Here is a 71,362-nt window from a genome sequence, read left to right as displayed (position 1 = left end):
TTTATTCAGCTTACATTTCCACATTGCTGTTCATCACCAAAGGAAGTCAGGACCGGAACTCAAGCAGGTCAGGAAACAGGAGCTGATGCAGAGGCCATGGAGGGATGTCACTTACTGGCTTGCTTCCCCTGGCTTGCTCAGCTTGCTTTCTTATAGAACCCAGGACTACCAGCCCAGGGATGGCACCATCCACAATGGGCCCTCCCCCCTTGATCGATAATTGAGAAAATGCCTTACAGGTGGATCTCCTCAAGGGAGGCTCCTTTCTCTGTGATAACTCCAGCTTGTGTCAAGTTGACACATACAACCAGCCAGTGCACTCCTCCCTCCCCCGCCTCTCCTGATCCAGCAGGTATTCCTGACTCTGTATCTCTGATCTCTTTGTTTGTTACTTTGGCACAGGTTCCTACTAAGTTTCCCAGGCTGGCCTTGAACTCACGCTAGCCCAGGTTTACCTTGAGCTTGCAGGCCTTTTGCCTCAGCTCCTAAGAAGCTGGGACCACAAGTCTGCACCAGCAGGCCTGAGTGTCTCCATCACAGGTGCCACACTCTCCTCACAGCTCAGATCCCAGATGGGACCCTGGTCACTGTGAAGGCTCTCTTTCCTCCAAATATAAGCAGAAAGGTAGACCTGTAGTTCACAGCTAAGGGGAGGTCATGGCATCTCCCTGCCCCTTAAGATGTCTATATAAGGGTTGGAGAGATGGCTCAGCAGCTAAGAGCACTGACTGCTCTTCCAGAGGTCCTGAGTTCAATTCCCAGCAACCACATAGTGGCTCACAACCATCTGTAATGGGATCCGATGTCCTCTTCTGGTGTGTCTGAAGAGAGCAATGGTGTACTCATATACAGTAAATAAATAATACTTGTTAACAAGATGTCTATATAGGAGCTGGAGTAATGGCTCAGTAGTTAAGAGCCTGCTCTTCCAGAGGACCCAGGCTCAATTCTCAGCTCCCACATGGTAACTAACAATTGTCTGTAGCTCCAGTTTCAGGGGATCTGACATCCTCACACAGACATACATTAGGGCAAAACACTAAAGCACATGAAAAAAGTAATTTAAAAAAGACATCTGTATAATTTGTTTAGAATTCTGTCCCACTTCTTGATGGAGCCAGGCACTTCTGGTATCAATATGAACAGTGTATTTATAGTTACTTTGGGTTCTGATCCAATTTAATTTTGCTGTTCATCGTAATGTGTTGTTTATCAATCGGTGAGTGAGGGTGGGGGTGGGGAGGGAGAGTGGGGAGGGTTGGGGGTGGCTGAGAGTAAAGAGCTGTCACTCCAGGGATTGTCTTGTTTATTTTTCTAATGCTCTGCCTCCCTGACAAGGGCTGGAGAGCTTGCTCTGTCCCTCCAATTTTGGGGAATCCATTTTCCTCTTCTGACCTCCTCAGATATCAGGCATGCTGTACACATGCATGCATACGGGCGTAAACTCATATGCATAAAATAAATAAATCTTAATTCTTAAAAAAAAAAACACCCTGACAAAAGCAACTTACTAGAGAAAGGGTTTATTTTAGCTCACAGTTCAAGCTACAGTTTTCATGATCGAAATCAAAGCAGCAGGAGCTTGAGGTACCTGGTCACATGGTGTCCACAGTCTGGAAGAGGCCTGAGTGCACCGCTGCTGGGCTACGTTTCCTTTATGCTGTCCAGAATCCCAGGAAATGGTCACACCCACAGTGGGCCCGCCTTCTCGCTTCATTTAACCAAATCAAGATGGCCGGCCACCTCTGTCCCCAGGCATGCCCTGGCTCACCTCTTAGGTGGTTTCAGGTCCATTCAAGCTTACAACAATAATCATTCCAGAGGGGTGGAGCCAAAGATTGGGACCTGGAAGTTCTGATAAGTCAAAGAACTAAAGAACAGCAATGGAAATCGTAGCCCCTGCTTTTTACAAAGAGGGTACCTACTATCTCTCATTTGTCGCCTGGCGGCCATACTGCTCCGCCCCCTAGCTAGTCTCCACCCAGTGGATTCCCTAGGGCATTGGTTCTCAGCCTTCCTAATGCTGCGACTCTTTAGTATAGTTCCTCACGTTGTGATGACCTACAACCATAAAATTATGTCGTTGCTACTTCATAACTGTAATTTTGATACTATTATAAATTGTAATGTTAAGTATCTGATATGGGACTCCAAGGGGGTCGGGACCCACAGGTTGAGAAACGATGCTCTAGCATCCCTGGGAATCGTGTACAGAGGTTCCCATGCTGCTTCAGTGGCTCTCCTGTGCGTGTAGGACATTCAGACTCAGTGTGGCGACCCACTGTGCCTTCTCCTGGGTGCTCCAGTCAAATGTTCTTCAGAGAGTCGCACCTAAGGCAACAGTCCCTGTCCACAGCCGTTTAGCTCCTGTCCATCTGCTCGTAGAGAATTTGAGGTGTTGGTCATCTTCCCCTCCCCCACGAGTCTTTGGATCCGGAAGCCACCTATGTTGGTGGCTGGCTATGTAGCCAATGCTTTGATCAAATCATCAGGCCATCAGGTGGAACAGCCCCCAGAGGCACCCTGTGTTCAGCTGTGAGCTGGGGAGAGGACAGGAGAGCTAGCAACTCCATCTTTAGACTCCTTTGGTTTGTTTAAGTGATTACAAAGAACAGAACATGTAGTACGTTGACTTATAATTAAAAAGAAAATCCAATAAAGTTAATAAAAAAAGAAATTAAAGTTTTCATTTCCTGGGGACTAAACAAGAAAGCAGCAGACGGGAGCGCAGGTGTCTCCTGAGGCTGGCGGGAGTAAAGAACGCTGGAGGGCGTCGGGGAGTGGAGGGGTGAGAGAGACAGGGAGGTAGGTGTTGGAATTGAGACTGTGGGGCTGTATGCCAGGGGGCTGGGAGGCGAAAGTGGAGGCTGGGAGCCATCGAAACTGAGATGTTCAGTCGTCTGGCTTCATGTGGGTTTATTGTGAGGTGACTGACGGGGAGTGTGGCTTGTGGAGGTGGCAAGAGCTGGCCACCCTAGGACACCACCACTGAAACACGAACAGCCTGTGGTACTACTCATACATACATGTTCTTGTCCCCAGAGCCTTTTGGCGTTATTCGTGTCTCATTTCCCCAGCGATAAAATAGAGATTGGCACAATATTCCAAGGGTCCTCCAGCGTGGATGTCTGTCTCAATGGACGCTGAGTCCTGAGATACGTGGGAAGTGAGGTTGGGTTCGGGTGCAGCTGGAGTTGTAGCCCCATTCTGTGATAGAGGCTCCCCAGTAGAAGGCTCCGCCTATGGCCAGCAGAGGGCGCTGCAATGCCGCGGCATTTCTCGTGGCTCGGTACAGACACTGGATTTGCACGCCAGCTGTCCATTACTTCTTGCCTGGAGGGATCTTTGCCTCGGACCTATCAGGTCGAGCCAGAGTGTCCAGCAGCACTCCGGTGTCTGCTTCTTTGGGTCGAAGAGATGAGACTGGTCAGGAGCCTGTCAAAAATTATTCCTTCCAGGTCCCAGCCTCCCCTCTCCCTGCTCTGCAGTCTTTGCCTATAGTGCCATTTCTAGGTGTTCATCCAATTCTTTCTCGCAGCAGCTGAACAGCCTTGTGAGCTGTTTTCTGAAATATAGAAGCCCCCCTCCCCAGAGATGGGTCCCTCCAGTGCTAGAGGCTCTGCTACCTACACCTATGTTCTATCACGGCCTTCTAGTCCCCAGCTCAGCTTGCGATTTTCCCCTCTTCTGTGACAGGACAGTTGGGGTGATGTCCCTCCTTCACAGTAGGCAAAGAGACAGGGCTAGAGTGGCTCCTGCCTGGTGGATGCTCTAGACTGGCTGTTTTAGGCAGTTGAATCCCAGGCCAGCCTATTTCTGGCCAGCCCTCCCTCCCCCTCCCAGCTTCCCTAATCCCCACAACTTCTGATGCCTCCCACTTGGAGGCGGTCTGGGAAAGGTCATGGTCTGGATCATTTGGGACCTGGGGCCCCTTGCTTCAGTATCTTGTCTGGCCCCGTTTTCTGCAGGCACTTCATTGCTTCTGCTACCCTATGCCTGGCAGAATCTTGGGTTTCTTTGTCTCTGTCTGCCTTACCCCAATCTCAGACAAGGTCTCAGGTCCTTGGAGTCATTGTGTGACTGAGGATGACTTTCAACTTCTGATCCTCCTGCCTCCGTAATTCTTTCCAAGGGCTTGGACTACAAACCTGCACCACAGCACCTAATTTTATGCCATACTGGGGATTCCTGCAGGCACAGCAAGCATGCTACCAACTGTGATACATCCCTGCCCACTGGCTGTCTATTTGGTCCCAAAGTCAAAGGAAGTTCTGTCACCTCTCATTTGACTAATTTGTACCTTCTGACATTCTGAATATCTGGGCTACCTGCCCTGGAGTTCACTGGGTACCTGGTGGGACCAAGAAGACAACAGAGCATCTTGGGACTCCCTCATGGCCAAGCTCTTAGCCTCACTGTGTGACTTGGAGGAGAGACCCCTGTCAGATGCTCAGATATCAAAGGAACCCACTTAACCCTTTCTGCTTGCCCTCTGCTGCATCCTATCTCTTGGTGCCTAGGATTGAGGGTCCCATTAGACTGAGTCAGAGTGTGGGGATCCACAGGAGTGAGGCCAGACCACTGGGGATGCTGGGAAGGGTGTTTCAGGGCTAGCTTCCTAGGAAGAGTGCCCAGCATGCTCAGCTGTGTGGCAAGTGGAGTAGAAAAGGTGACTCTAGCCAAGCGGGGGTGGGGGTGGGGGTGGGGTGAGGGTGGAGGGATGGCTCAGTGGTTAAGAACAGGTACTACTCTTCCAGAGGACTTAGGCTTGATTCCCAGAATTCACCACTGTCTGTGACTCCAGTTCCAGGGAATCTGAAGTGAAACTCACACACATGATAAATTCTCTGGAGGGACTGAGCACCCAGTCCTGGGCCAGTGCAGAGACGCATCCACAAGACGCATCCACGCTTGCCTCTGCTCTCCATTCTGTTCTGTCAGCTGTGGGGATCAGGTCAGCGGGCCACTCCTCAGGATGTCCCATGTCACGAGCTGCTGAAACATAAGATGTAGGGAGCGGCACGGACCTGTGCAGACAGGCCCACCCAACCAGGAAGTCCTGGGTTAGGCATCTGCTCATGCCTAGGGCTGCCCAGTTCTGAGCAGGGCCCTGAATGACAGGATGGCAGGGTGGTTATGACCCTGACAAAAATTCGCTTTACTGTGAGACTCTGGCAAGGAAGCCCCTTTATCTTCTGAGCCTCACTTTTCCGACCTACAAAATGGGCCAACAGTATCTCCAACGGCTATGTAGTTAAATGATAGAGTCTAACAGCAGCTTTGAAAGCTAAGTCTGGGCAGATACCAGGGAAGCTCCTAGGACTGATTCATGCCCCTGCAACAAGCTTGGAGTCTGCTCTGTCTCTAATCCCACTCTGTAGATGAGACAACTCCATTAAGCTGCAGAGGCAGAGCACAGGGCAAGCATCCCCAGAACCAGATCTATCTTTATTGCTCATTAATACTTGAATTCAGGTTACAAATATTCAAACTCTCACTGAATCCACCCAGTGAGCCTATGGGCAGGGAACCAAGACCCAGAGAGGGTGTGACACTTACCCAAAGGCACACAGCATAGAGGGGTTGAAAACAGCATCGTCTGTCTGGCTCAGGTATTCATGTTCTTCTCTGGAAATAAACCCAAGTGATTGTCATGAAAGTAGAGATTTCAGGAAAGTATAAGAACTCTGCTTTATAAACGGAGGGCTGTGGCCTGTAAGACCTGGAAGAGGGCAGGAGCCAACCTCTTCTGCCTTTGATGCACGAATGAACAACAGTGAGTTCTGTTGGTATGGCTGGGAGAGAGTGAGCCTGCTGAAATGGGATTTGAAGGATGCGTAGGAGTTTTCCAGGTAGACACAAAAGGAAACACATCAAGGAAGAGGGAAGAACATGAGGTTTAGAGGTGGGAGGGTTTATGGTGGATGAAGGAAGAAGCTCCTGGCAGAAGGCAGGGCCACATGCTACGGTTTAGATGTAGCTGGATGGACCCCAGTCTGGTGTCCTGTTCCCCACATGGTGAAGGGAGAGGTCACAGAATCCATGAGCAGTGGAACCTGGTGGGATGACTTTAGGTAAGCCACATACGTTCATACAAGTGAAATAAAAAAATAAATTACTCAATAAAATGAAAACTCCAAGCCTAGGGGCCAGCAAGGTGGCTCAGTGGGCAAAGGTTCTTATTACACAAGCTTGGTGATCTGAGTTCAATTCCCAGAACCTACATAAAGGTAGAAGGAGAGGGTCAACTCCGTAAATTGTCCTCGGACTCCCAGTGCACCATGTGGCATGTGCCCTCCCCATCATGCAAGCCGATGTGTACACAAGTATATGTGAAGACATACTACCACAGGTGTCGGCACAATGGGTACATAGGTGGGTGCCCAGGACTCTGTTTTCACGTGTGCACAATCCCAAGCACACTCTGCATGTGTGTGTGCGCACTCTAATGATCTAAATGGAGGTGTGAGACTGTGTGTGTGTGATGGGGCCAGTATCTTAGGATGAATTCTAGTCAAGGTAGGATGTAGAGAAGCAAGCCCTAAGAAAAGGTTCAGCAGCCTATGAAATTTCGATTCTAGGGTTGCTTAGAAATGGCCAATTAGGAAACACATGCAAACCAGATGTAAATGATATGCAAATAACCAAGCTTCTCCTTCCTGGCTGGGGCTGAGGTCGTAGGAATATTCCTGGAGCCTTGAGGGCAAGAGCAGTGGAAAGTGTGGGCTCCGGTTCAAAACCTCACAAGACCCAGAGTCTTCCACGAGATCCCTTGGGATGTTTCCAGCTGCTACTAAGCCTGGTTCCCAGCTGTGAGGTGGCGGTGGGGGAGGGTAGAAAGGGGGGAAAGGAGCTCCCAGACTCTACCGGGGAGAATGGATGTCACAGTGACAGCTGGCCTAGCATGCATTCACTAGTTAGGCCCAGTTGTTGGGGCGCCAGGGTGAGGGATCAAGGGTAGACAGGGCCTCCGAGATGGGCTTGCAGGGCTCTTCCGAGCTTTCCTTGGCTTTCATAGCACAGATCATAATGGTGGAGGAGCCCCCCTCCCCCCATGTCTACAGAGGACCTGAGTTGACTCAGCACAGCGCCAGCAGGCCAAGACTGTCCCCAGCGTGTTTGTCTATGTGCCAAGGAGGACGCCGTCTGACTCCAGCACGCGGGCTGCACGGGTAGTGCACGCGCCAGCCTTCACCCTCTGTCCACACCATCCACCATCCGTGGAGCCAGTTCACCAGCTCTGGGGCCATGGCCTCAGTGCCCAGCCTCTAGACCCGGTGCAGTAGCAGCCCACAAATGCACTCCAGTCCCGGCAGGGTCCTCCTCCCACATTCCCACGCTGGTGTCTACAGCAGGGCCCAGCAGGAGGGTACGCGGTTTCCAGGCCCCACACACTCCGCTCCCCACTCTGTCGATTCAGTTTCCGATTCACACGCAGCTGGGGGTCCAGCTGCCTCTAAAGTTGGGGATCCGTTTCTCTTCCCTAAGGCAGGGGCTGCAACTCTTCACTTGAGGTCCCTGAAAGCAGGATCTGTGTACTTCATTAGACTAGAGAACTCCAGAGCAGTGACTGCCCTACTGTCTCCTAGCAGCCTCTTCAAGGCAGGGTTCCGAACTGTCTCTTGGTCTGGGACGGTGGACAGACATCTTGATTTGCCTCGAGCCTAACTAAAGGCCCTGTTGGAATTCATAAGAAAATATGAAGGTCAGAAGAGGCTGTAACGACTGTCCCATTCCCATAACAGAACAGGGAAACTGAGGCTGGAAGAATGGACATAGCTTGCCAGCGGCCCCCATCTCCTAGCTTAGGCTCGCTCCTAGGTGTTTTCTGGTCTCCAGCCTGTTCCTGTTCACAGGTCCCCTCCCCCAGATGAGGGTGAACCTCTGGCCACAGCTCACTGCCCTTGCTGGTCCCACTCTATAGTCACTGGGTGAGCTTAGGGGCGGGGCCAATAGACAGTTACAGCTGGAATTGGGGCGGGGTTGTAAGAACCTCAGGGACCCTCAGTTGGGTAACTATTCCCAGGGAGAGACTTCTGAGATGAAGCCCCTGGCCGCTGCCCAGAGCAGCAGGTTCCCGAAGGATACACCACAAGCTCGTGTGTGTGTGTGTGTGTGTGTGTGTGTGTGTGTGTGTGTGTGTGTGTGTATACCACAGGGCTGCTTGCTTCTGTCCTGGCCCTTTGGGAGCTGGTGAGAAGCAAGGCCTGAAGAAGACCTCAGCCTCAGCAGCAGAAAATGGTGTCTCTTTCTCAAGGGCTCAGCTTCATGGAGTGTGGCCAGCTTTGGCCTCAGACAACACCACTGTGAAAGGAAGGTATGGCCCCTGTTCTTAGGGAGCGGAAGGTGGCCAGCCTGACCCTCTCTTCCACAATCCATAAGCCATCCCTTTCCTTGCAGCTGGTCAGCGTTGGCTTGTCTCCTGCGGGCTGGGATCCCTGAGACTCACCTGCCTCTTGTGTGCTCAGCCCGTGTAGAGCCTGGCCCGTGGCAGACGTCCACGAAACACTGGGATTGAACGGCGTGCTTTGAGAACCACAGTCCAGCTCCAGGGAGAATCCAGTTCCCTTGTCTTCACCAGGAGGTCACTAGGAGGTCACCAGGAGCTCGAGCACACACTTGCCTTATCAGGGCTCCCCACCTGTCCTCCAGCCAGCAATGCTCCTCTCCAAGCTCATATCCCAGCAGTCCCTCTGGGCCTTACCCCTTCCATGGTTCCCCACTGCTTTTGCGGACGCCTCAGGTCTGTGCTTGGCATTCCCAGCTATTTCTCTACTGGCCCCTTGAACATTCTTACCCCACCCCAGACTCAGCCATCTCTAGAAATCCTACGCATGCCTCTTCTCCCTTACCTGCCTGGGCCATGCGAGGCCCCTGCTCTGTGGGTCCTGTTACCCTGTGTATCTCTCAGCATTTGTCTGGCTCCCATGGTCCTGGAACCAGGGCACTGGGACAGACCCCACACCCCAGCGCTCTCTGCTCTGCCTCCTCCTGGGCGCGTTCCCTTTGGATCCCCCCTCTATCACTAGTCACATCAGGACAGACTTGTTGGTGATTTGCTTGTGTGTTCAGCATGAGCTCCAGGTGGCTGTGCCGGTTACCACCTTGGGCGAGCCCCGCTGTCCTAACCACAGTCGGCAGGGCTCAAGGGCAGTCTCTGTGAGTCTGCAGGCGTCACCTTCCCTTGTGCTCTCAGAACCCCGTGTTGTGTGATCATTGTCATTTTACAAGAAGGCAGACACCTCTCACCTTGACCAGGGACATGGGTGGGAGTGAGAAGCTGTGAGCAGAGCTGGGCTCCCTCTGGAGCGTCCTCCACACCCTGCTGTAGCTATCCTGTTCTACTTCCGGCTATCTATACCCATTTCCGGCTTCTCTGTCTCAGAGTTGAGGGGAATTGGAAATCAGAGGGGGAAACCACTGACCAGACAACAACCTCCAAACTCTGGATTTCTGGGAGTGAAGTGTGTATCTTACGATTCTGTAAGAATAAACGAACTTGGAGCCAAGAGGGCAGTCTGTATAGACAGTCTGCTGGGGTGGTTCACGGTGGAGGCAGGGGATAGACAGAGATATTTCAGAGGACTACTTGGGTCCATGCTGGGAGAGAGTTAAACCACCCCCTGCCAGTCTGTTTGTTTGTCTGAGATGTCCCCTCTTTGCCCTTCTTCCTAGGCTAGCCACTGCTAGCCAGCCCAGCTGTGAGGCTGTCTGGAGCTGTCTGGAGCTGAGGGGTGTGAGGACATTTGGGTATCTAGGCAGTGAGACAAGGCCCCTGGGTTTCTGAATTCCACACTGCGAGGTAAACAACCCAGGAACTCCCACAGTCTGGAGTTGCTAGCTGCCTGGGCAGGAGGGCTGGTGATCGCTTTTCTTACATAAGAATGGACTGTGGAAAGATGCTGGGGTCCTTAGCTGGAGAAAGAAGATAAGAACACAGGACAAAGAGGTGGCTTCCAGGATGACCCCATGTGTGGTAGAGCTGGGAAAGATCTCCTGGTGCCACCTGTGGGGCACGACCTCCCCCAGGCTGCCTCCTCTCTCCAGGCTTCTGGCACTTGCTAGCCTGAGTTTAACCCCCAATCCTCCATGTTTACAAGACCCACCATTCCTTCTAGTGTGCAGCCTGTCTTTGATAATCTCTGCTGCTGGCTGGTCTCTAAGATCCCTGAGGTGTCTAGGCTGTGGTAGAAGAAGAAACATGTAAGGTAGGATTCTTGACAAATGTCTGAGATGAGATGCCATCATCATGTCACAAGTGTCCATGCCTCCCCAGTGTCCCTACCTTCTTTCCAGTCTGATCATGGACACTGTGTCCCGGATTGTACTGTGTCCTGGATTGTATTGGCTGGTTTTGTGTCAACTTGACACAGCTGGAGTCATCAGAGAGGAAGGAGCCTCAGTTGGGGAAATGCCTCCATGAGATCCAGCTGTAAGGCATTTTCTCAATTAATCATTAATGGGGGCGGGCCCAGCCCATTGTGGGTGGTGCCGTCTCCAGGCTGGTGGTCCTGGGTTCTATAAGAAAGCAGGCTGAGCAAGTCAAGAGAAAGCAAGCCAGTAAGCAGCACCCCTCCATGGCCTCTGCATCAGCTCCTGCCTCCAGGTTCCTGCTTGGCTGGAATTCCTGTCCTGACTTCCTTTGGTGTTGAATGGAGGCGATGTGGAAATGTGAGCTGAATAAACCCTTTACTTCTCAACTTCCTTTTTGGTCATGGTGTTTTTGTCACAGCAATAGAAACCCTAACTGAGACACAGATGTGTAATGTTTATGATTTCTTTTTGCTAGAATAGGTCTCTCCCCTCCCAACCCCCACTGAACTCAAAGAGCTGTATGTCTGTATGTCTGTGTATGTTGAACCCATGGCCTCTGTACATTAGCCAAGCAATCTCCAATTGAACTACATACACCCTGAGCAAAAAGTGACTTAGATATGTGGGGCTGGCTTGAGAAGGGAGGTCCCAGAGCTCAGGGGCCAGACCTTAGCTGCTTCACAGCCCCACAGTACCAGTGCACTTCAGTACCCTTCATTGAGTCAGAGTGCAGACCAGGCCTCCTCCAGGGGGCTCATACCATCTGCTAGTCTCACAGTCTGACAGGGCAGAAGTCTGTGGAGTGAGCTGTCTGGAGGTGACAATGGCTTTGGTGGAGTGGTGTGGCTTAAGGTGACCCTCCACTGAGTCACACATTCATGTAATCCTCTCCCTTTCAGTGTGACAGAGATGTGTCCCAGGTGATGGTTGTGATGGAGAGACAGGGTTTAAGCTCAGTGGATTTACAGTCATCAGAGAGTGGTGACTCTGGCTGGGCCTGACTTCATCTCGTGAAGAAGAGGCACGGAGGCCCTCCCTGAGGTCAGAGATGCTCCTTCTGGGCCTGAAGAAGTAACGTTCCCTACTTGAGGGACCCTGGAGATGCCTCAGGGCCAGGAACAAAGGTGGCCTTGGCCTCAGTGAGCTAAACGCAGCTCCAGACAGGTGCTCACTGAGCAAACCACAAGAACTGAAGTGTACCAATGACCACATGACCTTGGAAGGGAACCCTGAACTCCACACCTGTATCCTGAACAAAGACCTCAGGCTGATAACCCAAGGGACTGACTGTCATGTCTCACAGGTGTCGTTCTGAGCTGTGGGATTGTGGGTTTGCTTACTCAGCACTGGGCACAGGGACACCTAAAGATACCAGAAGTCCCAGAGAGCCGATCATGGGGACTGCAGGGTCACAGAGAACCGGAGGCTGAACTCGGGTCTGACCATGCCCATTCCTCCCAGTTTTACCCACTGCTTCTACTTCCCCACTATCTCCACTCCTAGGCCCAGCCTGGTGCCTGAGGTTCTTAACTCAGTTAACCCATACAGAGCACAGCTGGTCTAAGTGGTTATTCGGGGAGCACAAGGTTTGTGATTCCCAGACTCTGGGGCATCACAAGGACAATGCTAAACCTGTTCCAAGCACACACCCCAATCCCAGGGCCAACTGCAAGGCCCCAAATGATACCCCAACCCCTTCCCTGTCCTCACCACCCCCCTCCCACAGGGCTGGCGCCACCTGAGGCTCAGACAGCCCAGGCAGACAGCAGCTGCCCCCTTCAGCTCTTCTCTGCTTCTTGCCCCCAGGCTGCCTGTGGAGGAAGAGTTCACAGCCTCCATAGTAGCTCAGCAGCTGGGGGAGCCCAGATGTGGGAGAGCCTAGAATATGGGATAGTGTTACATTCAAACAGCCTGCCAGCTTCTCCAAGGAGACAGGGATGGTCACAGTGTCTGGGAACTGGGAACAGAAGGGTGTGAGTGTGTGTGTATTTCATTCTCCACTCTTATCCCTCAGCCCCTACTGAGTATAAGTAATTCAGAATCAGCTAAAAGGTAGGCTTGGTGAGTGGTCCTAGGTTTTCAATGAACAGAGGTGCTAACTACCCCTTCCTGTTTCCTGACCCAGCTGGCCCACTACTTGGCTGGAAGCCTCCAGCTAGAGCAGCTGGCAAGAAGAGACTGACCCCTGTCCAACACCTTTCTTTGTCCACAGTGAATGTACAGGATTTGGTTTCTGTGTGGACCCCTCCCCTCCTGGCCCCTGGCTCAGGGGCTCCATCCATTCTGTCTAGGCCAGGGCTCTTCTGGATGCACACAAAGAAAGCATCTCAGGTTCCCTGGTCAGAGGCACCTGCTCTTTGATCTGCCCCTCTTCTTTCCCCAGGGTACTGGGTGCTGCAGGGTGAGGCTCCAGCCAGGGACAGGCACCCAGAGATAAGATCTGGGATGGGAAGGAGCCTTAGATGAGAGCAACTTTAAAGTGCCGACACACATACACACACACACACACACACACACACTTCACCAAGCTCACTCCTGACTGCCTACCTGAGCTCTCCCCTCCTCCACCATTCCTGGCCTTCCTCCCAGATCCTCACTGGGAAGTTCTCAGATCTGGAGCCCCCTGGATCTTCTCTCCACTTTCCTAGTGGCCTGATGGGAAAGATACAGCGCAGGCCTGGACCACACTGCAACATAATAATCTGGGAGCTTGGAGGATGCCCCCTTCTGACTTCTCAACTTAGCAAGTTACCATTGGATTCCAGCATTTTCCTCATCCCCAGAATCCTTTGTCTTGTGTTTTGTTTTGTTCCTTCTGGGTTTCTCTATGTAGCTCTGTCTATCTTGGGACTCAGTCTTTAAACCAAATTAGTTTCAAACTCCAAGATCCCCCTGCCTCTGCCTTGGTGCTGGTATTAAAGGCATGTGCTACCACACCCAGATACCTCTCAGAATCTTAAAGAACACAACCATGCACCCACCAGGAAATGGCACCCTGCAGGGACTGGGTGGGTGCTCTGGACATGTGACAGACTCAGTGGCTGAGATCCTACATTGTAGCAGCTCCCTAGTCCACTGAGAGGTGTGCCCAAGAAAAACCCATTCCTTTTCTGATCCTGCTAGGGTGGGGGTAGGGTCTCAGGCGTGGTCTCTTGGACCAAGTACAATGCATGACACACACACCCCAACCCTCTTTTGGTTTACTTCCTTCATGCTTGTTTCTTTGCTTGTTGGAGTTTTGCTGTTGTTAGTTTGTATTGAGATAGGGTCTTGCCTTGTACCTCAGGCTGGCCTGAAATTCTCAAACCTCCTGCCTCAGCCTCCCAAGCCTGGGTTATAGGCATGGGCTGTAACCGTGTCTAGTCTTCCTTTATCTTTTGTGCCAGGCTTGCAGACCAGGCAGACTTGCAAGCAGTTCAGAGTTGGAACCCCAGCTCAGCCCCAGCTTACCACATACCAGTTTATGTTTTGGGGGAACTCTTTGGGCCGCCTTGGTTTCCACTTCTCAGCTCTTCACTGAGCTGCCAGCTCCTCTCCTCCTCTTCCGGTCATGGTCCCTCCCCTGAGGTGGCTTCTCTTTCATTTCCCACTCACACCCTCAGCCCCATCTCTACACCTTGTGCAAGCCTTCCCTCTTCAGAGTGCCTTCTGCTGCCTTCCTTTCCCTCTAGTCCAAAGGGAGACTCCTGGTGAGCCAAGAGACCAGACAAAGGTTTCAATCAACTGTAAGATCTAAAGCAGGAGGAGAGTGGGCCATCCTGGGTTTGGAGCTTCAGCCCAGGGTGGTATATCCAGCCCCTTGCACCCACGAACACCCATACATGCACAAAGGCAGAAAAAAAATGAGCAAAATATCTGAATAGGACACCCAAAAGACGAGGCAGAGACAGTAGATAACCATGAGAAGCACTCTGCTGTGTGTGCCAGAGATCTGGACATTTAAACAAATGAGGTACCACTCATTATGCACCTACCCCAATGGCCAAAACTGAAAGCAGTGACCAAATCAAGTGTCATTAAAGACACAGAGCAAGAGAACAGTCATTCCCTGCAGACAGGAATGCAAAGTGGCTAAAGCACTTGGGAAGACAGCTGGTAGCAATACTCAAATGTAACACATGGGACTGTTGTGGGCATTGCCCGCCGAGCTCAGCAGCCATTACTACTGTCTTTTTCCTTAAGGTTTATTTTTTCTGTGCGTTGGTGTCTTACCTGCATGGATGTCTGTGTGAGGATGCCAGATCCACTGGAACTTGAGTCACAGACAGTTGTGCGCTGTCACGTTGGTGCTGAGAATCGAACCTGGGTCCTCAAGAAGAGCAGCCAGTGCTCTTAACCATTGAGCCATCTCTCCAGTCCCCCATGATTACCATCTTAATTCAGGCAGCCATGATTACTGTAGGAACACCTGAGCAAGGTCAGGCCTGTGGATGTTCCCTCACAGAAGGGGCTACTGAGGGTCGTTAGACCCTCACCAGAGGTCCCATTCCCTTCTACCAGAGCACCCGCCCCTGCCAGCGGTGTGTAACTCTGCCTTCACAGGGTCCTGGAAGATCCTAAAGTGTAAGAGATAGGAGGGTGACTGAGGAGGGACTCCATCTCTGCAGATGTGAAGCATCTGGTGACACCGGTGTTTTAATCACTCATGCTCCCATCAGCATCTTAATTATGCTTCTCAAAGTGTCTTGGGTTCTGTTGTTGTTTTGTTTCATTTTGGGTTTTTGTTTTTTGTTTTTTGCTGTGAAGAAACACCATGATCATGGCAACTTTTAAAAAGGAAAATATTCAATTGGTGCTGGCTTACAGTTCAGTTTAGTCAGAGGTTTAGTCTATTATTATTATGACAGGAAACATGATGGCATGCAGGCAGACATAGCGTTGGAGGACAAGCTCAGACTTCTACATCTTGATCCGAAGGCAGCAGACATGGACTGTTTTTATTGGGCGTAGCATGTGCATATAAGCATACATATCTCAAGGCCCCGCCTCCACAGTGCCACACCTTCAACAAGATCACACCTCCTCCAGCAAGGCCACACACCTCCTAATAGTGCCCCATGGGCCAAGCATGCAAACACAGAGTCTATGGCGCCAAAGCTATTCAAACCATCACAGAAAGTAAGGCAAATAAACTCCCTGGTTTATCAACCTAACCTTGGCTGGAGCTGTTTTTATGGTTTGATGTTGATGCCCAGTGTGGGGTGGGCAGATGTCTCTCCAGGAAAAGTTAACGTAAATCATACCAAGCATCTATTCATCTGATTTGCAAATGTATGTCCTCAATGCACATATTATTATTATTATTATTATTATTATCATTATTATTATTATTTAGCAACTTTAGAGCTAGCTGTCAAGATCTGGAAGCAACTGAGATGTTTCTGTGGGCGAATGAATAAACAAACCAGGTACATCCATTCAGCAAATATTATTCAGTGATAAAAAAAAGACCCAGGGGAAATCAGAATGGGAATTTCTGAGTGAAAGAAGTCTGAAGACCATGAGGGAGAACCAGAATGTGATGGTGTAGTCAAACTATCACAAATATGAGCTGCCCTCCCTGAAGAGGACAAGAGGAAAGACGCCATGTGCCTTGGGAAATGAGTGTCTCTGAGATAAAGGCAGGCGCTGGTTCATAAGTGCTGTGCTTTAACTGATGAAGTCATTGGCTATGGGCTAATATTCTGATAGGCTCCAAACACATACTGGAGATAAATAGTTAAACAAGGGATTGGCAAGCAGCAGGAGCCAGGTTTCTTCCTGTGTGGTGGGAAGAAGGAGGGATGCAGTGATTGACAGGTTAGATGCAGATTACACACAGACAGATTTACCACATACATCTCTACGTTGCATGCACTAGCATGCTCTCACACACTTTCTTGCTCTGTCAGCTAAGGCCCAGGAGCCATGGTGTCCCGTTGGATATGAACACACTTCATGCCTACGTCCTGGTTTCTAATAATAAATCCAGCAGAAGGAACTTGGAGCCCTTAGAGAAATGGCTGACTTAGGATTTCAGCAGGTAACACAAGATGGTCCTGGAGTTTCTGTACGTGCCAGAGGTGAGCCTGTGCTTGAATTGGACAGACCAAAGCTTCACGGTGATGCTGAGAGGGCGCTGAGAGGGCACAGGAGCTAAACGAAGGCACTTCTAAAGATGCCTCTCATGGGTAATCATGGATGCTTTGTTTTTTGTCCCTCACGATTTTTTGATACAAGATCTCATTTTGTAGCTCAGGCTAGCTTCACAGTTGTGAGCCATAGGATCTCACTCTGTAGCCCAGGCCAGCTTTACAAGTTGTGATCCTCCGACCTCTTGCTCTCAAGGGTTGGGATTACAGGCATGCACGGCCATCCCCTGGTCCGATCGTGGAAAATGGAAGCAACAAAATTAAGTGGTGTTGGGGAGGGGATGCTGCTCCATCTTGTAGACTGATCACCTGCATACCTGCTCACCCCCTGAGCTTTGATTCCCAGCACTGTATAAATTGCACGTGAAGGCACGAGCCAGAACTCAGGAGGTGGAGGCAGGAGGATCCGAAGTTAATGGTCATCCTTGGCTACATAATATGTTCAAAGGATGACCTGAGATATATGAGACCCTCTCAAAATTTTTAAGCAGTACTATGATAAATTGTCACGCCCCACTCGTCCAGCAAGGAAGACACAAACAACCGGATCCTTCTCAACAGCCTTTATTGCAGAAGCGCTCTTTGAGTTTTCAGGAGGAGACACCGAATGCCCAGGGTGAGCTGCTTATATACCCTCAGCCCTGGGGGGGTGGGGGGGAGAGCTTGTGGAGGTGCGGTGATTGGTCAGAACTGCAGTGCCTTATTGCATTAGTATACCCCGCCTGGGAGGGGGCTAGATTGGTCAGGATCGTGGTACCCCATTAGCATACCCCGTTCGGGAGGGGTTTGGCCCCAAACTGAGTTGACGCATGCACAGTGGCACTATTTACTAGTAGCCGATACCAGAGGCCAAGGCCGGCACCATCTTGACAGGCCGAGTCGGGTCGGCGGCCTACAATAAATCATATCACATAGTATAAAATAAAACATCTATGAATCCACACTACTGTAAACAAATGACTGACCAGGCATGGTGGTGCTCACCTGTGATCCCAGCATTCAAGAGGAAGAGGTCAGAGGATCACAATATTAAGGTCTAGCCTAGCTTACACTGTGAGCTTCAAGTCAGCCTGTGTTACTTAGAGAGACTCAAAAACACTAAAATGAAATAAAACAAAAGATAAATAGAGAGAAGACACATCTAGTGTAAACTTCCAAATGCAATCTGTATAGTCTGCTGTCTGTACCCAGGAGTCCACATCTGGAGATTCATCTAACCACACTTCCAAAACATCTGGGTGTGGAGCAAGCATTTCTAAAGAGGTTTAGGAGGTAACTCAATAGTTTAAGAACACTGAGGGTCCAGGTTCAATTCCCAGCACTTACCTGGTGACTCCTTCCTAGCTGTCTGTAAGTTCAGTCCTAGGAGATATGACATTCTCTTTTCTTCTAGCCTCTGAGGGCATCACATGCATGTGGTGTACCTGAGCACAGACATTCAGGCAAACACTAAAAAATATGCATAAAATAAAACAAACAGGGAGCTGGAGAGATAGCTCAGCGGTTAAGAGCACTGGCTGTTCTTCTAAAGGACCTGGGTTCAACTCCCAGCACCCACATGGCAGCTTACAACTATCTATAACTCCAGTTCCAGGGGATCTGATGCCCTCACACAGACGTACAGACATGCAAAGCACCAATACATTTAAATCAAAAAAAGTTAAATTTTTAAAAATTAAAAAACACTTTAAAGAGACCCTGTTTCAAAAAGAAAGAAATTAAGAATTTTTAATTTTAATTTTTAAAAATGAAATTAAAAATAGCAAGAAGCTATAGACAGCAATACTACACACATGTAAGACTTATATCCATAAATATATGAAAAACTCTGGAAATTCAACAACTAATAAGAAAGGTTCTATGTGTTAGCTACTCAATTTAGTAATTTTATAATTGTTTGTTTTTCTAGACAGGGTTCCTCTGCTAACAGCCCTGGCTGTCTTAGAACTTGCTCTGTAGACAAAGTTGGCCTTGAATTCACAGAGATCCACCTGCCTCTGCCTCCTGCATGCTGGTATTAAAGATGTATACATCACTGACACCCAGCTATAATTTTTATACATATTATTGTTAGACTTTGTAAACACATACAATTTTGTCAATCATTTCCTAACAAAGGTAAAGGAGAAAATAAAATTTCAGAGAGAAAAATAAAGCTTCTTTTTTTTTTTTTTTCCTTTTCTTTTGAGATAAGGCCTCACATAGCCGGGGCTGGCTTGAAACTCCTTATGCAGCTAAGAATGACCTTGAACTCCTGCCTCAGCCTCCCAAGTGCCGACATTACAGACATGCACCACCATGCCTGGCTCAGAAAAACAATATTCTTTAAAGAAGAAAACAAACAACAAAATAAAAATCGGGCAAAAAAAATCTGCTGGAGACGTAGCCCAGGCTTGGAATAGTTGCCTGACATGCTTGGGGCCCAGGGTTTAATCCTCTGTGCTGAAAAGATAAACAAGCCAAAGATCTGAGTCAATGTTTTGCTAAAGAAGATATGCAGATGGCGAATGGGTCCAGGTGAAGATGGTTGACAGCATTAGTCACAGGGAAATGGACAGTAAGCTGTGCCGAGATGCCACAGTATGTGCACAAGTATCAACAGCTAAAACGGGGACTCTAAGTGTTAGCAAGGGTCTGGAGAAGCTGGGACTCTCATGTGCTATGGGGGAAGGGACATAAAATGGTATAACTATTCTGGAGGACAGTTTCTTACAAGCTACACACAGAGTTAACCTATGACTCAACCATTCTGCTCTATGTGCTTTTTCTAAAGAAAAGAAAACGTGCGTGTCTACACAGAGTCTGAACTCGCATGCTCAGAGCTCTACCTGTAATATCGCGTCTCACACAAGAGCCTCCTGTTCATCTATCATGGATGCTATCGTTTTGTGTGTTTTGTTTCATGCAGGCTGGGCAAGTGCTCTAAAACTGAGCTCTCTCTTTACTTTTAATTTTGAGGCAAGATCTCACAAAGTTGCCCAGGCTGTCCTTGAATTTTCTAGGTGCCCCAAACAGATTCTGCATTTGTGATCCTCCAGCTTCAGGCTCCTCACTACCTAGAATTACAGACCTGTGACACGAGGCTCAACTTTGATGGTGGCTCTTGACTCTTCACTGCAGAGGTAAAGTTCTGACAGCCCTTCTCTCTGACCTCCAGGCCACTGAGAGCTGTATTTTTGACACCAAGCCACTAACATTTACTTTCTGTGATTTGTTCCAAACTTGATCCAGTCAGAGGGCCAGAGAGATGGCTCACTGGTTAAGAGTGCTTACTGTTCTTGTAGGAAACCCAGATTTGGTTCCTAGCACCCAAGTTGGACAGCTCACAACTACCTGTAATTCCAGTTCCAGGAATCCAAAGCTCTCTTCTGGCACCTGTGGGCACTGCACAGATGTGCACACACTTAGGTACACACATAAATAAACAGATACATCTTTTAGTAATAAATACATAGCAGCATTTGATCATGTGAATATTGTTTGCTACAAAGCTGAAAAGTGTGCTATGGTTACAATGTAACCATGGCAATAAACCCTTGTCATTTTAGGGATGGGAAAACTGAGATCAGAAAGCGTCAGAGTTCTGTTGAAGAACACACAGCTTGTGAGTTAGAGGGATGCAAAAATCTTTCCAGTTGCCTGAGACTTCGTTACTTTGAACCAAGATAGTTGTCATTTGATTTGCAGTTGGAAAGAGGTGGGTCAATGAGAGCAAAAACATAGGCCTGAATGAGTGACAGTGTTAGCAACTGAGAAGAGAACATTGATAGAAAATATATACAGGCCTGTATCTATAAAGCAGCTGAATTAACAAAGAATAACTTTCCAAAAATATAAAGCACCAAGCCCAAATGGTTTTACTGGTAAAATTCCATCAAATATTTAAAGAATAAATTATGTTAGATCTCTACAATGTATCCAGAAATAGGAAAAGGCAAATTCTAATTATTCTTCTTCCAATAATAATGATAATAATAATACTTAGACAGGGTCTCACTGTGTAGCTTAGGGTGTCTTGGAACTTACTTTGTAGACCAGGCTGGTCTTGCACTCAGAGAGATCTATTTGCTTCTGCATCCAAGTGCTGAGAGTAGAGGTGTACACTACCACGCTGGGCTAGAAGGGGAATTTTTCTTGTTCCATGAGGCCAACATTACCTTTATACCAAAATATTATAAGAAAACTACTGACCAACATCTCTAACGAACTAATATGCAAAACCCCCTCAATAATACATTTAAAAAATAGAATCCAACAGTATATGAAAATAATTATACACCACATTCTAGTGGATTAATTCCAGGGACACAAAGTTCCTGATTTGAAAATCAATTGATGTAACCCATCATTTCAACAGGCTAAATGAAAAACAAAATCAGTGATATAATTATATCAATAAATGTGGAAATTATATCAATAAATTTGACAAATATAATATTTGAATTGAGGATGCAGCTCTGTGGTAGAATACTTATGTATCATGTCCAAGTGCTTGGGTTCAATACACACACACACACACACACACACACACCACACACACACATACACACACACCACACATACACACCACACATATACACCACACATGCACACATACCACACACACACACCACACGCATGCATGTGTGCATGCGCACACACCGGTGCACACACAGACACCACACACATGTGTACACACACACATACACACACGTGCACACACACATGCACACTACTCATTCATAATTTTTTAAATGTCTCTCCAAAAACTTTATAAGGAATATCTATAAAAACCTACAGCTAACATCATACTTAAAAGTGAGAAACTCAAAGCCCTCTCTCTTGGAGTTTCTATTGCTATGATAAAATACCATGACCAAAAGCAACTGGAGGAGGAAAAGGGTCTGTGTCACCTTACACTTCCATGTCATAGTCTATCACTTAGGAAGGCAGACCAAGAACTCAAGCAGGCCAGGAACCTGGAGGCAGGAACTGAATCAGAGGCCATGGAGGGGTGCTCCTCACTGGCTTGCTCTGAAGGGTTTCTTAGACAAATCAGGACCACCTGCCCAGGGATGGGACCACCCACAGTGAGTGGGTCCTCCCCCATCAATCATTAATCAAGAAAATGCCCCACATTCTTTTTTTTTTTTTTTTTTTGGTTTTTCGAGACAGAATTATTTCGAGGCAGAATTATTTATTAGGGTTTTTTTTTGTTGTTGTTGTTTTGTTTTTTTTGAAACAGGGTTTCTCTGTGTAGCCCTGGCTGTCCTGGAGCTCACTCTGTAGACCAGGCTGGCCTCGAACTCAGAAATCCGCCTACCTCTGCCTCCCAAGTGCTGGGATTAAAGGCGTGCGCCACCACGCCCGGCGCCCCACATTCTTGAAAAAATTATGGAATCATTTTTTTTTTTCAGTTGAGGTTTCTCTTCCCAGATAACTGACTTGTGTCACAAAACAAAATAAAACAACCACAAAGCAAAACAGATTGGGACATCTTCTTACTAAAATTAAATAAGCGAGAACATTCTCACCTCTGCTTTCCTTCCTCTCTCCTTCTCTCCCTCCTTCCCTCCTTCCCTCCCTGCCTCCCTTCCTGCCTCCCTCCCTCCCTTCCTTTTTTCATCCCTTCCTTCCCTCCTTCTTTCCATCTATCCATCCTTCCTTCCCTCCTCCACCTCTGCCTCTTTTTTTAAAAGAATTATTTATTAGGGTTTTTTTTTTTTGTTGTTGTTGTTTTGTTTTTTTTGAAACAGGGTTTCTCTGTGTAGCCCTGGCTGTCCTGGAACTCACTCTATAGACCAGGCTGGCCTCGAACTCAGAAATCCACCTGCCTCTGCCTCCCAAGTGCTGGGATTGAAGGCGTGCGCCACCACCGCCCGGCTATTTATTAGTTTTATGTATATGAATACACTGTCTTCAGACACACCAGAAGATGGCATTAGATCTTGTTACAGATGGATGTGAGCCACCATGTGGTTGCTGGGAATTGAACTCAGGACCTCTGGAAGAGCAGTCAGTGCTCTTAACCACTGAGCCATCTCTCCAGCCTTCTACTTCCTTTCTCTTTCCTTCTGTCTTTCCAACTTTCACAGGGACGAGATGTCCTTCAGCAGATACACCATAACACATCCAGACAATGACATAATATTCATTGAAAAAAAAAAAAAGGAAATGACCTATCAGACCATGAAAATTCTCATTACTAAGAGACAGAAGTCAGTGTGGCAAGGCTAGAAGCTGTGGAATTCTGGGAAAGACAAAACTATGGATGTGGGGAAAAAACATATTAGAGGTTGCTGAGGAGGGAAGGGAGGGATGAGAGAGTGGAACACGGAGTTTTATGGGCTATCATGACGGCTACAATCCATTATATATTCATCAAAACCCATAGATGGTACAGCTGCCTAGAGAGAACTCCTGTGAACGGTGTGACTTCAGCTGTGTTGTGTCGCTAGTTCCTTGGAATTGAGACACTTCTTCTGAAGGGGAACTCACTCATAAGACTCGGGATGCTCAGAAAGTTAGGACTCGGGAGGCCCCACTCCCCAGGGTTATATAATCTGGAAGCAATGGCTGAGAACCTAGAGACTCTTCCATGGAGCTGCCTGGAAGATGAGCAGGGAGTTCCAGGGATGAAGCTGGGTGAGTTTTGGGGTGATAGAGTCACCGATGGTCCTGCAAGAACAGTCAACAAGCCCACTGGTATGGCTAGGTATGGTGGAATTGTTTCTCTGGTTTGTTGCGTGCCTTGTCTGGCAAGCAACAAACCAGAGAAACAATTCTGGATGTATCCCTCTAAGTTTGTGGGTTATAGCAAAGGTGTAAGTGGTGCTGACTGTGAAGGAAGTCACCTTCAAGAGACAGTACATGGAAACTCCTTGTGCTTCCTGTCCAGGTTTCCCGAGACCCTAAAACTTTCCCAAAATGAAAAACAAAGATCATTATTTCTTTTAAGATGTATTCATTTTATGTATGTGAGTACACTGATGCTCTCTTCAGACACACCAGAAGAAGGCATCATTACAGATGGTTGTGAGCCACCATGTGGTTGCTGGGAATTGAACTCAGGACCTCTGCAAGAGCAGCCAGTGCTCCTAACCTCTGAGCCATCTCTCCGGCCCCTGAAAACAAAGATTATTAAAAAATAAAAAGCCAACCACAGAGCTCAGAGGGAGGAACTCGTGGCTTGTTTTTGAGACGGGTGAGTCACTTCGACCATGGCTTCTCCTGGCAGACTGGGCATGAGCACATAAGGCAGAATCTACAGCCAACGGAAAGCAGGTCTGGGAGAGTAGGTTGGGAGCTGGCTGACGACGGGTATGGGGATAGGGGCTGCTTAGGTAATGGCATAATTACTGGGGAAGGGAGATGCACCCTTATCCCCCAGCATCTGCCCACTAGGGGCGCAGGAAGGCTGAGAAGTCGGTACTTAGGAGCCACAAATGGGCGGTACAAGGAGGAAGGCCATGGGACACCTGGGCTATGAGCACCAGGGATGAAGGAGGGACACCTCCTTTTTTCTTGGAATCTGAAATTTGTCAGGGCAGAAGGGTGAGGGGAGGGGCAGGCTCAGAGGTGTTTATAGGGTGAGGGAAGTTGAAAGGCGTTTATAGACTGGGGGGAGGGAGCCCTCATGGGAGACTCCGCACAGTGGAAGGGGCAAGGACTTTTTCGCGGGCTGCTTTGATTTATTATAGAAAATGCCCTGGACTGGGAAAGAACGGGGAAGGGGTCTGAACACACCTTAATTCCCTCTTTTGACTTGGCCAACAGTTCGATTTCCTTCTGAAAAGTTTTTCTTGGCAGAGAGAGGAGGGGAATCCAAGGAGGTCCCGGTCCCAAGACCTCAGCTTGCCTGGAACCAGAAGCCAGGGACCTGAAGGGTTTTAACCACGTGTTCATCAGAAACGAATAAAGAGACTTAGTCTTCCACTAGTTCCCTATCATGAATCCCATTCCTCAACTTTTCCCTGGGGTCACCATTCTCTGGACCCTCTGACCTCTACACGTGGAGGGGGCAAGGAGGTCCACAACGCAGTGCCATTGAGGGAGGCTGCACTGTAATTGAATCCAGGGACCTTGAGACAGGCAGAGGCCAATGGCTTTTCCCGGCCTAATTAGATGTATTAAAAAAAAAAAAAAAAAGCAAAAAAAAAAAAAAAAAAAAAAAAAACCTAGGAAACAAATCCATATGGTCTGCGATTCTTTTCTCAGGCTCTTTACCCTCCTGAAGTCATAAATGTCGTGGGCTTTTTAGCACCGGGGAATTGGGAGTGGGGAGGGCCCCACAGGCTAAGGTTTCTCTACTGTAGCAGGGTCCAGAATCTGGGATTTCAGCGCCAGGGTCTACACCCCCACCCCAGACCCTGGCTCTCTCTACGCCTGGCACACAGCCTCCATCCCCCCACCCACGCAAACCTCCCTTCTCCCTCAGGCCTCTCCACCCTCTTCCCCAACTCCACAATCACCCCCCACCCTGCAGTCCAGGCCCTTTCCCCTCCACCCTGTGGCCCAAATACATCTCCTTTCATCTGTCCTTCAGCCTTTTCCTGCACTGACATAAGCCCACAACCTTTCATCAATCTTTTCTCATTGTGTGATCTTTCTTCACGACCAGGCTGGAAGTTGATCAGAGACAAAATGTATGTCTTTTCCATCAACTTGGCGAGGGGTAGACTTTAAAGTAGCCCCAAGCAAACTTCACCTGCTGTATAGGAGGCTTCCAAAGCTGACAGAAAGGACCTGGAGGACTTTATATCTATGTAGACACCTCTCAGTGTAGGAAAAGGTGGAACCTGGAATGGGAGTGGTGGACCCCTCCAGGCTGTGTATTTCCTGGCCTGAACATTTCTGCAGGACCAGGGAGATGCAGGGTTCTGCATTAAAACAAGGAAGGCTTAGTGACTGAGTGATTGCCAAACAAGAATGCTTGCTTCTTAGAACATCCCAGCTTTGGAAATCTAGTTCACAGTGTCTTGCCCCTAAGACCCTCTGCCCCCATTATGGGGATTGTGAGAACAACCCAGAGTACTGTGGTCCTTTGGTGTCCAGAGAGAATTGATTCCAGGATTCCTCTGGAAACAACTCCTCGACTCCGCCCCCACAGGTGTTCTTGGTCTTTCAATGGAAAAATAAAGTATTTACCTATACCCACCCTGCATACTTTAAATCCCCTCCAAATAACTTACAATACCAATGAACTATTGTGTAAACGGTTGCTATCCTGTATTGCTTGGAGAATGACAAGGAATTCTGTATTTTAATACAGATGCAATTTTAAAAGAGTTAGTGTGTGTGTGTGGGGGGGGAGGTGCGCGCACCTGTGCATACTCATGGCACTTTGGGAGTGCGGAAGTCACAGGACAATCTCCAGAAGTTGGTTCTTTCTTTTGTTTTGAGGCAGGATTTACTACACTGCCTCATGTGAGTTTCCAGAGGATTCTCCTGCCTCACCCTCGCTGTAGGAGTGCTAGAGTTATAGATTCAAACCACACAGAATCCAGGTTCCCAGTTTGTTAACATAGGTTGCAGGGATTGGACCTAAGTCCACACATGCTTTCCTTCACTGGGGTGTTCCGCTGGCTGGCACTCTTTGCTGTGAGCTTCCAGTCCACCGTTTGTTGAATTTGTGCCCGCAGAAACCACAGATATGGAAAGCTGACTGACTGGACTTAGAGACCTAAGGTCTCAAAGACGGCTCCACCTCTGCTGTGCAGCCATTGGGTGATCTTGGGAGAAGCTTCTTTGAGCCTCAGTTTCCTTGTGTACATTTGGGGTGACTGTACAAACTTGTTCATCAGCACAGGCCAATTAGTAAGAGCCCACCCGTTCTCAAGGAGCCTGTGGCCCAGGTGAGACATGGAGGGTCATCACTGAAACTCTAAAGGGGGTTGAAGGATGCTCCTGCAGGGAGCCACCCAACAGACAGACAAGTGTGTCTGCTTTCTACACTTCAGCGAGGTCAGCCCCAGCCCAGCTCAGACCTCAGAGAGGGATCTCTCTCTCTCTCTCTCTCTCTCTCTCTCTCTCTCTCTCTCTCTCTCTCTCACACACACACACACACACACACACACACACACACCTCCCCTGACTCACACCCTTCTCCCAGCTCCTGCCTGGGAGAGAGAGGCCCAGGCTGCATCTGCTTAAGAAAGTGATGCCTGTGGGTGGCTTCTCCTTCTCCGTGTCAGCCAAGAACGGGGGAAGGAACAAACTGCTGGCCTTGCTGGAGCCTGAGGGACAGTCAGGAGTAGCTTTTGCCAAACTGTGTCAGGCTGGATTAAGTCAAGGGGCTGGCCAGGTTACAGTGTTTCCCTCTGCTCTCCTACTTTGTCTGTCTCGCACGGTTGGGGGTCTGGGTTGGGGGTCTGGGTTGGGGGTCTGGGTCCTCCTTGAGAGGCAATGTGGTCCTTTTGGTTATGAGACTGTGAGTAGTTGACCAAGTAGGTGGGTGGGAACAGGCTGGGCTCCCTCTTGGTGGAAGAGAACCTCACAGCCATCCCAGGGTTCTGGGCACTTACTCAGGAGGGTGGGCCTCGGGTGAGTAGTGGCCGTGGAAAGGGTCTCAGAATTGAGTTGGTTTATAATTTTTAAAGATTTGCTTGCTTGCTTGCTTGCTTGCTTGTTTATGTACTTTGAGACAGTGTCTCACTATGCAGCCCTGGCTATCTTGGAACTCACTCTGTAGACCAGGCTGGCCTCAAACGCTCAGAGATCCTCCTACCTCTGCTTCTTGAGTGCTGGGACTAAAGGTGTGCGCCACCAACACCCGGCTTTTGATTGTTTGTATTTTTTATTATTTTAAATTATGTGTAAATACCTGCGCATGCATGCTCACTGCCCACAGAAGCTCGGGCCTGGAGCTAGAGCTAAAGCAGTTGTGAGCTACCTGACATGGGTGCCAGGACTCGAACTCAGGTCCTCTAGGTGAGCAGTACATGCTCTTAACCACTGAGCCATCGCTCCAGCCTCAGCTTATAATGTTTTCAAATAGATAAACCAAGGTCCCAAAATTGAATGCAAAGGACTGAGGTGTTTGTTCTGAGGCGATGTGACATTGAGACCTGGGTGGACGGGCACAAGGATGCAGCTGGTGCCAGGTAACTGAGAACAGCCCCTGTGGGCGGGCAGCAGATTGCTGTTAAGGCCCCATGCAGGGAAGGGCAGGATGTGCTGGAGATGGCTAGACTGAGGGAGGAGTGGGAGGGGTACAACTCACCCAGTCAGGCTGCCTGACAGGCCTAAGAAGGACAGGATGGGAGATAGGCTGGAAAGGCAGGGTGAGGTTCCTGGTGGGGGGATGGGCAACCTCTAATACCAGGATAGGAGAGACAGTGACTCAAGGATAATTTGATATAATTATATTCATAAATATAATTTAACAGGCTTGTGCTAGATTCAGCCTCATGCATGCAGTATTAACATTAAGTAGCACAGCAAATTGCCCAGTTAGTAACTAATTATCCCCATTTTACAGCTTAGGGAATAAGAGCTCAGATAGGATTTGGGACCCATTTCCCCCAGACTCCATAACTAGTAAGTGATAAGGCCTGGCTTTGAGTCCAAGAGTGTGTGGCTCTAAAGCTAATTTTCCTCTTATAACCCAAGGGATGGAATGGAAATAACCAGGAGAAACAGTCTTGGGACTGGTCCAGCAGACAAGCCTGGAGACATCTATTCGGAACATTGTGGAGCTACCTGGTAGGATCCAGCAGAGACTGGTGTATGTGTGTGTGTTGGGGGGTGGGGGGCATTTAAAAGGCAAGATTTCTAGCCAGGCAAGATGGATCATGCCTATAATCCCAGAATTTAGGAATTAGAAGAGAAGGATCATTAGGAGTTAGTGGCTAGCCTGGGCTACATAGTGAGTTCTAGGCCATCCTGGGCTACAAAGTGAGACTCTGTTTGTACAAAAACAGAACAGAGCTAGAGAGATGGCTCCATGGTTAAGGGCATTTGTGCTAGTCTGACAGGGGACCTGGGTTCAGTGCCTAACACCCACATGGTGGCTCACAACCATCTGTAACTCCAGTTCCAGAAGGTTCTAGCACTCCTTTCTGGCCTCTGAGGGCATGAGGCAAGCACACCGTGCACATGCAAGCAAAGCATTCATACACATAAAAGCGAAAATGAATCTAAGAGACGGGGATGAAGATCAACTTCTCTGGATAGACAGGTGGCGAGGCAGCTGAAGATGGACGGAGTGGTCCAGGCAGGGTGCCCAGAGCAGGGACACATCTGCAGCATGAGCCTATCTTCTGGCCCTGCCCCCCAGGGCTGCCCCAGATGGCTCTATGCCAGGTTCCCAGCAGCCCCAGCCTGCTGCAGCTGGGGTGAGAGGCTGGGAACAGAAGAGAGGAGGCTCTGGCACTGGCATCACTGTTCAGACTGCAGGCTCTGAACTGGGATCCCCTTTCTTCTCACCCTGGTGGGATCCAGCTGTCCCTGCCATTCTATGGAAGGGGACAAGAGATGCTGGAAGGGGATTCTTTAGTAACACCCACCAAGTAAGGTTAGTTTATCTTCAATCTCCATCCTAACCTTGAATTCCAGTTCTCACTCCAGTCTTACTGTATCTCCAGACCCACGCCTCACCCCCAGGACCTGTATCTCCATCACACCCACCATCTCTACCTCCCATTTCAGCCTGCTGGTGGCATATGCCACCTGGGATGGGTCCCACTCAGTATAAGGCTCTGTGAGGCAGGTGGGGCTCCCACATGGCCTTGGACAAATCCCTGGCTTTCTGAGATCTTGTCTGTAAAACCAAACTTCTCAAGAAGGGCCAACGAGGTAATTGGACAGAAGGACAGTAGTTGTGACCATGCTTTGAAAGCTTTAATGTGCAGGACCAATATCATCTGATATCATGAAGTAGTGTTTCCCGGGGGCCCTGACAGGCAGTTTTGTCCCCAGGGAGTTTCCAGACCTAACTTGGGACCAGACTCTGAGTTGGTCCACTGATACCTTTCATCCCCTCAGGCTAAGAGAGCAGATCACACCCTCCAAGCCTGGAGAGTAGCTGCCCCTCTGTCTCCATGGAGTGGTTTTGTTAAAGGAAGACTGACTAAATGGCAATACTGACTCCTTGTTGCTCCTTGTTGGGTTTTCCTGGGACAGTCTCGGTACCAGTATGCCAAACAGATTTCCCCACTACCCCCTCCTCTGTTCTTGCTAACCAGGCACCTGGACAGGTGAAGCACTACAGTCTGGCCTAGGTGAGAGCCTCCTTCCATGCCCCCACCCTCGCCTGAGTCACTGTTCTGGGTTTACCAAGCCCTGGGGCTTCTGGCAGCCTCTCTAAAGAGGCATGTGACAGGCCCCAGCCTGACAGGCATGTGACCCTCTCTGGGCACGTGCCCAGCCCATGTGTTGCCCTATGAAGGAACTGGGTGCCCTAAACTGCTGAGGTGGTTTTTCTGGGAACCTACTGTGATTTTGGCCTCCTGCACAGTGCACTGGCTTGTAGCCAGTCTTACACACACACACACACACACACACACACACACACACACACACACGCACATCTGCTTGCTTCTCCAAGTCTCATGGAGGCAGCGTTTTGACAGGAAATCTAGGCTGTAGCTCCTGAGACAGAATCCAATCTCACCGAGACAGGCAACTTCTGTCTCCATTTTGAATAGTCACAGAACTCCTAGAGAGGGGGATGCTGGCTCACACTGGCCGGAGACTGAGACTGAGGCAGTAAGAGCAGGATCCCGGGGGCTTCAGACAGCCTCTTTTATAGCTGTGTGTAGACACCCTTGAAGCTGTGGCATTGCTGAGGCTGCCACAGTTGGGGGTTCAAGGTTGCCTAGACATAGACTTAAGGCTCCAGACCATGGGGCCCCCACTTTCCTTTGTTCCTCACAAAGAAAACTTCCTGTTGTTCCTGGAAGGATTTCAGTTTCTCCTTCCCTTCTCAGCACACTTTCTGGGTGTCTTGCTCAGGGGGGCCTCCTGTCTTATCCACCACACTCCGCTCTGACTGCAGTCACCTGTCTCTCGCCTCCCTGACCAGGCCAACCCAGTGCCTTGCCCCTTTCGGATTCCTTCCCTGGAGATCCCTGATACCTCCTGCTCGAACCTCGCTGCTTTCATGGTCCTCAACTCAGATCCAGACCCCTTAACTCACTGACCAAACCTTCCAGAGCATCTGCCTCACCCCTTCACTCTGGTCCTTTAAGCAGGCCTGTCTAACGGTGTTGGGGGGTGAGGGTGGGGGGGCCCTGCACACTCTACAGCCAGCAGAGGGATGATTCATGTGAGGCAAGACAGAAATTCAGTTCAACATGACTTTGTTAGCTGGAGAGGGTCCAAACGTCTAGAGTCTGACCCACGCTGTTTATTTTTTGACATATTTAAGCACAGTACAGCTTTGGGAACAAGTTTCCTTGTGACAGTTAGCACAGCAAAGCTTAAGACAAGACTGCATTGAAACGCCTTCTCAAAGCGCATGCCTTTTGCAGAGTACGTGTGACCTCATCCGTAAGAATGGGTGACTCGGGTGAAACCTGGCGCAACAGATAGTAAAAGATCATCGGGTTTCCAACTACATCACTATAGGTGGAAAACAGGTTCCTTTGGTTGAAGAGAAAAGCCTTCAAGGGTAGCGGTCCTGGTTCCCCTGGTGCTAGCCGAGAGCTCAAGGACCTAATGCCCGCTACATAATGGACTTCTTTCCATCCGGATCTCACCCAGTAGCTGTCAGATGACTCCAAGGTGCTCCTCTTGAAGGCTGGAAATTCCTTGAGCCTGGCATTTCACAAATTCATCTGATCATCACCCCAGGATGGGTCCTCAGGCTTCTCGGAAAGCCTGTTTTGCCTCTCAACTGTCCCGTGTCTGAGCAGCTGTGTCAGCCACTCGGTGGCCCAGGATGGACCCTGGTCTTATCCTGCTGACTGCCCCCTGCCTTGCTGAGTGCCTTCATGCACTGGCACCAAGGCTAGCTGCTTTCCTCTTTGTTTCTTTTGAGACGGGGTCTCACTTGTAGCCTAGGCTGGCGTTGAATCCTCCTGTGCTAGCCTGAGTACTGGCTTATAGAAGTTGCCACTGTGCTGTGCCTGGTTTTATCTTATCTCATCTTACCCACTGCTCCCCCGTCAGTATTGGAGACTGAATACTGGGCCTTATGCATGCTAAACAGCAAAGCTACCACTGATTATATTCCTGGCCACATTACTTCTTTATCTTCTTCAATTTTGTTTGGTTATTCTTTTTTTTTGCTGTTATTGTTTTTATTGGTTGTTTTTGGTTGTGTGTGTGTGTTTGAGACAGAGTCTTACCATATAGCTCTTGCTAATCTGAAACTCATTATGTAGATCAGGCTGGTCTTGAACTCACAGAGATCTGTCTGCCTCTGCTTCCCAAGCACTGGGATTAAAGGCGTGAACCACTATGCCTGGTTAAATTTTGATTACATTCTTTTATTTATGCATTTGTATGTGTATACACATGCATGCATGCATTTGCCACGATATACGAGTGTAAATCAGAAGACAAGGTATAAGAATCAGTCCCCCCCCCGCCCCCCTCCCCCACTATGTAGGTCTCAGGGATCAAGCTCAGTCACCAGCCTGGTGGCAGGTGCCTTCCATGCTGAGCCATTTCACGGGCTCAAAACTCTTCTTATAAGCGCTGCCTGGATTGTTTTTCTTCCTTCCTTCCCACTTAGGTCTCATGTAGAGATTAAACCAGTCTCTTTCCTCCATCCCAGATGACCTCAGTAGCTCCTCATTCGGTCCAAATTCCTCAGACTGTCACCAAGTCACCACTCGCCTGGCCCTGTTCCTCCCTTGTTCTCGTGAGTATTTCTGGGAATGGAACTTAGCCTTCTACTCCTTTTGTCCTGCCTTTGCTTCAGCTGTTTCTGGTCTATGTATTCTCTCCAACCCTTTTCCATCACAATCTAGACCCTATCCAGACTTTTGGGGCTCAGTTCAAGAGGTATTCTGATAGGACCCTCTTGGAGTTTCTCAGGGCTCTAATGCCTGCTGGATGCTCCTGCACCTCAATACCTACATTTCCCCCAGTGAGTCTCTCTCTTTTTAAAAATTTATATTTCTCTGTCTCCCACCCCCACCCCTGCCCTGCTCCCCCCATCTGTGTGTGTGTGTGTGTGTGTGTGTGTGTGTGTACAGGCATATGTGTGCAGGTACTCAAGAAGGCCAGCAGAGGGCATCAGACTTCCTGGAGCTAAAGTTACAGGTAGTTGTAAGCTGCTAGATGCTGAGGCTAGGGACGGAACTTGAGTCCTCTGCAATAGTAGCAAGTGCTCTTAGATCTCAACCCATCTATGTAGTCCTTGATGGTTCCTTCTAGAAATTCACACTGGGTCTACCTGGTGAGGAAGTGGGCGGGGCAAGTGTTGTGGCTGAGTGAGGCTGCATTTGATGTTTTGGGAGACCCTTTCAGCAGTCTTATTTTCTCTCCCCACCCTGCCACGCACATACAACTGCCAGTCCCTTGCTTCAGGTGAGATGACATTCCTGTCCCAGGGATGGAGCACCCAACCTTCTCCTTAGTTCATTTGTGATCACCCTCATGGGTCACAGGGGGATGGGCCAATCAGAACCAAAGACCCCTGGGGACTTTGGTTGGATGTTAGGAACAAAGTAGTCTCTACCCTAGACCTTGAACACAAGGCCTTTAACTCTCCTGACAGCACAAAGGAGAAGGCTACCTGAGGAAGGGGAACAGGAGGTAGAGATGAAGAAACTGGGTCCTGGGGATGTCCTATCCTGGCCTTTTCATTCCTGATGATCATATAAGTTGCCTCACTGGGTTGGTTGGGCTCGCTTCCTGTTGCAACAACACAAATGCTCCTGGCTATTATGTTGAGGAGAAGGGAACTTGAGGCTGGCTTCTGGGCTCTGTCTGGGGAACCCCGAGAGGTCATGGCCTGGACCTCTGCTCCAGCAATGATGAATGGCACCTGAGTTGCCCTGTGCCCCTGGCCTGCACATGCTATGCACAGTGCTGGCATCCAAGGTCTGGGGGAGTAGAATGAGAACCATCTGGACTGCTGATGGAAGCCATCGCCCCAGGGTAGGGCTAGGTCTCTGGAGTGGACGTTGCACCCCAGGCCAAAGGTTTTTGAGGTGGGGTGTCAGGTTCCTTCCTGCTGGATGACTCCAAGGAACCTTATATTCTGAATCACTAGGCTATGGGTCAGGGGAGGGCATTCCTAGGGGTTTTTTTTTCCCTAAGTGAGCCCGGATCCCAGCCCGGATGTGGTCTGAAGGGGGTACCATTGAGTGCCCTGGGAGGGATGAGGGATGAGGACTAGAATGTTCCAGTGTGTTCTTCTGTAATGGTGCCTTTGGGAAATGTTCCTGGCCTCATCTCCTGGACTCCTTGAAGGGCTGGAAAAGGTTGATGCCTAGGTGGGGCATGCTGGGAAATGGGGATTACTTCCTGGGCCTGGGAGTTCTCAGCCTGTATTTGGAGCTTTTGACATGGGCCTGGGTTTGGGCAAATGCTGAGAATGTCTGCTCACTTTGGAGGCGCTGGGCTGAGAGCTGGAGCCCAGGCACAGGCCAGGCAGGGTAGCAGGCAGGTGTCTGGTGTGGCTAGGAAGAGTCAGTGGGAGGAAGGAGCAAGGAACCAAAATGGATAGAAGGCTGAAGAAAGAATTCTCCTTGCCTCTGCTCGTGTCTCCCTGAGTCCAGAAGTCCAGCCGTCTGCCCACCAGCTGCCACAAAGCTGAAGCAGTCTGTTTTGTGTTATCAGAGGAGCTGGTTCTTCTAACCATATGGTCAGCAGACCCTCAGCCACATGATCACCAAAAATGTCTTCTGTTGACCCCAGCTCTGGTCCAGCCCCTTCTTCCCCCTGGGGTTCTATCACAGGCCCAGGGTCCCCCATGGTTCTCTCTGCTGGATGCAAAAGCTCTAGACGTGTTTCAAGTCCTGTCTCATGTTACCCGTTGGCTGACTAAGGGGGGGAGGGGGTCTGAGAGGAACGGGGTGGGGCAGCTGATCCTTTAAAGATGAAGAAATGAGACAGAATGAAATAGAGTCTGAGTTTAGAAGAGAGATGGCTTGGGAGTGTCATAAGGCATACAGGAAGTGAAGACTACAGACTAGGCCCAAGGATGCAGAGGACCCAGGCCCTTAGGGGTGTAAATAATTTGCCCCCAGGACTTGGAGTGAGTCACTACTTTGAAGGTCCAAATCCCTACTGCTGAGCCCTGTACTGCAGTGACCCCGTGCAATCGCCGCTGGCCATTTGTGATCATTGGCATTGACACGTGGCTGGTCTATGAAGTGCAGAAGAAGAAGAAGAAAGACACATAGGAGCTGGGTGTGGTGAAGCACACCTTGATCCCAGCCAGCACTCAGGAGGCAGAGTCAGGAAGATCTCTGTGGCTAAACCAGGGCTAGCCTGGTTTACATAGCAAGCTCCAGGACAGCCAAAACTACAGAGAGAAACCCTGGCTTATAAAAAAAATCAAAAGAGAAAACAACAACAAAAAAAACCAGAAAAACAAACAAACAAACAAACAAACAAAACAAAACCAGGACTGTGATACTTAGTAGGACAAAACTATTCCAAATATTTCATTAACAAGTTTAAATATGGACCACAGGTTGAGACGATGGATATCTGTCGGTGTATATACCATTGGCAGGGTCAGCTGTTTCTTTTGTTTGTGTAAGATGCCCACTGAAAAGCTTCCAAGTCCACATGTGTCACTTGTGTCTGGTGAGTATTGGGCAGAAGGGAATCAATGCTTAGTCTGTGTAAATAAATGAACAGTATGTCCGCTCTACACTAGGTAAGGTGCTGAGCTTGAACCAGTGAGCAAGACCAGAGCCTGCCTCTGGGTTCCTGGAATTTACAGTAATTGAATACTCACTCAGACGGGTGCCTAGTGCAAAGAGGGCTTATGTAGTGTAAAGAAAAATAGGGGCCTACGGGCTCTGAGGCTGGAATCGGGGAAACTTGTTCTGGAGCTGGATATGGTGGCGCAGTCCTGTAATTCCAATGCTCGGAGTGTAGAGGCAAGAGGATCAGAAGTTTAAGGCTACTCTTGATTATATACGGCTGTTCAGACCAGTCTGGGTTATAAGAAACCCTGTCAGAAACAAAACAGATTAAACAAACAGACAAACAACCCCACACAGACAGAGTTGGCGTGGGGGGAGGGGGGACAGCTAATTTGGACCCAGGCAACCAGTCAGGATTCCCTAAAGACTCACTAGACTGAGGTAACTTAGTAAAGAATATTCTAGATAGAACTGCACACACAGAGGCCTTGTGGCTGAAGGAAATTACAAAGTTTCCAGAATTCTGAAACTGCTTTGGAGGTACACAGAGGGTAAGGTCAACTGCTCCATCTAGGCGGTGAGTCTGGGGGGGTCTCGGGAGGGACCTCACACAGCCCCGCAGGACCACAGCATGAGGAAGCTGAGAGTAAAGCTGAACTCCTGAGGTGGAGACAAGAGGGCTGGAGAAGGGCAGAGGTCCACCAAGCCTTTTCCCACAGGGTAGGGAAGGGGTGGGGAGGGTTTCAAGCCCCCCACAGCACTCAGAACATAGTCCAGACCACTTGAGCAGGCTCCACGGGAGCCCAGGCCCTTGTCTGGCCCTCCCTACCTCCCTCCCTTCCTTGCTTTCCCCACTTCTTTTTCTGGACTCCAGGCTGGGCTCTGTTCTCACTCCTTCTGGGCCTGCTAACTCACGCACCCCTAAGGGCCAGCTTCCATGTCCCTTCCCTGACCTTTCTGGGGCTGGTTGGGCTTGACTAGGCCTCCCCTGCTTGCACTCTATATACCAGCCAGGGCTGCCTGCTGCAGCTCTCTGAAGAATGCAGCCACTGACAAGAGGACTGTTTCTTTCCACCAGACAGAATCTGGGTTTCCCACCTTGAGGGTGAAGATGATATTTACTTCATCAGAATGCAAAGTCCCTGAAGATAGCAGATATACTTCCATCTTCACAATAGGAGTTTATTCCTACTAGAGAGTAGGTCCATAATAGGAAGATAAGCCCCCAAGACTGAGACTTTCTCCACCAGACAGGGACTGTCCCTGCCATTATTTTCCTAGTGCCAAGCGTTTCTCCTCTCTACCACGATGTCATCCTTCTTGTCCATCCCATCAGTGGGGGTGAGAAACAAGAAGGCTCCTGTCTTCCTGGTGTCTGACTCTTGGCTGGGCCCCACTGGCCCCACTCCCTTGGCCTGGAAGGCTGGAGGTTTGCTTACTGTTCTTTCTAGAAGAGCAAACCCTTTTTTTGCCTTCCAAGGTGACCACAAACCACTTACTAGAGGACCTGGATGACAGAGCAGTGAGCAGGAGGACCAGTTCTGATTACCTGCCTCACCAGCCTCCGAAGGGGCACAGCTTAGAGCCAGGGGTCCTAGAGTCTCTCTGGCCAGAGATACAAGCGCTCTGGTTAGGATCTTCACAGAGTCTCAAGGGAGGGGCCTGCCTGACTCCTGGCCAGGCCAGCCAGTCTCCTGCTGGGCCATCTGGACCCAGATCCTGTGTGATCTTGTGTATGCTTCTGTGTCTTACAGGCCATGTGGGTGGCTGGGAGCTATGGGGTCATGACCTGGCTCTCCATCAAGCCTCTGGCTCCCCTGTGGTCAGTTTCACTTCTGACATCTGGTCCAGTTCACAGCTGGCTAGTTTCCTGCATGGCAGTTTTTTACTTTCCCTCTCTGAGATCTGGGAGCAAAGGGCTCCCGCTCTTTTCTCCCACCCACTTCTTGACTGCACACGCGAAGTTGCTAGATTCTTGTCAAAACTTCTAGAAAAAAAATGGACAGGAACTAAGATGGAAATTATAAAATCTAGGGGTTCCGGGGAAAGGGGTGCTGATTTACACATTTAATCGCAACTAACAAAACATGATTATTTCCAGAAGAAAAAAAAAGTCTCTTGGTACCATTTTTCATTTTTTTCTTTTTTTGCTATTTAATGGTCATCACGTACGTTTTATGTGTAGGTTTTGGGAGGGCCCAAGAAATGATTACACAGGATGCAAAGGGAAGGTGTCGGGGAGCATGAAGGGGTCTGGAGCTCATGTCACCAGCTGGAGGGCCAAAGATTCCATCTTGGCCCAAAATAAGGCTGGAGAGACCCCAGAACCAAATACATGCTAAACCGTACCTGCAGCTCCCCCCACTCCCCAGCTTCTGGGGAGGAAAATAAATACACGAAAAATGTCCCACTTCCCAGGTGTCTGGGGAGGGCCAGCAGGTGGGGTCCCTCTACCAATTGCAGATTGAGGTCCATAAAAATACCACCCGTGTACAATGCTCCTGGTCTCTTTACAGGGTTGGGTGGACCCTGGGTGGGGAGGGATGGTGGTCAGTCTGTGCATACCCTGCCTGGGACTCCTTCATGCTAAATAGAGGGGGAGCCCACTCATTCCAACAGCAAGCAAAACAGAACAGGCCAAGAAGCCAGGTGAAAGCGCCACTGAGTCCTCGTGCCCTTCCTGGCCGTGCTCAGGAAATCAGTCCTTTGGAGGGGCCTTGAACTGGAGGAGAAAGTTGCCACAGACTGCAGGCCAGCATCTGCTTTTTCTTGTGTTCTCACTGCTTTTCTTCGCTGTAGTCTTCTGGATGCAGCCCAAGTTGGGCTTCAAGAAGGGGAGGAGTGTGAGCATTCCTCTGCGTACAGGCCATCGGAGATAGAAGCCAGTTCAGATGCAGCAGTTCTCAGCTTGCCAGAGCCCAGAGTGAGGAAGACAACCCCATGAAGCTCTGCTTGGTCCCCTCCGATCTTTCTCTGGCAGCAACTCCCAGCAGGATCTAGTCTCAGCCCCAAAAGAGCCAGCCATGGGGGGGGGGGGGAGAAACAAGACATCCTATTGTGTGAGTGTGAGTGTGTGTGTGTGTGTGTGTGTGTGTGTGTGTGTGTGTGTGTGTGTGGTGTTAGACTGTGGGGTGGAAGTCCTTGGTCCCTGAACCCTAGGGCTGACTACAAGGGCCATTGTTGGCTTCAGGCTTATGCCAAGAATGAGAGCACTGACAGATTCATCCCTCCACAAATGCCATGTGGATAAGCCTGACAGAGACAGAAGAAGGCAGCACCCCACTCCTGAAGCCCTTAGACCGACTCCATCAGAATAGGCCACTGGACCAAGTCTTGGATAAATAGTTCATCTACACAAGGGTTGGGTAGGGGCCTGGAAGTGGTTGAGGGTGGAACAGACGTGACTTCCAGATATTTCCCTGAAAGTCACTCCATCCCTGCCAACAAGCACACTTGACAACCTCATTCAGAAAGAAGTGTGTCAGCCTACATTTGATCTCCCTGTTGTTGGGTGGCCTAGGTCAGTTCCTACCTCTCTCTGGGCTTTACCATCTTATGTGTAAGAGGGGAGTGTGGACTGGGTTCCAAACCTGCTTTCAGCTCAGATAGGCCTGTAATCTTCTTCATCTTTGGCCAGAGGGGAGAGAGGAGGGGCTGAGGAAGGTCTATCCTAGCACAATGCCCCTCTGTTCTCCGGTTCACAGTGTGGAGTCCATGGCTCTGGTTCTTCAGTACCTCCTGAGTCTTGGGGGTGCCCCTGTTACCTTCTCTAGTGTCAAACCCCCAGATCTGACACAGCTAATATGTAGAAAGAAAGGGAAGGCCTGAGATGGTCATGAGGCAAGACAGGCTTGGGGTGGTCCTATCTCTCGCTGGAGAGGGAGTGTGGTCAGAAGCAAGGGGCCCCTCAAGAGTAGCAACGGGGCTGTGGTTTGGGGAGCGGGACACAGAGGCCCTGCACAGAGATGCTCCATTCTGACTGTTGGGCCACCCCAAGGGAGAGGGGGGCAGCTCTGTGGGGGCTGGCTAGAACATCAGTCGTCGGAATGTGGGATAGGACAGGGGCTCCCGGTCTGTGAGCTCACACTGGGGATGTGGCCGTGGACTCGCTGCACAGGCTCTCCACAATGTCAGCTCTCTGGATGCGTCGCAGGGCGGCTAGAAGGGCATCAAGCGTTGCACTGTCCTGGGCACCCCAGCTCGCCAGCAGGGCTCGGACTGGGCAGGCCTCGTGGGTAAAGGAGTCTATATGCTCAGGCTGGTAGCCCAACTCGCCTGCCAGATGTCGCCAGGTATCACCATTGAGCAGCTTCTCTACCTCCTCACGCTTGGTCAGGGGCAGGCTACTGTAGAGGTTGCCATCACCCTTGAGGGCTGCAGAGAACAAAGGACTTCAGTCCCTAATGTTGAACTCTCATTCCTTCAATGCACCTAGCTAGCGGCTTGGGCCAAGACCCCAGAAGGGCCAAGGCACACACCTCTAAGTCTAGAGTCAGAGGCAGAGGGATAGCCAAGATGAAGGTCCTAGATGGGGCCCGGGTGGGAGGGACCTTGGGTCCTGCTGACACACTGTCCTCTCCACACCCTCGGCTCTGGCACCATCCTTTCCACAAGTGTCCCCTCCCCCCAGCAATCATCAAGGCCGAGGAGGGGACAGGGCACTTGAGCTCCAGACAACTGCAGCAAGTGTCCTAGAGCCTGGCTATGGGCCACTAATTAAGGTACACACTTAACCACTTGTTTCCTAGAAGTCCAGGGCAGGAGGCTAATTGCAGCTACTTTGGGCAGTAATTAACCCCCAGGGGGGACAATTAGCCTGATGAGTTTGGATGCTCCAACTTGTAAAAGCCTGCATTTCCCAAGTCATCCCAGGAGAAAACAAAAAAAAAAACAAAACAAAAAGTTCCCTTTTCCATGTCCCCCACCCCACTCAGCCTCTCCTACCCTGGTACCCAGCCAGACGCTCCTGTAGTCTGCACATAACTGAACCCCCAGTCTTTTGCTTTCTCACTCACCCTGGCCTGAGGCAGTCTGTGTATGGGTCTGCTGGTCATGCAGGCTCTGGCTGTCCACAGAGATGCCACTGTCGCTGTGCAGTTTCTCTCCCTCCGGTGGGGGTGTCTGGTTCACCGGCCGGCTGTTGGCTCCTTGTTTATTTTGCTTGCAGCTATTCCACCTGCGGCCCAGGGACAGGGGACAGGCCAAGTCTTGGGGTGAGGATTCTATCAGAGCAGCCTACATAGCTGTGTTGCCCATAGAGGCCAGGAGCGTGGCAAGTGTCCCCCCAAAGCATCGAAGGAGCTTTTTTTCTCTATATGACCTTATCCACAAGGCTGAGAAGTGATAAGGTGTTCATTTCTGCATGTGTGTGCTCGCACACACACACACTCACACATACACACACTGAAAGCTCCATAAGGGTGGAGGAACTTGGTAAGCATTCAGTAAATGTTCTCAGAGCAAACTACATAAATAAATGACTTCCTAGAAATCCCATTTTCCCCAATCTACCCTTCTAAAATACTCCCATATGTGAGCAGCCATCACACACACACACACACACAGAGAGAGAGAGAGAGAGAGAGAGAGAGAGAGAGAGAGAGAGAGAGAGAGATGTCCTTGGCAATCATAAGCAGCAGCAACAACAACAACAAAAACCCTGAAAATAAATGCCCATTAGAGAGGACTGACTGGCTAACTACATTATGGTTCATGTCGCCTGCTGTTGAATGAAAGGCTGTAAATGATCAGATAATCCGTGCTCTGAGGAAAACTCTCCTGAGGGGGATTAAAAGGGGAAAGTACACTGTAGAAGGTGAATGGTGTCTTCACATCTACATCTTCACATCTACATAAAGCACTCACGTGTGGGTGTTTATATATATGAAAAAGTACTCTCAACAGCTTAAAAAGTGGTATCCCAAAGAGATTTCCCACAAGATGTATAGGACTTGAGGAGATAAAACGAGGCTTTTGCTTTTTGCTTGAGGAGATATTTAGAAGTCGTGGGACTGGGGCTATTTCTTAGTGCTAGTAAACTTGCTTGGCATGCTCAAAGATCTGGGTTCCATCCCTCAGCACCACAAAACAAATTCGGTCTTGTTTGCATTTGCTTTTAAAAGGCATGGATCACTTTGATGATTTAAAAACAAAATACCAAAGGAAAAGAAAAGAAAAGAAAAACTGAATGGGACACACATTCAAAGTTGAAAATGCCTTCTGCGAGTTCCTTGATGTGGGTACCACAGGAGCCCAAGGGTAACCAGGGAGTTCGGGAGTGCCATGAAAGTAAGGGCAACTTAGGAAGAGAAGAGACACATGCAGAACAAGAGGCTGAGGGCAAGGAGGCAAGTAGCCAGAGGTGGTGGCAGGGACTAAGAAACAAGGAGCAGCCTGGGAATTGGGAAGAGCTGGAGCAAGGACAGAAAAGGAAACCCTGTTCTACTACACATACACTCATACAATACACACTATGCACACACACTCACACACACCACACATATACACCACACATACACACCACACACATTCACACACACCACACACATATACCACACATACACACCATATACACTCACACCACAACCATTCCTGCACACATGACAATACACTTATACAAGCACTCACACACACCACATGCATACACACCACACACACTCACCCCTCCACATACACACATAACATTCACACTCTCACACACACACACACATAAACATACTCTCTCACACACACCATACACATACGTACCACGCATACACACCACACACACTATGCAAGCATGTACACCACACACACACCACACATACACACTCACACACACATACACACACCACCCACACACACATACCATACAGATACACCACACATACACTCATACACACTCACACACAGCACACATACACACTTACACACACATACATACACATACAGCATACACACACATACCATACACATACACCACACATACACTCACACATACTCATACACACACTATTCGAGCACACACACACACCACACACACACACTATGCAAGCACACACACACATGCTGAGGTGGCCACACCCAAGAGTCTGGCATGAGATAGTGATGGAGGATGAGCTTAGGGTTGAATTAAGGGTATGCATGTTTTCAGGTCAAGGTTGAAGCAAATGTCTCCTTCGTCTTCAGTGTTCCCTCTCTTACCTCTTGAAAGCAATATAGGCCACGAGGCCCACAACCACAGCAGCCAGGATGGAGCAATAGACAGGAATGAGGTTGTCAGTGGTGCCTCGGGTCACTACCGGCTGGGAGCTGCCCATCACAGTGGTCACCATATCCGCCACTGTGCTGGCTACGAGGTCTTGCTCTGGGGGTGCCTCAGGCTCCTGGGTGCTGGGCACTGTGATGTCAGAGCCCTCCGGGGGTGGAGACCTTGTGATCCATCGGCCAGGGATCTCTGCGGAACAGAGCCACAGGGGTCAGGACCTATCCAGGCCTTTCCCCTTAGCTCCAACTCTCCAGGGCTTCATCATGAGCCTCTGATGCCCGGGACCAGGCACACGGGGCCAGGCTGTTATGCAAGGGGTTGGGAGCTGGGACTGTGCACATGACTCAGCTTAGAAAAGAAGAGCAAGGACTGTATGAGAAGAGACTTATGTCAGTATGGGGCCTTGATTTCCCCATCTAGAGAATGGGCTTTCTGAAAAGAAATGTTCTCCGAACAGCTTTTTGGCTTAGGCCATGGAACCAGGATTCTAGTCTCTGCCAGCAGTCAGGCATGACCACCAAGAAGCCTGAGCTATAGAGACTCTTCAAGCTGGAGCAATGCCGTAATTCCTTTGAGGAATAAATTCCTCTGGGCTAGTGACCGTGGCCTTGAGGAAGGATGGGCCACTTACATCTGATCAGAAGCCAGATCAGAGATGCTGCCCGGCAGGTGGCACTCAGCCCCTTCCTGTCTTAGATGCTCCAGGTCTAGGCTGGCACTAGATGTATAACTGGCTTGCTTCATCCCAGCCAGTCCTTGCACAGTGGCCATCATGTTTCTTGTGACACCTGACCCCACCTCCAAACAGCCTAGCCCTGGCACCTAGAGGAGAGTGGGTTAGACAGCTGGCACCCTCGTTAGCGGGAAGCAGACGGCTGGTGGAGGGAGGGTCTATGAAGTAGACCCTGCCTATTGCTTCAGAAGGAGCAACTCTGTGCTTGGCCACCCATCAAGGCCCGCTCATGCCATTTGGACAATGCCAGCCTTCCTGGCAGAGGCTCCAGCCCCTCTTGGCACTGGTGGGTGGGATTTTCCATTCTACCACCCAGCCAGAGGCAGTGCTAGAGGTTGTAGGCTCTGGATGGTGGCCTGGGGGATACTTGTCTGGGCAAGGCAGCCTGCCTCATCCATTCTCACTTCCCACACTTGGGGCAGGGAGGGAAAGCAGACAGGGTATGCTAGTGAGGTTAAGGGGAGGACACTTTGCTACCCAGCTCTGCCACGCCCAGTCTACAGTGTGCCCACCCAAGCTGGAGCTAAGGCTGCCCACTACTCCTCTGGGTCTCCCCAGCTCGAGACAGAGATGCTTCAAAGACCCCATTTTCAGCACCTTCTGAGGGGTAAGGCCCCCAGATGTGAGTCTGGAATCCATCTGGCTGGCAGTGGGGAGAAGGTTGCCATCTGCTGCCCAGTCCCACCCCTCCCCCAGCCCAGTACCAAGCAGGGCTGGAAGGAGCGGGGTGGGAAGTGGAAGAGACAGTCCTGTCTGGTTGGACCCTAGAGGACCTTGCTGTGATCTGCTAGAGTAACAGGGAAGGTTTAAGCTGCAGTTTGAATCCAGAGGCTGCAGATGTGACTCAGTTTAGATTGACAGTCCTGCCCCTGAGGTTGATGTGGGTGGGTGAGGGATACAGAAATGAAGGAGCCTCAGAGAAGGGTTAAAGACAGTGTTGAGTGTCCAGGACACCTCCCCTCACCCCCGCCCCCAGCCTCTCTGATAGGGGTTGGAGACGAGATCCAGATGTGGCCCTGTCCCGTAGCGTTCCAACCCACTAAGCGCTTGGCAGGTCCTGACAGCCATTTCCGGAATGGGAGCTATCAGGAAGAAGAGGGAGCAGGTGACCCCCTCCTAAACTTCAATGCGGTAAGGAAGCTGGGCGTCTGCCCCAAGGCTGGGTGAGTCACCATGTTGACACCTGAAATGTATATGCGGGCAAGTATGCTACATTGGACAAGAGTGGGCTGCCAACCCGAGAATCAAATTCCATTTCCTGAAAGGGATGCTTGGCCTCAGGACCAACATTTAACCCTTCAGAGGGTGAAACTGAAAGAACAATATAAGGATAACTGTTCCTCCAGGTCGCCTTCTGCCAGGACGGCTGGGGAAGCTGGATTGCATCTGGGAAGAAATGATTCCCTGCTCAACAGAGCCTGCCCCTTTTCCAACCAGGTCCTCCCTGTTCTCTAATCACATCCCTGACCTTGCGCCCCACTGGCTGATCCAGACTTGTCCACGGAACTGTGCTTCCTGCTGCCTGGCTTCTGAAGCTCTCTCCCTGCGCAGCCTAGCTTCTGAGGCCATTTGCCTGTCTTGGCCCATGGAAATCTTCACCACAGCCACCCTGGGGCCTATGCCCCATCCCTCTCCACTGAAAGAACTGCAAGCATAGTTAGGGTCTTCGTGCAGCTTTCCAGCCTTCTCTGCTCTGCTATTAGAGCAAGCTCAAGTCTGGGTATGGGGGAGGCCCTGACTGGTTGTCAGGACCCCTCCCCAGCCCCAGGACAGGGGATCTGTATCTTCTACTCCACAAGAGGCTGATGGAAGGCAGAAACTGTTTTGTCTCCATCAGGGTAGGGTATCTCCAAAGCTGGGGCTGTCTTCTCCCTCCAGTAACCACAGGCTGGGTTACCACGCTCCCCCACTGGGCCCGTGTCAAAGGCCATTCCCTCTCCGGGAAAATTAGGGACTTCCTGAAGGTGGTGCTCTTGCCTGCTCAATGTGAGGGCAACCTGAGGTTCAAATGTAAAGGAAAATAGATCCATGGGACGGCCACCCGCTGAAGGGCAGAATGAAAAAGCAATACCGGGGCTGGAGAGATGGCTCAGTGGCTAAGAGCACAGACTGCTCTTCCAGAGGTCCTGAGTTCAATTCCCAGCAACCACATGGTGGCTCACAACCATCTGTAATGGGATCCAATGCCCTCTTCTGGTGTGTCTGAAAGGAGTGTATGTACTCACATATATAAAAATAAAATCTTTAAAAAAAGAAAAAGCAATACCAACTTTCTTGGCCCCTTGGAGATAAACACTACCAGTGACCGTGGTGGCTGTGCCCTGGCTCCCAGTTGCCTCCTCCTGTCCCAGGATCTCTCTGTCTCTTTCAGGTGAGCTGGATGAGGCAGGCCCACAGCCTTATCTTGTCTACAGCCCTCGGTAGATGAGAGCCCTCCAAGCACACCCCACTTTATCCTACCCCTCCCCCAGCCCAGGCTTGCCACTCCTCTTCTGTTCCCTAGGACCACTTCCTTCATCACCTGGTCATTTTCTTCATCCAACTCCATCTCAATGTGTCACCCACCCCAACAACCTTATGGTGACCCTACGGCCATCAGAAAACACTTAGGTCCAGAGACAGGAGTGATCCCCTGATGTCACTTGGGGCTAATTTAATTTGGGTTGCTATAGCCGTCATCACCACCCACATTTGGCCTCATAGCTGAAGGGCCCTCACTCCTGTGAGTCCCCAGCCCCACTCCAGACCAGAAAACCTGCTCTAAGCTGGAAGGAAGCCTGCTTCAGACTCTGGCGTCTATGGTGCCTTCCGGATGCTGTTTGCGGCCCATATAATCGCTGAGAGAGTAGTTAGGATGACTCCTTCCAGTGAACGGTAAGCCGGGCCTTCCCAACGTCAGTCCAAAGAAGGAATCAGTGGAAAATATTTTGCTATGAGGTTGAATCTAGAATCACCACCTCAGTTCACTTACCAAGAGTGTTACTAGGCCTCAAAGAGGGTGCTTGCTGGATGAAGGCCAGCCTAGGCCCTTACGACCTCTAGAGGGCGCCCTTCCTCACGAATCTAGCTCTGCATCACCCCAACACCGACCCAGCCTGGAACCACGCTCACCCTCGCATTCGGCGTCGGCCCAGGGCGTGCACTCGCGTAACTGGCGCTCAGTGTCCTCGCACACCGTGCAGGGCAGGCACGGGTCCACGTGGTTGGCTTCGTCTGAGTATGTGCCCTCTGGGCACTCTTCACACACTGTGTTCTGTTTGTCCTGGCAGGAGAACACGAGTCCTGAGCCCACTTCGCACACGCTGCAAGCCTCGCAGCGGCCAGTCTCCTCGTCCTGGTAGTAGCCATAGGAGCATCGGCACACTGCATCATCTGCCTCCACACAGGGAGCGGACATGCTCTGCAGGCCCAGGCACTCGGTGCACGGCTTGCACGGCTCAGTGGCGCTCACCACATCAGAGAACGTAACACCTGTGGACACACACACACAGGAAAGCATCAGCATCAGAACATAGTCACTTGGACTGTGTTTGAGCACAGGCATATGAATACAGGACTGGAGTCCGTCTGTCCCCATCCCCAGCTAGGACTATTTATTGCCTCTGTCTCTGCTTCACCTTCTTATTGACTCCCACTGTCTTTTCTGGAGTCCCTCAGCCTGTGAAAGCTGATTTGACAACCGACTGGGAAGGAGACCCCTTCTCCAGGCCCTAGAAGAGCCGGTCCTAGGGCATCCTGAGGTCCCAGCTGTTTAGGTAGATTCCTTGGCAAATCTCAGAGAGTTGCCAGGCCTGTACCCTAGTTCCCAGCACGATTAAAATATAATATGAATGGTTCTGTTCAGCCTCACACACTGGCCAGAGGTTAACTATTCCCCCCCCCCCCCCCCCCCCCCCCCCCCCCCCCGAGCCTGTACCTGAATACAGGCTTTTTTTGTCCTTTTGTCCCTCTTCCCAGGGGGTGGGAGAGGGCAGCTCATGTAGGCCTGAGATGGGAATGACAGCAGAATGTCATACTGCCATACCAGACTGCCTGCTCCTTACCATGCTGCCTGTCCAAGGGCATGCACGACTCTAAAGAGCAGACCAGTGGTCCAAGGAAGACGGTGCAGGAACAGGAAGAAAGACAGCAGAGATTTGCACGTACAGTTCCCTGGTCCTTTCAGTATAAAGGACTAAGCCTTCCATCTAAAGGCACGAAGGGTCATATCCTGGGAAGTGTGTGTGTTGTGTGGACCCAAAGAACAGAATGAAGGGGTCGGTCGAAGTGGGGACAGGAGAGAAAACAGAAGGGGAGGGGCCTGGGTAACAGGTCTGTTTCCAGGTGGTTTGTGGAGGTACCTTGCTTTAAAACTCACTTCTGTGACTCATTAGCTCTGTGATTTGACCTCTCTGAACATTTTCCCTTCTCTGTGAAACAACATACAGATAACGGTGGTGCACAGGCGGACTGTGAATTCAAGGCCAGTCTGCTTTACAGAGTGATTGTGAGGCTAAGCTGGGCTGGAGTGAATGAGAACTTAGCATGAGACTACATAAAGAGCAGGCTGCTGCTGGTGACACCTTTAATCTCAGCACTCAGGAGGCAGAGGCAGGCAGATCTCTGAGTTAGAGGCCAGCCTGGTCTACAGATCAAGATCCAGGACAGCCAGGGCCTACCTACACACAGGGAAACTCTATCTCAAAAAACATACAAACAAACAAACAAATTAAACAATTAAAAACCCCAAACAAACAAACAACAACAATAAAAACTAACTAAATTACACACCCACAGAGTTGTGATGAAGAATGTGATAAACAGTAATAAAGATTGTTGATGGTTGAGATACAGTTGGACAGCAGAAAGCACTTGTCGGGACAATCTCTCCAAATGAGAGGGTGCTATATGGGAGTGAGGGTGGGGACTAATTACACAGGATGGAAAGAACAAGCTGGCTCCTGGGTTAATACAGACTCCTGGGAGTAGGTTTTGGATGGTGTGAAAACTGTGGTCTTTTTTGGCAGAGCATGAAGGCAGGAGCTTAACAGGCTTCCTAGTGGAAACGTATTTTTTTTTTTGGTTTTTTTTTTTTTTTTTTTTTTTTTGATGGAGGGAAAGTCCGCTGCGGTCCCCAGCCCATAAACTAGGCTTGTAAAAGCAGCCTGTTAACACAGCTGGAGGGGAGTGTGGCAGAGGGAGGACAAGGGTGGGGGGAGGGAAGAGGCAAGGTTGTCTCCACCCCTCCCCGAGCTGCCCCGACTCTCATTGTGTCCACTTTTCTAATTTCCTGGCATGGCTTTCCCTGAGTCCCCAGCTCAACAGCTGCTGGAGAAGGGTACACAGGACAGAGGGGTGTGGCCTAGGACATAGACATCCAGGCAATGGGAGGCAGCGCTCGGTGGCTGATGTTGACTCTGCCTTGGGACAGAGACTCTGTGACTCCGAGGCAGGTAAGGGACGCGGGAGGGAGCATACAGAGGTAAGAGGGGTCTGACTGATTGGCTCTCAGAGCTCCCAGCTCCTTATCCCGTTACCAGCAACCCTCCTGGGGGACTAAATGCCTGGTAGATGCAGGATCTTCCTGGCAGCAGACAGGGAAAGAGTCCTGCCTTGGGGCCTGAGGCAGCAGCAGAGCAATGAGGTGTCTAGCAGAAAAGACTGAGACTCCTGGTCCCACAGGGCACAGAACTCACATGGGGATGAGAACAGAGCTGTCATCCGGCCTCTCCCTCCACCACTCCTGGAAGATGAGCCTCTTTATTTCTGAGGGAAATGCCAGGTAGCTCTGCTCTGCTCTTCCTGCACCACGTCATCCCATAGTAAGGACACCCTTGTGCTGCAGCCCCTTTCCCTCTTGGCATCAGAAAGCTACAGAACAGTGGCCTGGAGGAGAGACAGCCACACCCTCCTAGGATCCCCCAAGGTCAGTTTCCAGGGCAGCCAGGACTTGATCCTCCTTCCCCTCCCCCCAAAGCCACAGAGGGTAGGTTGCAACCATTGATCTTGCAGTGCAGAAGGTATTTTTAGTTGGCCTGAGCATCAGCTTCTTCCCCCTGCCTAGCTACACTCTTCTACCAGCCTCTCTGCTTGAGGGGCTGGGAAGGGGGACCCCTCTGGGGACCCCCCACCAGGTCCACTCCTCCGTCTGCACACCTCCTTATCTATATTCAGCCCTTCCCTGCTCTTACATTATATCCCACTCACTTCCCGTGACCATGCAGAGGTTGGCAGGGGAGCTGCCAGGAAGCAAAACACTTTCAAGTTCAGTTCTGTGCATGCCAACCCTTCCCCCGTTTGCCACCCTAACAGACTCACTGTCCAGGCAGGGTTCACACACAGTCTGGTTGGCTCCGCAAGGCTGGGCCACACCTTCACCCAAGTTGCAGGCTTTGCAGCACTCTCCGCTGTGGGTGTACAGGCCTGTGGAACATGTTTCCTTGGCACCTCCAAAGGACACCTAGGTGGAAGGAGATCACAGGGTCAGCCTGGCAGGAGAAAAGGGGGTGTCTTCCAAGGGATCAAACGCCTCCCTCTTAATACTTTCTATTAGAACCACCTGGGCTGGGATGAGCTCACCCGGGAGGCATTAGAAGGATCAAAGCTGTCAGGAAGGAAGGCTGTAGGGGGGGACAGCAGGGGCCCTTGACTGCTGCTGGGGTGTGAGGTCACAGCCTCAGTGGCTAACCTTCTGCAGAGTTCACCTTAGGGTTATAGGCTCTCCTAGAGTCCTGAGGATACACCACATGAGGAGGCCAGCCTGAGACCGACATCCAGAATGGCTGGACAGGTTGCAGCTTGCACGGGGCTCCTAGCCAAGGGGGCCAGTGGAGCTGAAATCTGGCCCAAACTCCATTTGCTAAACCTCACACCTGCAGGGCTACAGTTACCCAGAATCCGGGATGTTTCCTAACAAAGGGGAACAGGGCCCTTCTCCAGGTCTCATTCCACATATTAAATATCAAAAGGGAGTTGTCTATGCCCAAGAGCAGAAGGCAGAGAGGTCTTGGGTTCAAATCTTGACTCTATACTGGAGGTTGCTGGCCTGCCCTGGGTTTCCTTTAGGCATTTTCACCTCTCTGCAGATGAATACAGGGACACCTTGGTGCCAGGGCAAAGACTGATGGGCAAGTCTGGAGCCAAGACAGAGAAAGGGACGCCTGTTATCAGTGGCCACTCTTACTATCTAGAAACTCAGTTCTCCCAGAGTTGACTTCCTGTCACTAGCCTGACTCCATCCCCTCCCCTCTCCTCCCATGTGGCCCCTGGGAACAGAGCTGGATCAGGGGGAAAGGGGAATCAGATTCCTGCCACTAAAGCATCTTTGCTCATGGATGGAACGACTTAACACCAGATTTCCCAGAGGGAGGGGCCGTTGGAGGCTCACTTTGTTTCTGTTCCTTAAAGAACAATCTTAACGTCTAATAAAAACTCCAAAGCCTTCTCTGCAGGCTCCAGACCTTGCGTGCACAGCCCCCCCCTCCCAATTTGATGCAGAGCAATTTGGACTCTTGTCGTGAGACCAGGGAGCTTTACAAGGTTGTTCGGGCATTCCTCTCCTGATTCCATGCTGGACCAATCTTTACCAAGACACACACCAAACAAACAAAACCTCCACTGTGGTTTCACCAAGTTTGATAGAAAAAGAAACAGGCACGGGTGTGTGTGTGTGTGGGGCGAACATTGGGTGATGCCCTAGGGGCAGAGTGGTCTCCATAAGGCCAGCAGAAAGAGTGTAGGCAGCACAGGAAGCTGCCACCATCTCCTCCAAGGTACTGGCAGCAGGAGGACTGGCTGGCAACATCTGCAGACCAGGAGCCCTGAGGCACCCGAACAGGCTTCTCCCAGGAGCTGAGATTTCAGAAGGGTCTGTTCTGATTTCCTTTCATCACATAGGGCTCTGCTTAAATATTACTTCCTCAAGGAAGTGTTCCTATCACCCCCGCCCCTCCCAGATTAGACAGGTAGAGCAATGGACTGAGGTTGTCCTGGTATCTCCCACCCTATCTGGCACATAGTAGGAGTAAATGCACATAATTGTTAATTTAAGAACAGGAAACTGCCATATGCCTTCAGTTACCTAGAAGTCTGGAAGACTGACTCTGGATAGCTATGTGTCCTTGGGGACAAAAGTGTACTGTTGTCATCCAGTGTATTTCTCCTTTGCTCAGGGGTGGGAGGTGAGGGTGGGGGCATTGTCCTCCTTCACCTCTGCAGTTTCTCCATCACTGGGGCACTGACTGTTAGCACCAGTGATTACCCAGGGCTGCAATGCCGCAGTGTTCTCATGTTCTCGATCCCAGATGAACACATTTTTGTCATTTTGTCAGCTTTTTGATAGTTTTCCTGTCCCTTCTCTTCCTGTCAGGGTATCAGTTGCCACTTCTTGCTTCTATCGCAGTATGACCGGAAGAGTCCCTCTCCCAGAACCATAAAGTGTCACTTCTAATGGAATCTTTAAAAAACAATGCCACTGGACTGGGCAAAAAGTTGGCTAGGAGCCAGGTGCACACATGCCTGTGATCCCAGCATAAGGGGGGCCAAGAGAGGAGGATCTGAGTTCAAGGCTAGCCAGGACTACACAAAGAGAAACGGGGATGGGGGTTGGGGGAGAGACAGACAGACAGACAGACAGAGGTGTGACTGAGTAGAAGCTGACGTGGAAGGAAGAAATGCCCCAAGTCAAACATTTGGGCATAATCACAGCCCATTTCACTTCTTCATCTGAGTCCCTCATCACTTAGGGCCAAACTGACAGACAAGTTTTATTTTCTCTGTGCGTCTGCTTCCTACCAGTAAGTAGTCACACAGCACCTGCCTCAAACTGCTGTTTTAAATGAGTGGGTGAGTATGGGGTAAAGGTACTTTACAACTTTTCTTTTCTGTCCTTCACTGGGTGTTGTTCCCTTTGTGGACCTGGGGTGTGTGTGCACCACTGCTCCTCTTAACCAAGGTCAGCAGAGAGTTAGAGGGTGTGTGTTGAGAGGCTGCCAGGGGCTGTACCTAGGATCCTTGTCAGAGACATAGTAGCTTTGGGCAAGCACCTCTGCCAAGAACCTGTTCACCCCTACTCCTCCCCACTCCTCCCCACTCCTCCCCTCTCCTCCCCACTCCTCCTGGATCCTCCCCACTCCTCCCCACTCCTCCCCATTCCTCCCCTCTCCTCCCCACTCCTCCTTGATCCTCCCCACTCCTCCCCACTCCTCCCCATTCCTCCTCGATCCTCCCCACTCCTCCCCTCTCCTTTCCACTCCTCCCCTCTCCTCTCCTCCCCACTCCCCCCTCCTTCACACTACCCCCTCTCCTCTCCACTCCTCTCCGCCCTCTCCACTCCTCCCCTCTCCTCTCCACTCCTCCCCACTCTTCCCCACTCCCCTCCTCCCCACTCCTCAGGCCTCCTCACTTCTTTTGGGACTTTACATACAGAGTTGAAGGCACGTGATCAGTATTCACATCTGTACTTGGTCTGTGCTCCCTGTCATAAAATCCTAGATTTGCTGCTAAGTAGTCTGTGATTTTGAGCATCTTATTCTTCCTGAATCTCAGTTTCCCCGTCTAAAACACTTAGCACGGCTCCTGCACTGCGTTGCTGTGAGAATTGAATGGATTCATGTATGCAGATCCGTCAGTCGCTCAGTCAATGGTGGCTGTTGAGGAAGCAGTGCGACTTAGGGAGTATGAGCTGCTGCCTGGGGAAGATGGAGCAGAAGGGTGGCGTCAGCCAAGCAGGAACAGTGTGACTGGAGTTCAGGCTAATTGCTCCAAACTCCGATCCAAATTGATCAATTTATCAAAGTGACAGACCCATTTGCCTGTAGTTATATCTGCTGCATTTATTCATTTCAAAGTTGAGAGCATGACTTCTCCATTTTTCAAAATGTTCACGATCTATTTATGTCATTGCAGGGCTGGCTTTCAGTGTTCCGATGAATTGGCTTTTTTTTTTTTTTTTAATTTGATAAAACAGAAAAAAAAAAAAAAAAAAAAAAAAAACCCGCCAGGGTTTGCAACCATATGGATGCCCCCAATGGTCTCAATCCTGACCATTCCTACCAGCTTCAGAGAAGGCTCCTCAGAGAATAGAGCCTGTCACAGCCATATGGGGTAGGGGGGTTCCAATATCTGGAGAGCTTTAGCCAGGGAAAGGCATTGATTACTGGCCCACTCCTCGCCCCTTTGGAAAGCCGCCGAGTCGTGAGTAGGAGGCTGGTGTCAATTCCTTAGGAAGCTGCCTTGTGCGTGCTTGAAGAGAGGCTGGGGCTCTGCACGTGGAACAGGGGAGTGGCTAGGTTCAGAGCCACAGGGCAGCGTCTAATTTACTCAGCCAGTGGCAGTTCAGGACCACACACCCCCTCTCGTGATCTCTAAGTTCGTGGGAAGCCGAAAAGGAACTGCGCATGAGTAGGAAAGACTAAGGTAATGATACCCCCACCCCCACCCCACCCCGCTTCCAACATACCACCTCTGCTTTCTATGCTGGGGAGCCTGGTGCCCTGCCTAAATTTCCTGGGGGGTCAGCTTCCTAGCCTGTAAAATGAGAATCACTAAATTTACCTTGATGGGACCTAAGGTGTATATAACGTAAAAGTACCTAAGACAGTCCAGGTCACATAGTAGGCACTTCAGATTTTAGTGTGCCCTCCCTTCCAACTCATTCTTCTAGGGAGGAGCCAGGTGCTACCGCCAGACTGAGCTGACCAGGTAGGGTGGAGGCTTTTCCCTCCCAGAGCCGTTTCACCACCCACCCTCCACGGCAGCCCCGACTCTCGCGCTGCCCATTTGCTGCCTACGCCGCTGCAGCCCTATTAGGAGCATTAGCCAGCCGGGCGGCTCCGGTTACAGACGTCTGAATGACAAAGTGCCTCCATTACCGGCGCGGCCCGCCAGCAGACTCGCCGGGCTGCACTCCGGTTTCAGCACTCTCGCAGCGACGCAGGAAGAGGCTCGGACCGCGGCGGAAAGCAGAACCGGCTCTAACTGAATAGCCTGGGGCAGAGCAGAGGTGAAAAGCAGAGCCATAGGGGCTCAACTCCAAAGGTTCGGTCAAGGTTCAGAGGCCACGCCCTCATCCCTCCAGGATCAAAACCACACAGCGCCCCAGGCCCTCTTCCCCAGCCAACCTTAAGGAGGACCAAGAAGCATCTCTAACCAGAGGCGTTAGTTAGCAAACAAACACTCTTGGAGTCACTCCCAAGTCCCCGGAGGACGCTACAAGTACTGACAGCTCCAGGGAACCATGTTTGAGCTTGAGAAGGTTCTCTATCCGCTCGCCTCCATATCCCACCTCCTGCCTATCCTTTAGGATGGTGTCACCCACATCCCTGCTGTGAAACGAAGCGGACCAGCTGCCGCCCCCTCCCGACCTGCGCGCGCCCTTGAATGGAGGGAGTTCAGAGCTGGAATGAGGTGACCATCTAGCCACACGGGACCCTGGCTTGTGGGATCCTGACCAACCAGTTTAAACTCCGAAGTCCCTGCCTCCTTATCAGTTCATGGAGATTTGGTACAGTGCTCGGATGAAGGAGAGGGTGGAGGGAAGAGTCATTTTCGTTGCCAAGCTTCCTTAAGATCTGGTCACAAATACCCAGAGTACTCAGGTTTATAGAAGGAGGACCCAATGGCCTTAGCCGGAGTTGGTGCCTCTGAACAGTCCGACAGAATCCCGGGCATCCAAGCGGCCTCTGTCTCATTTGAGAAGGATTCATTGACTTTTACCGAAAGCCTGGCCAGGTGTGGGCGGTATGATGATCCTGTTAAGTTCGGGACCGGAAGGAGCGCAGAGGGCGCAGGGCCGGTGGCGGCTTAACTTAGAAGGGGCGCAGTGCGCAGCCCTAGGCGCGCACGCAGCTCCGAACTGTAAATCCTCACCCGCAGTGCCCCCTGCGGGTCGCCTGGGGTTTTTGCGTCCCCTAGCTGTGCGCTGCCGGAACCATCACCGCCTTGAGAGTCCCAGCGCACCGCATCCCGAGAGCTGACCGGCGTCTGACAGGGTAGACTCTGTCTCTCTGGGTCCATTGCCTTGCTTCAAACCGCGTGAAAGGTTTGCCAAAGAACTACCCTGGAAGCGGATTTGCCACAGTGAAGTGGGCTCTCCCTTCCCAGCCTGGGATGCCCAGACGCAATTCCCGGACTGGGCGAGGCTACTAGAAAGAGCGCTAGAACCCACGCGGGAAACGTCTGTGACTCGGCTCTCCTCATCGCACCGTCCTTGAGTTGACAGGCGGGGCCCGGAGCACTTTAGGGTTTGCATCCGCTTTCCATCCTCTTTTGTGGCTGTCTCTTTTCTGCCCTCCATAAAGCCCACTTCTCCCTCTTCAACCTCTCTGCCACTCCCGAATCGCTCCTTTCAACGCCCCTCCCCCCCATTGTCTGGCCGGTCCCCATTGTCCATACCGGGTCCCCTCTGCCTCCAGTCCCTCCAGCTGCCTCCCCCATTGTTCCGTCTCTAGCCCCTCAATCTCTAGCGCCGATCTCTTTCCCTTCCTTCTCTTGCCCCGATTCTGTTCTACAACTCCCCAGGGACTAAGATGCTAAAGGGAAAACTCCCCTCGGGATCCTAGAATTCACATGCTGTCGTCAAAAGAACCCAGGCGCTCGAGATTCCCGAACCTCCCTCAACCCCACCCGAGCTTGCTCCTAGTCCCCTACACCGCACCCATCGTAGTGCCCAAGGACCACCACCAGCAGCAGCAGCACCAAGAACCAGCATCGTTACAACAGTCCTGTCTGCATCTCTATCCTGGGACTGGGTCGCCTCTGCGCTCTGAAAGTCCTAGAAGCTAGGACCGCCCCTGTGGGTCACGGCCTCGCAGCTCCTCCGCTACCGGTTCCCAGCATCTGGGACCTTGACGTCCTATTCTGTTCCCTGGGTGGTGGCACTCAGATCCCCTCGGGATTCAGCTCTTTGAAAAGGTTAACAGGAGTCCCTCCTGCTAACCACTTACCCCTAGAAGCAGCAGCAGCAGCAGCGGGAGCAGCTGGTCCATGGCGCTGCAGGCAGCACCTGCCCTCCTCATTGCCCGCCTCCGGCGACAGCGCTCCGCTTTCTAGCTCAGTCTGCTCTGCGGACCGATGGTGCTGCGCTGAGCTGCGCTGCGCTGCGCTCCAACGCCTGCTGCCCGCCGGAGCTGGCGGAGGCTCTACTCGCTCTGGCTGCGTGCGGGCGGGAGCAGCTGGGTGAAGGCAATGCAGCAGCCCCGCCTCCTCCCCGCCCAGCCCGCCCAACTCTCCCCCACCCCCACCCCTCCGGAACCGCGCCCGCCCGGCTGCCTGGGGTAGGGAGTTCGGAGCAGCCAAGTGAGGCGTGCGGGGAGCCGCACCCGTGTGCCCCGTTGTGGCTTCTCTGTGGGCTGTCCCATGTACCCAGTGCACCGCCAGTTATGCCGAACATCAGTCCCCGATGCTGCGGATCTAGCTGGGGCCATTGCTCTCCTACTGATGAGGCCTGCCTCAGGGTTCACTCTCTTAAACATCTTCGGTTCCTATCTAGCCCTTATTCCGAAAATGAGGCTGCCCTCCTTTCACGGTATACACCTTATTCCATCCTCTCTCGGCTGCTGCTTCCCACTTGCGGAGATATGTGTTCCTTGGGGCATTCAAGGTGAAATCTATCCCAATATCATAATTTGGGATTTCTGTCTGTCTGTCTCTCTGTCTCTGTTTCTCTGTCCTTGCCTCTCTGTCTCTCTTTCTTTGTACACACACACACACACACACACACACACACACACACACCATAGAACCTAGGACGTCACACACAAACATGCCAAGCAAGCATCACAGAACATCATATCATATCTCGAGCCTTTCATGAGCTTGAAGGAGTCACAGGTGTACACATAAAACCCAGGAATACAGAAACACACTCTCGAGTGTATCTGTACCTGTGCTCGTGTACCGACATCTGCCCATACCATTCTCAGGCATTCATATAAACCCACTCATCCTACAAGGGTTCCTAATTCAGACCAGACACACATCAACGCACATAGGATGACATTCACATACAAACCCTACACATTCACATGTGTACAGTGCACAGTGATATTCACACAAGCCCACGTCTGTATTTAGCCCTCAAATGCACACACACACTCATGAGTATATAAACCACACACAAACATTATGACATCAGCTTCTGAGCTTCCTACAGGCAGGGACCGTAGTGTCTTCCCTTCTCTGACCACCCAAGTGTTCAGTCATGCTCTGTGGAGGGGATTTAGGGGGAGAGTTGTTGAATGGACTCAACATTCAGACTCGTCCATGAGCTGTGTAAGCCTTCTGGGGACCACACTGGTCATGTTCTAGAGACTTGGCACATCAAATCACCTGTATACCAGGGAATGTGCAGTCAATCGTTCAGAAGAAACATCACCCTGCCCTTTTCTGGCTCCCAGAGAGCCAAGGCCCTGGTGCAAAACTGTGTGGGGACAGTCTATCCCAGCACCAGATGTTAGCTATGTCTGTACTCCCCTTTCCTCTTCAAGAATATAGTCCCAAATAATAGAAACAAGGAACGGACCAAGAACGCTTATAAAGAAGGCCTGCTCATCAGTAGGTGATTTCCTAGGTCACTTAAACTTAATTCACCCATTCACTGCAGAAAGAAAAACAAAACTATACTATGTAACCAATAACGTTCAGCAGACAGTCCCCAGGAAGGACAGGTGGACATCACTGTGGCTTTGAGAATTCATGTTCATGAGCCACCATGGTTAGATGTAAGGGTCTAGGCAGAAAGCAGGACCTCAGAAGTCCCTGGGGAGTCCTTCCTTCTGGACAGAGATTACTTCTAAGATGTGCCCTCCCCCAAAGCGTTTACAGATCTGCCTTACTTTCTGCTGAATTCATGGGAGGCAGGAAGGAGAAGCATTAGTACTTCCAGGAGCATTGAGCTGCTTACTACCAGGCTACTGACAGTGTGGCATTAATTTAAATACTCCCATTATTAATAATTTATGATCCCAGTTACTATTATTGCCAAGGTTATCCATCTCAACACAATTTAATATGACCCACACCACCATGGCTGGGCCTGGGTTATTAATAATTTCCATGGTCTTGATCATTTAAGCCTTACTCCAACAATTACAAACAGCAATTGTTACTATTATTAGCAGAATTTCTATGATTAAGCTGAAGCACAGGCCTGCGATGTATTGCTGAGGGCTGACAGGGAGTGTAACTGCAGAGCGTGCGGAAGAAGTGTTGCATTGTGGGAAGTTAGGCCTGAGTGCGAATGCTTGCCCCTTGCCCCATTGCCTCTTCCTTATTACCTTAGGAAGGCTACAACCATCTCGCTTGGCCTTTGTTTTCTTATCTATAGAATGGGGCTTTACAGGAAGGAAACAAGGATCAAATAGAGGAACACGATGTTCATCACAGAAGAGACCCAGTCTTCTCTTGTTCACTCAGTGTGAATTCGGGAGCCCCTGCTATATGGCTCACACACTTCTAGATACTGGGGATTCAGCAGTGGACATAGCAACTCTGTGGAGCTAACAGTCTCCAGCGGCAGTTCTCAGCCTGCGCATTATGGCCCTTTGGGGGAGTCGAACAACCCTTTCATCTAAGACCATCAGAAATATCATATATTCACATTATGATTCATAACAGTAGCAAGCTTACAGTTATTAAGTAATAACAAAAATGATGTTATGGTCGGAGGTCACCACAACATGAGGTCACACAGCATTAGAAAGGTTGAGAATCACTGGTCTAGATAAAGTATTAGTCATTTCATATGAGGGTTATTTTATAATGTGACACCTTAGCTTGACCACACTATAGGTAGCACAGCTATGATCAGAATAGTCCTTTGTCGAGATACCCACGTCACCATGACCACAACCACTGACCTCCAAACCAGTGCACACCACTGTGACCACCACCATCTCCATCGCCGCGCCAGTTCATACCACAACAGCTGTCTCAGTGAATCCTAGACCGCTGTTCTCTCCCCACCCCACATCCCCCAAAAATCATCATGACCCCGACCACAGGTATAGTTAACCCTCATTGTCAGCTTGGCTGGATTTAGAATCACTTGAGCATCACAACTCTGAGTGTTTCTGTGAGGGTTTTTCCAGAAGGTTTTAACAGACAGGAAGAAAGCCACCATACAGCCGTGGCCTCGCATGAGCTGGGGCGCCATATAGAATTCAAAGGAAAAGTCGGCAAGCACCTGCATTTATTCCTCTCTGCTTCCGGGCTGCTGATGCAGTGTGTCCAGATCCCTCATCTTCTAGCTTCCGTGCTGTGGTGGTTTGAATGAGATGTCTCCCTTAAGGCATTTTAACACTTGGAGCTCACTCAGTTGGTGGCTGTTTGGGAAGGACTAAGAGGTGTGGCCTTGATGGGGGAGGTGTGTTACTAGGGGGTGGGGTCTAAGGGCTTGAGGGTCTGAAGTGTGAGCTCTGCTACCAACACCCTGCCTGCCTGCTGCCATGCTCCCCACGGAGATGGTGATGGGCTCCTATTTCTCTGAAGCTGTAAGCCCTGAATAAGCCCTGTTGCCTGGGGCATGGTGTCTAAATCACAGCAATAGAAAAGTAACTAAGACATGTGTCTTCCAGATTGGATGTGTGTTTGAATAGAGAAGTAAAATAAACTTTCCTTCCTTTTTCTTAAAGACTTATTTATTACTTCATTTATATGAGGACACTGTCATTGTCTTCAGACACACCAGAAGAGGGCATCAGATCTCAGCACAGATGGTTGTGAACCACCATGTGGTTGCTGGGAATTGACCTCTGGAAGAGCAGTCAATCTGACCACGACCACCCACACTCACCATGACCACCATCCTAAAAACCCTAATGTGACCGTGACCACGGCCATCTTACCCACCTCTACTCAGCCCTTAGAGCCACTGGCTGCCCAAGCCAAACTCCTTTGTGACTGGGACTCCTGGCCCCAAACCAAGTAGTCTTCAACTGTAAGTGGTCCTATCCCAGACACCTTCTTCTCAGCCCTCTTTTTTCTGACCACTGAGAGATGGGGTGAGGAGGGAGACTGAAAAGATGACCAGCTTGGCAGCACCCAGGCGGCAACAGTTTTCCTGAAGGGATTTTAGAACTGTCTCCTGTGATAAAGCTGCACTTAGAGACTCTCTCTCTCTCTCTCTCTCTCTCTCTCTCTCTCTCTCTCTCTCTCTCTCTCTCTCTCTGTCTCTCTCTCTCTTTCTCCACACATACACCACACACACACATACCACACCACACTACACACACTACACCACACACACACACCACACATACCACCCCCTCCCAGACCCCCTCACAAGCTTCCTAGACTACAGCAACTTCAAGGCAAAAGGATGGACAATATACATATAGTTCAGCACGGGGCTAGGAGGGGTTGGAAAGATGCATTATCAGGAGTCCATATAGGAGGGGCAAGTCCCCCTCCCATTCACCTCACCACCTCACCTTCATCCTCCAGGAAGTTGTCCCCTAATGTCTTCTCCTTCTCTTCTCATTCTATTTGTCACCTGGACCTCTCCCAGGGCCTTCAAAGGACTCAGCACCTACAAGGCTGACAGATCCATGTGCCCATATTTTCCTGTCTGAAACTATGAACCATCCTGAAGCTGCAAACCCCTTTCTTGCAGACAATGAAAAGCCCACTTCCAGAGCCTTTCTATAAGCCGGGAGATGCACACACTCCTCTGTGCACATGCATCTCTGTGGGAGATGTCTCCCACAGACTGGGAGATGCACAGGCTGGTTCCCACATTCCCATTGCCATCCTGGGAAGGTGATGCTGTAACTACTTTGTAGGTGAGGTGTCTGGGACTTGAAGAGGTGAAGCCACTTGGCTCAGGAACAAGTAGTGGCACCCATTACCAGTGGTTCCGCTCTGCACAAAGCACCAAGCATTCACACCTCCCCCCGCTAACGCCCTGATCCAAGGTACTCCCCCCTCCCCAACCCCGTTCCACCCCAGCTCCTCAGCCTTCTCCCTCTAGACAGCTGCTATGAGGCTGGAGAGAAAGGACCTCCTCCACCTGAGAGGGGCTCAGTCCTGTCTCCAGATCCCTGGCTGCTCCCTCTTGGTGGACAAGGCACAATACAGACTAAGTGGGCTGTGCAGAGAGGCACACCATGCCAGAGAGGAGGGGTGAACTCTGCCAGCTCCTACTGTTCTCGCCCCAAGAGAATTACTTCTGTTCCTCCAGTTCCATGACTAACCAGAGGCAGGGTGGCAGGGGTTAAACCTGAGGAGAGGGAAGAGGCAGTGCTAGGCCTTTCCAGCTATATCCCATCTGCCCCGGGCAGGCAGCCAGGCAAGGTAAGTGAAACTCACTCCTTCCCTTTAGGAGCTGGCCTGGTGGCTTTGAAGCAAGATGTCCTGATTGCCTCTAAGCTGACACCTCCTGAGAAATGAAGGTGGAGCCTATTCCATAAGGGGATGGTGGTTGGATGGTGGAGCCCAGAAATTGGTTTGGGCTTCTTGAGTTTTCATTCTGGAGTTGAATCGGTAGTAAGGGGAGTGGGTAGAATTAGCAACTTTGGAGTCCAGTTAGATTAACTCAAGCATCAAAATGGTTCTTTTTCACAGTGCCCCCTGCAACCCCATCCCCTGCTTTTACCTGTTGCTCCAGTATGGCGGCTACTGCTGCCTCCCTGCCTCCACTCCGCTTTGTAGAAGCCCCATGTAATCCACATTCACCAGCCTTTTCTACTCATGAGCCCAACACAGGATATGTCCTGGGAACATTGTTTGTTCCTCCTCTACAGGGTTGGTAGCATTGGGCCAAGGCTTCTGGGTTGAGGTCTTTTCCAGTGTAGGTCTAGGCCATACCCATATGGCTGTCCAGGAGTCTCAAGGCTTGACTGGTTTGTTCAGACACAGATCATAGACACATATTTTCCTGAGATTTTGTGATTCGGTGAACGAAGGTGAGGGATGAGTGCCGGGACCTGCAGTACAGGCACATGGGACAGATGCCAGGGTGTTGGGGGCTCAGAGTGGCCAACTCCTCCATGACTTCAGGGGCTTCCATGGAGTGGCCCAGCCTCTCTCCTCTCTGAGTGCCTTCCACTAGGCTGCTCCTTTCAACTTTCCACAGTGATCCATCCTTTTAGTTCCCAGGGACCTTGGGACTGCCCCAACTTTAAAAACTGAATTTTTGTAGTCACTGTTTTCATATATATTTTTATTTTAGAAATATTTTTTATATGTGTAAGTGTTTGTCTGCATATATGTATGTGTACCATGTCTGGTACCTAAGTAGGCCAGAAGAGGGTACAGAGTTCCATGGAACTGAAGTTTGAGACTGTTATGAACTGCCACATAGGTGCTAGAAACTGGACCCAAACCCTCTGCAAAACCAGCAAATGCTCTGAACCACTGAGCCATCTCTCTAGCCCTTTGTCTGTCTGTCTACGGAATCTCGGCCATGACTTGATTCTTTTTGCTTTGCTCATTTATTTGAAACAAGGTTAGACTTTGGGCATCCTGTGTAGCCAGGATGATCCTGAACTGATTTTCTCACTTTGACTCCACAGGTCTAGATTACAGGTGTGTACCACCATGTCCAGCTAGATTCAGTCCTCTCTTCCTATTCTATGTCCAAGGGCATGCAAAATGTTTTAAAGAAAAACAAAGTTAACCTATTCCATGGCTAGAACATCATGAAATTAGTACGGAGGAAAAGAAAACGAAGCATCAGGGGCCCAAGTGCCTGTCTGTTAACTTGATGGGTCAGCCCCTCTCTCTCTTGCTCTGAGCCTCAGTGTCCTTCTTCCTAACACAGACATAAGATGAGAAAGAGCCTTACAGAATGAGTGGTCAAGAAAAGAGTGTGGGTAAGTGTGCTTTGAAAGGCAGGGAGGGCCGGAAAGATGTCAATTAGTCTCGTATTTGATGCTGCTATTGATGGTGGTTTCTAGCTAGAAACCGGATGAGGGGAAAGATGACATTTCAACACTGGGGACTGGGCCCAGGGTCCTTCCTGCTGTAGATAAGAGCCAGAGTTGTGAGAGGCCTCTGGCTTCAGGGAAATTCCCACGGGAATTAGTGGAGGAGGAGCTGTCCCAGGCCCAAGCTTTATCTTCACTCTACTCTGCTCACACCCCCCCCCCCCCGCCTCCATGTCTGGGGAGTGGGGTCAAGTGCAATTGTCTCAGTTGCTTTCCAGCAAGGGAGGGCAAAGGGCACCAATGTAGAGTCTGGACGAAGTCATGTTCCCTGTGCCTGTCCCTCAGAGAGGAGACTCCCTCTGATGGCCAGAAATGCAAGCGTTGCTTGCTGCAGGAGGATTGCTTCTCAGCCCCATCCATCAGGAGATGGGCTCTGTTCAAATGCACAGATCTCAAACCAGAATGAAGGGAGGGGGGCTTTGGGGGACAGAAGACCAGAGGCACCAGATGTTCCTACAGTGCCTGTCTCTGCATGTAGCAACTGACCTCCTTCCTGAGAAGAGGGGGAGAAGGCAGATTCTCCAATGTCTTATTCTTGGGAGAGACACAGTCTCTGGGTCCTTGGGAGTATATAGGTGGTCCAGACAGTGGAAAGGAACTTCCTTCTGCTGCTGTTGTCCCCTCTATGGGGCAGGGCCACAGCCATGGCCGTGGTGATCTTCTCATCTTAGAGGTTTCCCCCAATTAAACAGCAGTGTATACCTGGGATGGGAGCATGGTGTTCATTTACACATTGGAAGCTGGTAGACAGATTTCAGGGAAGGGAAAAGTTAACCCAGAAGTTAACTGGGGAAGTTGAGGCCTGGTGACAGGTTCCAAATCTTTCGGTGGGATGGTTAGAGAAAAGGGAGGGATAGTGAGGTTTCCATAGTCTCCGAGGAGACCTTGTCCAGTTCCCTGTGTGACCAGGAGGACCCTGGCCCCTCCAGGTCTGCTTTTCTACTTGTGACAAGAGGATAGACCCTTCCCCACAGTGTCTTTGCTCCAGTGCTTTAAAGCCAGGTTCTAGTCCAGTCTGCTAGGTGCCTAGGGGGAGGGGAGGGGAGGAGGAGGAAGGTCGAGGTGGGGGGAAGGGACCTTGGAGGAGCCACCAGAGGAGGAAGTGCTGAGTTGACACTTTTAGCCCAGCCACCTGGCTGGGTAAGTTTATTCATCCCTAGCCCTCCCCTCCAGGCCCGCCTGAGCTCAGAAATGCCTTCACAGCCCATCCCCAAGCTCCCCCACTCAGCTGGAAACTCTTAAGCAAAAAGGTCGTCAAGATGATTAAATGCGAACAGATTTTCAGCTCTTTTTCCACTTTAATTAAAAATGTGCTCTCAGTTCTGAGGAAGCTGGAGACGAAGGAGTGAAGGAGCGGCTCCCCAAAGGCCACTGGGCTGAAAAGTGAAGGAAAAACACTCAGGTGTCTGAGGTTGGCCTTCAGTGCCATGAGGGTCAGGGGACTAGCCTACAGCTGTCATGTGCCCATTGGCCCTTCACAGAGAGGCCAGCCTGGAGGCCACTGGACATGAGACATTGCCATAACACACTCTGGAACTAGTGTAAACTGGTGTAGGAAACAGAAGGCATTTATATACATGCAATACCCTGCGGTTGCCAGTGTAGGGAAAGGGGACCAGACACTGAAGTCTGACAGAAAATTCAGTAATGAAAGTGGATGATTAACTAACTCCCCACAAGCACAGGGGTGGCCCAGGACGCCAGTATGTAGACCGGCAGGCAAGCTGAAAGCACACAGTGCCTGGAGATGCATCAGAAGATTTAGGATGCCCGTGGAGAAAGGCAGGTGCCTGGGGGTGGGGGGAGCTGCTAGGCAGGTGGGTGAGGCTATGGACAAGGGTTTGGTGTGCAGCCATAGTGGTTTTGTTAATGGGCTAAGGTGACAGGAAGCTGGCAGAATCCAGTGGGGGATGAGACCTCCACCATTGTCTTCTCTCTCATTCTCTGCAGCCCGAAGAGAAGGGGGAGAGGGAGAGGTGGGAAGGGATTTGTGGGGACACTTGAGACCATCTGCAGGGGAGGAGGGAAGGTGGGGGCAGGGAACTGGCACGGGCTTCAGAAACAGCATAGCCTATGACCCTTGGTCACAGACCCTGTTTCCGGTCTGGCTTCAGTCCTTGGCAGGGCCTGGAGTGGAGCTTCCCTCTGAGAGAAGAAGACAGAATGATAGCGTTTGAAGTTGCTCTTATGTTCTGATCCCCCCTGTGCTATGCAAAACAAAGAACTCCCACTATTTCCTGGCCCTGTACGGGGTGGTCCCACCTGCCCCCTCTTGGGATGGGGAGCCTGTCCTTGTCGCTGCTGTGCTGGTGACCCATGATGGTGTTCTTGTATTCCATTCATCATGATCCAGCACCCAGGCAGGAAGACAGTGGAAGGGACCACACTGCGAAGAGGGGGTGTGATCAGAGCCTCCAGTGCTTGGCATCGTTTCACATCCATCTTGGTCTGATATCATTTGAAAATTCCACCATCCAAACTTAGGGGCCACCAAGAGAGAGCAAGGCCACCAACTGAGCAGAGGTCAGAAGAAGTAGCTGGACGCTCTGCCAGGAGGGAGCATGGGTTTCCTGGCAGAGGGAGACCATTTGAATCTTTAACAAGGAACAGGGGTACAGAGACAGGAACCACATCTAGACATGTGAGGAGTCAGTTTAGGGATAGCCCGAGAATGAAGGAGCAATGGGCAGACACACTGGGGACAATCTCTAAGTCCTGTCCCTTGCAGGCGATGAGAAGTCTTCTCCCCCTTGGAAGACCCTTTTTGACACAAGTCAAAGCCTTCTGCTTCCCTAAGCAGAGGTAGCTGGTAGTCCTTCCCTCGCTGCATAATTCCGGTCTCTGTTTTGGAAGAGGGGAAGGGAACACTGTGTTTAGGTCTGGGGTGAAGCTTCCCTAACCCTATACCTGCCTTGGCCTGGTATTAGGGTGGACCTGTCACCTGAGATAGGGACTCCTGGCAACCTGAGTCCCCAGTGGCCTCCCTGCCCTTGGCCTTCCCTCATTTAGTCGTTCCACTTTTAGAGAACCCCGGGACTCCTCAGCAGGCGGCAGCCTATTTTGCCAGGATCCACATAGAGCAGCGCCTGGCACAGTCGCGGTGAAGCGGGAAGTGGGTCTCTGTTGGCGGGCACCACGGTGCCCGGAACTCGCTATTCCTCCCCAGTGTTAATTATCAAAATTAACCGAACACTATAAATAACCCAACTCAGAGACTCAAAGTGCCTCGCTTCTAATTAATTCATTCCAATCAAGACACTACGCCCCCCTACCCTAGCATCCAAGGGACGGGAACCTCATTGTGCAGCTTTTTAAAATATCGACCCCCGATAAACCGTCCCCCTCACCGTGCCTGAGAGCCAAGAGAAGAGGGAGAGGGGGAAAAAAATCAGCCTGCTTTCTTGGAAGGGGGGAGCCTATAAATAACCACATATTGGTGCGTTTGATGGACGACATTCTCATGGAGATTGGCTTTTGCTGGGATGAGGAGACGTGGGGGGTGGGGGTGGGGTGGCTGAGACTTCCATCTGCCGCCTCGTTTACTGGGCAATAAATTTTAAAGCAAGACTGTGAGTACCGTCCAAGGCCTTCGTGCTGGCTAGAGCTTGGGGAGACTGATCGATAGAGGGGTGGGAGCCTAGATAAAGCAAGCTCTAGGATAAATGTCGGGGAGGGGACCAGAGTTGAGGGAGCAAGAAGGGAGAGAGGAAGGGAGAGGGGGACATCAAGGAAGGAAGAGTGACAGAGAAGAGAAGGGGTGTGTTTCTGGTCTCAACTTGCCAGGCGGCCCAATAACTGCTTTAGGATAGCCTATCCTGACTTGTATCCAGCTGTTTCCCCTACAGCACCTCCATGGTGCCCTTTGAGAGACTGGCTGTGGATGTAAGGTCAGACGAGGCTGAAATAAGGAGGAGGAGAAGGAAGAGGAAGAGAAAGAGAAGGAAGAGGAGGAGGAGGTGGTGGTGGAGACCTTGGGATAAGCCTCAGTAGATAAAGCACTTGGTCCTACAATCTTGAGGACTGGGGTTCATAACCCCCAAACTGGCAAAAGCAGAGCAGGTAGCAGCTGCCCTCAGAGACAAGGGATCCCAGCCAGGCTGGTTAGACTAGACTAGCTGGAATTGGTGAAAGACCCTGGCTCAATAAATAAACTGGAGAGCAACAGAGGAAGGCATCTGATATTTGATATCAACTTCTGGCTTTCACGTGCATATGCACACACGTAAACATGCATACACACAAGAACACCCATATGCACATGTGAATGCCTGCATCACACACACACACACACACACACACACACACACACACACTGATTGTTATCACTATCATCAGGAGCAGGGCAGTGTCATAGCTATGCCTCTCTGGGCAGCACACTGTCTCCTCTGTCTCACCCCTCATTGTGCTCCAAGTGGGAGCCAGGAGAACCTTAGTTTGGTCACCTGGGTAGGTCACTAGCTAGGAGCTCTCCCAAGACAAGGTTTTGTCCCCCAAGGACAGGGTAGGTGTCAATCAAGTGGAGAATCCCTCTTGGGTTGGTGTCAGTGAATACTCATTCTAACCCTTCTCAGACCACAGTGTTCCCTTCATGGGACAGATTTCTAAGGGGCTAGGAGAACACTTGAAGCCCCCGGGGCCTGAGACATCAACTCCAACCTGTCTTGTCCCTCCATCCCAGCTATAGATGACCCAGGTGGAGAGAGTGAGTGGCTGTTTCCCATGCACGTGTTCTGTCTTGGGCTTAGCTGTGAGTGGTTCAGCATGACAGGGCTGAGGCAGGGGGCTGCCAGGAGCCAGCCCCCATACAATCTGATCTCCATTAATCCTATTCTGCTTTATATTACTGCAACCAGGAGGCTTCAGAAACATAACACTTCCTCCCGGCTTTTCTCTACTTCTTTTCCCAGGACCTTGTCCAATACCTGGTTTCCTTGGAGACCCGCTGCCTCCTCTGGAAGGCCAGCACTGGTCGTATGAAGCCACCAAGCACCGGGGCTGATGGTATGCACCACAGCCTCAACCCAATTCAGTCTTAGGGTAAAGCACACAATTCTGCTACTAAACACAAACAACCCTTCCTCTCTCACCCCACCTTTCATGGGTATCCTTCTTTATGTTCTGAGGTCTGTGAGGAAGGGCGGATGGTTGCCACCCTTCTCCTCATCTTCTCCGAAGAGCCCTGTGGGGGCTCTGCAGCATCCAGCTTTGTACCTTGCACTGAGGGCACCAGACAAGGATGAATGGGCTGTCATAAGCATCAAACATAGGCATAAATGAAGACGAGGGCCGGGGTGAAACAGAAGAACTCAGCTAAGGAAGTAAGTGGTAGCTGCTGTCCAGAGTCTACTCTCCAGCCTCACCACTGGCCACGCCCCTCTTCCCAACTGCCTCCTCCCTCCCATCTGCCCCTCACCACACCACAGAAGTGTCACATCCTCCAGGAAGCTCGCCTTGCTGCAGTCCTGGAACCCATGCTAACAGGGTCATTCTTATCCATCCTTCTCTGCTTGGTGCTGAGCCCCGCAGGAGTGCCTGTGTCTGTTCCTGCATGGAACAGAGTGCTCAGTGATACAGAGAGAGAACTCATGGATACAGGAGGGGCTAGACTGGGAACAGCTTAATTGGCCTTTGAGAGTGCGCAGGGGCAGGAAAGAAAGAGGCCCTCTATAAAGCCATCACAAAACACCACTAGGAAGCCAGGTGTCTTAGTTAGGATCTTACTGCTGTGAACAGATACTGTGACCAATGCAAGTCTTATAAAAGACTAGCTTATAGGTTCAGAGGTTCAGCCCGGTATCATCAAGGCAGGGACATGGCAGCAACCAGGCAGGCATGGTGCAGGAGGAGCTGAGAATTCTACATCTTCATCTGAAGGCTGCTAGTGGAAGACTGACTTCCAGGCAGCTACGGTGAGGGTCTTAAGCCCATACCCACAGTGACATACCTACTCCAACAAGGTCCCACATCCTAATAGGACAACTTCCTGGGCCAAGCATATTCAAACCATCACACCAGGGATAGAAATAGGCTGGAAAACTAGGGTTTCGAACTTTCTAAACTCATGCCACTCATTTAAGGACCAGGAGAGGCAGGTCTTCTTTTAAGGTCAGATAGTGATGTTTACAATTGGCAAGTGGCTTTAAAGGACTTTCTTCATGCTGGGAGGGGAAGGGAGACATGTAGGATGAATGAGAGAGGTGGTGGGTAGGGTCCCTTATCACTTCCTCCTCACATCCCCAGATTCTCTGCATTCCCACTCTTTTCTAAGGCTGCAGTGACCTGGGATACTCCTGGGAAAGCTTACAGGAGAAGGCAGCCACAGAGCCCAAACAACCTTCATTAATGTCTAAATAGACAGGCCTGGGTAGTGCCCAGATGGAGGGTGGCAGACATTATCCCTGCCCTCTGGGCCTTCCAAGAGGATCCAGACACACAGATGGGGACAGCCTTAGATGAGCAGCCAGGAATGACAATAAACAGTATAAAATCACTGTGTGTGTGTGCGTGTGCGTGTGCGTGTGCGTGTGCGTGTGCGTGTGCGTGTGTGTGTGTGTGCTATAACATGAACTATTATTCCAATTCGATCCAATTTGGGTAACGAGTCATTCACATAATCTGTTGCCTGGTACCACACTGCCATATGGGAAACCTAACTTTTCTCTGGAGACCATATACTTTCTATCTTCACCTTTCTGCCCACCCCAGGAGTAGCCATGTGACCAAAGCTTTGCTATCAGGAGACAGAGGAGACAGGCATATCATTAAGCCCACCCATTTGGAGTCCCCTGGGCTTTCCTCTTGCTGAGGGTGCAGTGCTGGGATGTTGTAAGCTTCCTTAGGGACAGCTCTCTAGGGAGAGCCAAGAGATGCTCAGCTGGATTAGCATCCATAGTCAACTGAACCATAAAGAAGTTAATCTCTCTCTCTCTCTCTCTCTCTCTCTCTCTCTCTCTCTCTCTCTCTCTCTCTCTCTCTCTGCCTTTCTGCTACTGATAGCCCATAGCTCTTAACTGCCACAGGATCACAGGATTAACTGACCATACTCATACCTTTCTCCGGCTTCCTGCTGGACCCAGCACAGGGTTCCAGGGTCTGCAGAGGAACATCTATGCCCTCACAGAACTCAGGTTCCTGAGCCTTGTCCTTTGGGCAAGCCTTGTCCTGCCCCCAAACCCCCATCTGCCCCCAAAAGAAAGTCTGTTCACACTATTCATTTGATAGGTGCCCTGGCTACATACTACATGCCAGGCTTGATGGTTGTTCCCATTGTTATAAACCCTGCCTGCTTCTGCCCTTAGACCACCGGCTCTCTGGAGATGGGCACCATGTTGGTGAGTCTCTGTGACTAGGCTAGTGGCTGGCATGTGCCAATTTCTGGTGTTTGCTGAATGAATGAATGTCTGTGTGTATGTTTGTACATGATGGAGTAGACATCCGAGAAGAAGGATAATATGATGTAGACCTTCTAGTTGAAAAGAGGGTCCTAGAAGGTTCTAGAGCCGGCTAGAGCTCTACCAGCAGAACCAGACCATTGTTCCGATCAATTCAATTAGCCCTTCTGAAGGCTCATTCCTTGGATTGGCTTAGCAGGTATGGCTGTCTCTGCTCATCCCCAGAGATTCCTCCTGACTCCTGCCCTTCTCCAAGTCCCGTGTGTCAGATAGATGTCAATGTGTCACCTCCCCCTGCCTGTACCTGGGAGTAAGGACAGTGTAACCTTCCCCTTTGGGACTAATGAGCCTTTCTCCATACAGTACTCTCTCTCTCCAACTTGAGCAGGGCTCTTGGGGAAAGAGGGGGACTCTTCTCTTTTCTGGATTAAGAGTTAGGCCTGGGAAAGTTCTGCCATCTTAGAGACAAGCATCAACCACCACCACCACCACCCCCAATGGTAGCCTCCAAGGGTGTGGCAAGGAAGAGGAAGAGGACACCAATTCCTATGCCACCATCACCACCCTGTGATGGTGGCCCTAGCAGCACCATCTATGTCCTTCTTCCTGAGCCCACTTCTCTGAGAAGTGCTGAGGGCTGGCCCCAGGCTCCAGCTCTCACAGTGGCCCCTGGACAATGGGTGGGCAGAGCCATGCTTCCTACTTCACCATGCAGGATGCACCCTGCAAATTTGCAGATTTGAGATATGCAGGAGAGTCATAACCTTCCTTCTATGGCTGCAGCCAGCCTGAGGCTGTAGACATAGGCTGTCCTTCTACCCTCCCTGCTCCCCAACCCCTAGCCCATGGCAGTAATCCCAGTTAACTCTCTCAACAGATCTCCATGAT

The 71,362-nt window shown here is 50.6% G+C and overlaps 1 protein-coding gene across 1 annotated transcript; it reads right to left on the bottom strand.

Moving 5' to 3' along the window:
* Positions 1–37,349: 37,349 nt before the first annotated feature.
* Positions 37,350–56,318, bottom strand: Ngfr (nerve growth factor receptor). Its single transcript, XM_034507728.2, has 6 exons — positions 56,103–56,318; positions 49,477–49,618; positions 46,291–46,650; positions 42,383–42,635; positions 40,216–40,376; positions 37,350–39,574 (listed from the first exon to the last, which is right to left on the bottom strand). The coding sequence occupies exons 1-6, from the start codon at positions 56,172–56,174 to the stop codon at positions 39,282–39,284; spliced, it is 1,281 nt and encodes a 426-aa protein (XP_034363619.1). The 5' UTR covers positions 56,175–56,318; the 3' UTR covers positions 37,350–39,281.
* Positions 56,319–71,362: the final 15,044 nt, after the last annotated feature.

This window comes from Arvicanthis niloticus, chromosome 6 (assembly GCF_011762505.2).
Source record: "Arvicanthis niloticus isolate mArvNil1 chromosome 6, mArvNil1.pat.X, whole genome shotgun sequence".
Lineage (NCBI taxonomy): Eukaryota > Metazoa > Chordata > Mammalia > Rodentia > Muridae > Arvicanthis > Arvicanthis niloticus.
The sequence above is the reverse complement of the archived record's forward strand: the minus strand, read 5'-3'. Positions and strand labels throughout refer to the sequence as shown.

Excerpts from the sequence above, each read along its gene's own strand:
- Ngfr (XM_034507728.2), bottom strand. The coding sequence starts at position 56,174 with ATGAGGAGGGCAGGTGCTGCCTGCAGCGCCATGGACCAGCTGCTCCCG. Across the intron at positions 49,619-56,102 it reads TGCTGCTGCTGCTTCTAGGG|GTGTCCTTTGGAGGTGCCAA; the intron begins GTAAGTGGTTAG and ends CCTTCCACCTAG. Across the intron at positions 42,636-46,290 it reads GGCCGACGCCGAATGCGAGG|AGATCCCTGGCCGATGGATC; the intron begins GTGAGCGTGGTT and ends TCTGTTCCGCAG.